The 57,559-nt window shown below is 32.9% G+C and overlaps 7 protein-coding genes and 1 pseudogene across 15 annotated transcripts; 4 read left to right on the top strand and 4 right to left on the bottom strand.

Annotated features, from left to right (window-relative positions):
* Positions 1-1,366: 1,366 nt before the first annotated feature.
* On the bottom strand, positions 1,367-3,727 carry LOC133670437 (GDSL esterase/lipase 7-like). Its single transcript, XM_062090934.1, has 5 exons — positions 3,307-3,727; positions 3,043-3,164; positions 2,152-2,388; positions 1,763-2,015; positions 1,367-1,668 (listed from the first exon to the last, which is right to left on the bottom strand). The coding sequence occupies exons 1-5, from the start codon at positions 3,530-3,532 to the stop codon at positions 1,457-1,459; spliced, it is 1,050 nt and encodes a 349-aa protein (XP_061946918.1). The 5' UTR covers positions 3,533-3,727; the 3' UTR covers positions 1,367-1,456.
* A 6,526-nt stretch (positions 3,728-10,253) lies between these two features.
* LOC133671416 (malate dehydrogenase, chloroplastic-like) lies at positions 10,254-13,526 on the top strand. The gene is made up of 2 exons (XM_062092189.1): positions 10,254-10,452; positions 11,980-13,526. The coding sequence occupies exon 2, from the start codon at positions 11,989-11,991 to the stop codon at positions 13,225-13,227; it is 1,239 nt and encodes a 412-aa protein (XP_061948173.1). The 5' UTR covers positions 10,254-10,452; positions 11,980-11,988; the 3' UTR covers positions 13,228-13,526.
* Positions 13,527-16,819: 3,293 nt separating this feature from the next.
* Positions 16,820-19,967, top strand: LOC133670497 (malate dehydrogenase, chloroplastic-like). Of its 2 annotated transcripts, none has more exons than XM_062090999.1 (2): positions 16,820-17,058; positions 18,424-19,967. In XM_062090999.1, exon 2 carries the CDS (start codon positions 18,433-18,435, stop codon positions 19,669-19,671), a length of 1,239 nt encoding a protein of 412 aa, XP_061946983.1. In that variant the 5' UTR covers positions 16,820-17,058; positions 18,424-18,432; the 3' UTR covers positions 19,672-19,967. The 2 variants fall into 2 exon arrangements, with proteins under 2 accessions (XP_061946983.1, XP_061946982.1); XM_062090998.1 differs by having other exon boundaries at positions 16,822-17,062.
* Positions 19,968-21,690: 1,723 nt separating this feature from the next.
* LOC133670808 (phloretin 4'-O-glucosyltransferase-like) lies at positions 21,691-23,076 on the top strand. Its single transcript, XM_062091414.1, has one exon. It carries the CDS (start codon positions 21,691-21,693, stop codon positions 23,074-23,076), a length of 1,386 nt encoding a protein of 461 aa, XP_061947398.1.
* A 1,014-nt stretch (positions 23,077-24,090) lies between these two features.
* On the bottom strand, positions 24,091-28,326 carry LOC133670735 (transcription factor BIM2-like). Of its 8 annotated transcripts, none has more exons than XM_062091318.1 (7): positions 28,119-28,326; positions 27,933-28,038; positions 27,518-27,587; positions 27,350-27,445; positions 25,612-26,033; positions 24,876-25,002; positions 24,091-24,470 (listed from the first exon to the last, which is right to left on the bottom strand). In XM_062091318.1, exons 1-7 carry the CDS (start codon positions 28,189-28,191, stop codon positions 24,360-24,362), a joined length of 1,005 nt encoding a protein of 334 aa, XP_061947302.1. In that variant the 5' UTR covers positions 28,192-28,326; the 3' UTR covers positions 24,091-24,359. The 8 variants fall into 8 exon arrangements, with proteins under 8 accessions (XP_061947302.1, XP_061947303.1, XP_061947306.1 ...); XM_062091319.1 differs by having other exon boundaries at positions 24,091-24,464; XM_062091322.1 differs by having other exon boundaries at positions 24,905-25,002.
* Positions 28,327-33,044: 4,718 nt separating this feature from the next.
* LOC133671364 (O-fucosyltransferase 27-like) lies at positions 33,045-38,831 on the bottom strand. The gene is made up of 10 exons (XM_062092104.1): positions 38,473-38,831; positions 37,970-38,054; positions 37,028-37,098; positions 36,853-36,941; positions 36,502-36,745; positions 35,795-35,907; positions 35,624-35,714; positions 35,387-35,515; positions 34,425-34,978; positions 33,045-34,006 (listed from the first exon to the last, which is right to left on the bottom strand). Exons 1-10 carry the CDS (start codon positions 38,668-38,670, stop codon positions 33,577-33,579), a joined length of 2,004 nt encoding a protein of 667 aa, XP_061948088.1. The 5' UTR covers positions 38,671-38,831; the 3' UTR covers positions 33,045-33,576.
* A 3,051-nt stretch (positions 38,832-41,882) lies between these two features.
* On the top strand, positions 41,883-44,822 carry LOC133671175 (phosphatidylinositol 4-kinase gamma 7-like; annotated as a pseudogene).
* Positions 44,823-50,100: 5,278 nt separating this feature from the next.
* Positions 50,101-55,583, bottom strand: LOC133670341 (calcium/calmodulin-regulated receptor-like kinase 2). Its single transcript, XM_062090821.1, has 8 exons — positions 55,323-55,583; positions 53,812-54,200; positions 53,188-53,341; positions 52,441-52,567; positions 51,473-51,558; positions 51,316-51,387; positions 50,804-51,007; positions 50,101-50,720 (listed from the first exon to the last, which is right to left on the bottom strand). Exons 2-8 carry the CDS (start codon positions 54,135-54,137, stop codon positions 50,433-50,435), a joined length of 1,257 nt encoding a protein of 418 aa, XP_061946805.1. The 5' UTR covers positions 54,138-54,200; positions 55,323-55,583; the 3' UTR covers positions 50,101-50,432.
* Between the last annotated feature and the right edge of the window lie 1,976 nt (positions 55,584-57,559).

The raw sequence follows: 57,559 nt of genomic DNA, 5'->3' as shown, positions 1-57,559 counted from the left end.
AAGGACACATGATTTATCTTTGATAACAACAAAAAATCTTATATTGATTATATGTTAAATACTTCAACAAGTAAGTACCTTTTATTGAGTTTTTTAAGTATATTTTCAATATATGCTTATAATGTATGTTAGGAATTAGGGGTGAGTAAAAAAACAGAAAAACTGATTAAACTGAAAAAACAAAAAAAACCGAACCGCAAAAAAAAAACTGATTAGAATATTTAAAAGAAACCAACCGGTTCGGTTCGGTTTTGGTTTCATAAGCCTGAAACCAAAAAACCGAACCGAACTGAAATTAATAACCGAGCCAAACTGAAAAAAAACCGAGCCAAACCAGAAAATACCGAGCCAATCGGTTAGGTTTTAGTTTTTGCTCTAAAATAAGCGAACCAAAACCGGTCGGTTTGAACTGGTTTCGGTTCGTTTTGTTTTTTTTTAAATCAGTTTGGTTATTTTTTAAGGTAAAAACCGAATCGAACCGAAAATGATCACCCCTACTATGAATTCATTCATTCTCTTATGCATAATTCTATGTATGATTAGTATGCATGCTAGGATTATATTTCTATCTTTTATGTAAGTTTATATATTTGCTTAGTAAACATGCTAGATTTTTGTTATAATTGCCATGCTTACCATGATCTTGCAGTATATATAATTGCATAATTATAAATTAATCATATATGCTCACACATGTCTTATTATTATGAAAACTTTGACAACACTAATCCCCACTAACTTGTAAGGAAAAAAATCTAGATATTCCCCACCATCCATATCACACACAAATAAAGATTGTAAATAGTGTGTGTTAAAGTGACTAAATTCAACGAAAGATCTTGAAATCCATTAAGAAAAGGAGAATCTAAAAAAGCAATACACCTTTCTTTGCTCACATTTTTCTCAAGGAAAAATGGTAAAAAAAGAAGTCATGTTCTCCATTTTTTTGCTTTGTTGGTAGAAAGTTCAGAAGGATTCTTCCTCAATAGCTCGGAAGCATATTGAGCTACACACACACACGAGTACCATTCATAGAATATTCAAATTGTTTATCCCTAGCAATGCTTCAATTGTCTTACTATTAAACTATACCTACTGCCCTCACCTCCATAAAAAGAACCTAAGGGAATTTGAATTAACTATAGAAGTTGAAGTAAAGTTGGATTTGAACCAGTGTTCACTATTCAGGACTAATTAATTAGTCCAATCCATTTTTTTTCAAAATAAGAAATTATAATCAATTGACCATTGCATTTAGGATACAAACAAAACCCAACCCAACTCATGATAACCTCAAACATCAAACATATTGGGGTTGGGAAGGTTTGGATCGGATTATTTATGTTCGAATTATTTCAATATCTAATTATAGCAACAAACCAGTGTGGTTTTTTTATATATATATAAAAAAGTAGCAATTGCTGATCGATCTGGATCCATCATTTATAGCTAGGCCTTACATTTGCACGAGTTCCTTTAAAGTAGGAGAGCAAACCGATCTATCATTGATACAATGGCTTGCCAAGACTGAATATACAGATTCAGTGAGGTGATAAGCATCAAAAAAGTAGTGTTGGTCAGGATTAGGGCACGGTTTTAGCTTCGGAATGCAAGCAGAGGTCCCATTGGCCCAGGTTTTGCAACATGGGTTGCTTGTGTCAAGTAAGCCTGTAAAGAAAAAGTCACCAAGGAAAATTAACAACAGAAAAAACAATTTAGTGAGCATAGAAATTAAATGGTGAAAAAAAAAAAGAGCACGTACCATATTTAGAAGGATTCATAATTGCATCGTAGCCTAGCGAATAAGCAAGACCTCGAGCAAAAATAGAGTTGGGGAGAGTGGATGTCAAGTTCTGAAGCATTCCAAGAAGATTATCGTTGAAGTATGATACAAGCTCGTTTAACTCTTCAGCACATTTTCCATTATGTGTAATTTTCCTCGTCATTGATGGGATGCAACCAAGGGGACCAATCTCATACATCACAACTTTCCTGGCTCCTAGATTATATAGCCTCTGTTGGTCATAGATATATGTAAATATTTAGGTATATGAAGAAGTGTGCACCCAGTAAAGAGTACTGATTAACAATTAGTAGTGAAATCTGTGATCTTAACACCGATTGGAAATTCAGAGTAATTGAGAGAGAAACCTGAAAATGCAGTGAAAGTTTATCCAAAAGGAGATGAGCAAATTCTTGAGGAGTATTATGCTTGCTTGTGTCAGATAAGTAGTTACTCATGTAGTCATTACTGCCAATGCAAACTACAAATATAGACTTGGACAAGTACTTCATCAGCTCGTTTGGACCTTCGAAGTGGTTTGGTAAGCTTGACTTAACTGTACGCTGAAATAAATCGATCTGGTCATCCAAACTCAAGCACTTCCCCTGAAAATTAATTGGCACCCATCAAAACGAATAATTGATAATGTGTTTATATATGGTAAGTAGTACCCTTTTCCTTTCTTTTCTATCCTTAAAAAAAATAGAAGCAGTTTTCCCATTTACACCAAATCAGCCCATGAAAATTGAATTTGAACACTGATTACATATGCCAATATGCTTGTGATGAGAAATCTGAGGTAGTATGTGTTGCTATATATCTCAAAAATGGAAGTAATTAATGTGATTGTGATGCTAAGTTACAAGCAAATGATATATTAGCAATCTTAGCATCACGGATGGTGCTAAAAAATACATATATGAAATCGCTATATCTCTTGGTTCCTAACTCATAAAGGTATATGGTTAGATATTATTTTTGACCAAAGAAAAAGATTAGCAAAATTCAGCCAATTAAAAGACGCTGGCACAAAAGTCATATAGCTCGAAGGCTATATTATCATCAACCTCTTATGCCGGAAAAACTTCCACGAGCATGAATGATGATAGAAGAAAATTGAGTTGAACCCACCTCGCGGGCTCTCTCATGCACTGGCTGAATTTACCTTTTTAGAGATCCAATAATTTGTCCATATATATATCGTCAATTTTAACAAAAACAACTTAGATATATATAGATTAAGTGAGTTAGTGTCTTACCAAAGACTGTCCAGTTTCAGGAAGAATGCCACAAGATGCCGACGCATAATTCAAACCAGTTACTGGTGTAGATGTTCGGATGCTTATACACGGCGGAGGATATGGCAGCCCGAGAAATTCAGCTACAACACGAGTTTTAACAACGAACATATATGGTTATACACATGTCAACGTCTAAGAAAAGGAAAGTACGTATTTTTGATGGTTCATATATATGTAGAGATGTTCTTGTCAAAATGTGTAACGTAAAAAATTGTACTATACCTATAAAATCTGGGACCAATCTACCGTTAGTGAATCTTCCTGTATCTCCTCTGGCAAAATCAACACCATAAGGCTTGAAATTAGCCTTGGAAACGGTGGGCAAGAGATTGTTATTGCCGCTATCGAACAGCGAATCGCCGAATACGTACAGTGCTGGTGCAAGTGGTGCACCGCAAACCAAAGAAATGAGAAGATGGAGCACAGAAAAGATAATTAGTGTACTCATCACTGTTTCTCGTTGCAGAACTAGAAGGAAATCTGAAAAGAATTCAACTACTGTGTGTTTACAAGGTGCTCAAAAACCCTTTAAGCTATGGGAAAGTATCGTGTTCTGATCGAGGAACTCTTTTGGGATCTCCCAAAATAGGCATGGAAACTAGCTAGAGGGATGTAGTGACACGAACAAGGAACTGGTATTATAATGGTGAGTTATAAGCTTATTAAATAGGCATGGAAACAAATTTATTTAATTTTGACCAGAATCAATTGAAAACAGAATATATATTGCGTTCCCATGTTCCAGCAAGCCATGTGTCAATGGTTTTTTTGAACAAATTCAAGTTAGAATCCATTGTTGTCGGCTGCAAAAAAAGAAAAAAGTCTATTGTTATGATGCATACCATGACTGCTTAGGCTTTCCATCTTCACCTTCTTACCCACTTTCTGTTATTTGTGCGCTCAGAGTCCATTCAATGTCGTTTTTTTAACGTTATTTGGTTTCTCACCATAAAGCTAGCCATCAACATCAATGGATAAAGTTAAAACAATTGATCAAAGAATTTAATTTTTTAAGTTGAAACCTTGTATTTAGAATTAGAGATGCTAATGGATATCTACTGATAAGAGTTTTACTATATTCATATCTATATTTAAATTATTTATTCAAAGTCTATGCATTACTTATGGGTATGGAAATATATATATATATATATATATCATCAAGTTTTAGATAATTATTATCTGAATACTATTTATTATTTAATATAAACTAATAAAGTAACAGGCATATAGGTATATAATGTTAAATTGCAATATACATATATTATATTGAATTAAAAAAAATATACATGTTATATATATGTGGGGGGGGGGGGGGTACCATGTATATATTTAAGTTGAATTTGGATTATTTTTTGGTCAAATTTGATAATATTTATATTTTATTTATTATTTATCAATTAAAAGTTTTGAAAATTTATACCCAATCTCAAAAAATGACTATCCAGGTAAAAAACTATTCATTCGAATCGGTTGGGATAGATATATATCTATTACTTTTTAGATTTATAATTCTTTCATTTTACTAATGAAATTTCAATGAATTAGATTTATAAGAATTCTTGAATTCTAGATTTTTAAAGTGAAGCATTTTGATCTTGTTTTTTTAGCCTATTTTATTAAACAAAACCTAAAAGATTTGGTGTTTTTCTTTTTGCTTCCTTCATAAAGCACATTATTTACCGGAACAATGCTCTTTTATTTTTCAGTCTTTCAGTTTTTTATTGTTTTTTTCTTCGATTTAGTCATTTAACATTGTGTTTAATTATGAGATTTGATCTTCATAATTTTTTTCTTATTATTTTCTAAAAGATTATCGTGGTCTCAACAAAACATCCTGCTATTGGGGTGGCTATCAATTTTGTGAAAATTTATTTGATTTTATTATTTGTATGAGATTGAAAAGTTAAGAGACCAAAATTAAAGAAGGCAAAAAAGGACAATCCTTATTGTAAAAAAAAATTGACCCTTAGCTTTTTTGCTAAATTCTACTTTGGGGTTTTGTCAAATTTTCTTTTTGGTCCTTTTAGATTGAAGATAAAATCTTTTAGTCCAAGATTTATTTTATTTTCATCTTGGTCGTTGGCTTGAGATATGATAGAGAGTCGCTGGAAAATGGTAAAGGGAAGAGAAAGTTATTGATTGGATAAAATTCTAGCAATGAAAAATGTTTTTTTGGGTGTTAATTGGTTCCATTTAACAAAAAAAATGGTCCATTAAAGTGTTCTTTGACATTCATCTGGCCTTAAAAATTAGATCAGAGCTCAAAAAGTTTTTGAAAATCTAGTTGATTTTTTATTTTTAGAGTGTTTTAGAATCAGGAATGAGTTTACAAAGGTTTTTATTATATTTTTGTGGTATTTTTATTTGAAAACGAGTTTAAAAATAGGTTTGCAGGATTCAAAAACTTTAATCTCAATTCTTTGATCACCTGAAGTGACTGAAAAAGAGACAATCATATGACTTGTTGTCTATTTTATAAAAATATTGTGATTTAACCAGTTAAGTCTATGACCAAGTTATAGGTTTGATAAATTGATCCGGATCAATGGAAAATATTATTATTCTTACTACTTAAAAAGAAAATTTACTTTTTATGCATTAAATTTTAAATTTATAATCAAAATTTTACTTGTAAATAAAAAATTTGGTATGACTCACATAGAATTATTCTATTTTAGTAGTTCGGTAATAAAATTTCTTTGATTTTGTATTCTTGAAATATAAGCGTGACTTGTTATAATACATCCTATTAATAATATAGAAAGGGTAAGCTCTCTCCTTTTTCTGCCGCGCGAGAACGCCGGAGCTTTTGCTTGATTTTAAGTGGGTGGCGGGGTACGTGTCAAAGTCATTGAATTTGTACAGAGCTCAAAAGACTCACGACCACGCGCAACACAACTTCGGCAACTTCTAGATGTCTCCGGTAGTGTTTGTTACTGTGCTTTCTTTGAAAAACAAAATAAAAACAAATTTATAATTTTATAATTGTCTTCGGCAATTTCTTAGATGTCTTCGAAAATATAAGGCCTTTTTTTTACCATGAAAACATTATTTTGATGTTTTATTTTAAAAAATATTTATTTTTTTATTTTAAATTAATTTTTTAATATTTTATTATTATTTTGATACAGTAATATCAAAAATAAAAAAATATTTTAATATAATTTTAATAAAAAATATTTTAAAAAAAAATTAAATATTTTAATTAATATCTGAGATATTATCAAAGATATTTATATGTGTTTGGATTGTGATAATAATAAGATTTAAAATTATTTTAAAAAAAATAAAATTTAAAAGAACACGTGAAAACACACCCTCACCGAAGTTGTGCTCCATGTGGTTGTGAGTCTGAGCTGTGCATGAATTCGTTGACTTTGACACATACCCCGCCACCCACTTAAAATCAAGACTCCAGCTACGAAAACTCGAGCAAAAGCTCCGGCGTTCTCACGCGGCAGAAAAAGGAGAGAGCTGACCCTTATATTTATCGATACATTTAACGAAAATAAATTATCCTCAATTTTGAACCGGATCCATTCCTCTTTCTTGGGGCAGCCCGTTTTCCTGTAAACTACGAAAACAGAACATGGAGCCGAGGAAGTTGTAATTAAGCCAATAAAAATCCTCAAGCCATATTTATTGCTCGAATTAAAAGATAAAAGTGATTTTTCTTCTTTTTTCCCCTCGTAATTAGCTACCAGATTTTCTTTTTAAAAAATAAAAAAGTAGCAACCATTTCTCTTTTTTTAAAATCTCGTTTTGTCATGATTCATATAATAATTGGATGAGTAATTTATTTTTACAAGTAGGGATTTATGCCGCCTCCTCCTCTTTCTCTCCTCCGAACAATTTCTAGTTTATTCAAAAATAACTTTTTATTTTTTTTTATTATTAACGTAAGTGTTCGGGTCAGTTTGAGCACATCTTGAATAATCACAGGGACCCTGAAATTAACGATCATATAAGCCTTCAATAACCCTGAAATTTGTGAGATTTGAACTGATAATCTCTAAAAAGCAAACTTAAAATCTAACGAGTTGAGTTATATCATTCTTGTTTAACTTTTCATTGTTTTTATTCATGGTTTTAGTGTATGTGTTTTATATATATATAAAACTTTTAATTAGGTCGTATATGGTGGCAAGCGAATTATTTATCTTTCTCCATTATCATGATTTATCTTTTGTTTTTAAATAAAGATTTAGTAGTTGTTTCTAGCTGGATAGAGAAAATTGATAGCATGTTCTGTTTCATCATTAATCCATGATGACTCAAACTCATTTTTGCGCGTATGATGCAATTGAATTCCACGTAGACAACCCGAGTTGAAGGATTCAAGAGCGTTTAATTGGAAGGACTATCTTACACTTCTAGTAGTATTGTCCATTTTATTTTTTGAAACAATAAATTATGATTTTTCTAGAAATAGTATGGAAATATTGATTTATTTGTACACGAAATTGCTGTTTTATTTTCTAAAATAAATTACTTTTCTAAGTGAGTTCTTGTCTTCTTTATTTTAAGCTTTTACTTGTTTTATTTATAGCAAAATGACTAAAAAGCTCTGTTTGGTAAGGATTTTAATACTTTATTACTTAATCTTTGAACATAGTTGCCAAATCAATCCAGTCTGTGGATTGATTTGGAAACCCTGTTACCTAATTTGGGCATTAAGTTGAATTGAACAATGAATTGATTTGAAGAAATTCAGCTCACAAAAACATGTTTATGATACGGTTGAAATCCAATGGGTAAAAAGTTGACTTTGACCCAAAAAAAAAACATGGTAAAAAAGTTTGATACTTGGTAATATCATATGTGCTAGTTTGATACTTGGGCTTCGCTATTGTGCTAATGATTTTGAGGAAAATTTTCAATATATATATATATATATATCAGTCTGAATATTTTATGTCTCGAACTCTCTCGCAGCCTCCTCCCTTTTCATCTCTTGCCTCTTGTCTTTGTATCTAGTCTTTTAAAATCAGTACTGCAATCTCTCTTTTCTCTAAAAGTTTTTTCCCCGCATATATGTTATATTTTAGGAAGTTGTTTATGATCTTAGAGCTTATAATAATTTTTTGAAGTCCATTTTTGTGATCTTATAATCAACTCTTTTTTTCTTGAGTTTTAACTCTACTTTAAGGAGCAAAACATTTATTACCATCCATTTGGTCCAAGGGGTTACTTGTTATTTAGCTTAGTAAAATTATAATTTATTTATTTATTTTATGTGCCTTTCAATTTGAGTTTTAATTTATAAAAATGAGCAAGAAGGAATAAGAAAAAAGTCAAAAAAAATATAAAAGTAAAGAAAGTGTAGGTTAGCTCGATAATGAATTTTGACCAAGTAAACATGAAAGGTTAATTTTGATGATATCTAAGCTCATTTATGAAATATAAATATTATGGTTGAAAATTTAGATTTTTTTTATCACACTAGTCAGATTATGATTTTTATTGAATTACCAATAGTATTTTTTTTTTGAGATTATGTAATATATTTGGAATTCATGCCTTAGTTGCCTTGAAGGATTATTCAAAGACGTGATTGTGATATAGGTTAAAAATGAATTATATGAAGTTGTTTAGTCACCTTATGAGTGGGTGTGGGTTTATTTTGGAAAATTAATGCAACAAATTAATGCCAAGATTATAGTTTCTTCTTAAATGAGACATTACTTTCACATTTAGTGATCTTAGCTATACCAATGGGACATGATTTATCCTGTAGAGTACTTCAAAACTATTTAAGAGACATCTTTTTACAAATTTTAGCCTTTAAAATGTTTTCAAATTTAATTTTTGGTTTCTTTAGTATAAAACTTTTACCTTTTTATTCAAAACTTTATTATGTTCATATTACATTTCTTGTGTTTAAAAAAAGAAAATTAAGGTCGTCAAAAAATAACGAAAGGGAGAAAAATTATGTTTAAAACCTTCATCTTCTCACATCCAAGACCTTCTTAATAACCCATTTCCCTTTCTTTCCTAAGATATTATATTCATATTTATCTCTATAACTTACTATCTTAATAGTTTTAAATCTTCTTAATATTTCTTTAACTCAATTATTCTACAGTAGCATGTCTTATGTTGTCTTGAAAGCCTAAAAATCTTTATTTGTGAACTACGGTAACTACTCTTTTTTACTTCTCTTTCATAAAGATACAATTTTGATGAAGATGATGAACCCATTTCTACCATTTATGCATTGAAAAGTACTCATTATAGTAGCATGTGGAATTTATCCAACATGATCCAGTTTAGACTTTTTTTCAGTTTTTAACTTATATCTAAAGTTTCATAGATTTACTTTAAACAAAACTAGTTGCATTTGAAATTTTACATACCTATCTACAATTTTAATAAAAAAAATATTTCAAATTACCTTATTTACTAGTTCTAATTCCAGTTAAAAGTCAAATAAAAAAAACTATCCAAGTTCCAGTTTGATCCCTCTCTTTTTTAACTCATATTTGGAGTTAGATAACTTCAAATTAAATAATTTCAGTTTCATTTAAAATTTGACATTACTGGTTAAAACTTTCAACAAGAAATATATTTTAAATTCTCTTCCTAGCTCAAATTTTGACTGGAAGTCAGGTGATATAATAATCAAGATGATAAATAGCTTTAAAGGGGTTTAAAACTTGACCAAATAACTTTTTTTTTTGTTTAATGTGGGTGTTCGGTCCAGCTTGCGCGTACCTCGACTAATCCCACGGGCCCTGAAGTTAACGACCATGTAAGCCTCTAGTGGCCATCATATGAGCAACTATAGGGCTCGAATCTGAGATTATAGAAAGAATAAATCTTTTGGTCCCAAGCTATTAGTACTGACACCACCTGGAGGGGTACCAAATAACTTTTTACTTAGAGGAGAAAGAGGGTAATTAAAAGCAGATGAAAACGATGAGCTCATGAAGGCCGTGGAGCTGAAATACAAAGACAAGTAGTAGGCCACTGTACCAAAACCTTAAAGTGTTTGTGTATCACTGAGCCCAAATCTAAAACAGGTCCACAAAAGCCGTACAAGCCTGTCGGATTTTCCAAAGAATATGCCAAGAAAGCTGTCCCAGGATAAGCCACGTGGCACCTCTGAAACCGTTGGATAAGCTTACTTCGGTCACCAACCCCAACAAGAAAATCTGCACCCATTGAATTGAGCACAATGGAAAGCAACAAGCTTGCACATATAAAAATGGGTCAGTTGTCTGAGCTTCCTAGATTTCTATTAAATATTTTCTTATTTATTCATTTTGACGCTTGAATAAGTGCAACCCCTTCGGCAGAGCTCAAATCTCTCTTCATTGTTTTCGCAGCAAGCTCATACTTTTCTCTCTTCAACTCTTCAAAAAGGCAAGAACTTACTAGCTCCCATCTTATTTGAATTATGTTACTTGAAAAATTGCACCTTAAGTTTATTCTTCTTGTTGTTGTTCTAGTAATTTCATTTAGCCTTGGCTTCAATTTGGAAGAATTTCCTTGAATGAGATCCAAATCAATCTTGAAGTTTGGATCTGGGATGTTCATCGTTTGTTTAATAAGATTTCATTTTGATTTTTCAGGATTAATGGGGTTATTTGAATTTTATGTTTTTGTTGAATCTAAAAAAGATTGATTAGATGGTTTTTACTTTAAATTAATGATCGGGTTTCGTTGTGATTTTGACGATGAATAGTAGATGGCAAAGCTGGGTTTTTCGTGAAACATGATTATCAGGTCTGGTTGAGGTTGAAGATGGCATGACATAATATACATTTTAGTCCGTGACGTTTCGAAAGTTATTCATTTTAGTCCTTTTTTGTGGGTTGAGTTGTTTTAGAAAGCATACTTCTGACGTGTAAATGAGATTTATCAGATGGGTTCTTGGTAATGAATTCATGGATGAACTGCTTTGGCCTTTTTGCCAACTTGATTGTCACAAATATGTGTAGTGAGTGATGAACGGCTATTCTGCTATGCTTCAAGATTAGGATTTTGTGCCTTCAAACAATAGGGTTGCTTGATTTCGGTTGATCTGTTTTGTAGTTTGTTTTGCATGTATGTTATATGTTTGGATCATGCTTTAGTTGATGGAGGTTCTCAGACAGTGCTGAACAATGCCGTTAGTTTTGGATGAAGTTGAATGAACTTCTCGTTCAATGCACTTATATATATATATATATAAGTGCATTGAAGCTTGTATAAAAGAGTCTATTATGCCATCATATAATTCCTTTGTAAATTTAAATCACTCCATAAAAGAGATATTTGAGTGTGACTATTTATTATGTTCTTGATCATGTCGTTCTAGCCGATGAGTTGTAGCTCAACTGACACTGCTGTCTCTCCTTCCCTCAAGGGGTCTCGTGTTCAAACCTCTCCTATATAACCAAAAAAAAATACCATGATGTTTTAGGTGTCATTCTTTTGTATATAGATTGAATTGCAAGTTTTGTTTAACATACCCATTTCAGCTAAAATTTAACATATTGGTTGCGAGAGCCCTTTTTTCCTTTTAGTTGATTAGCATATTTTTCAACTTCTTAATATAATGAATAGGTGATGGTTCATTGATTTTTGTTTGGAGATAGAATTTGTTCACAAGCAAAGGATTTATAATTAAACCAATATGTCACTACCTCTTTCGAACACCTAACTTTGAAATTAATTTGTGTTCATAATTGATTGTATGCACTGGAGTATTAGCAGTTTTTGATCTCATAAAATAGCACTTTTGAGTCTCTTCAATTACTAAAATCATAGTGACCTGATATAACTTGACAGTTGCATTCTTGTTATTTGTGAATCTTCATATGGACATTAACTGGCCTGTATCTTCTCCAGCTAAGCTAACTGATGTTTATGTTCATATCTAAACCTTAAAATGTTCTTATGTAACAGATTTACAAGATGGCAGCAGCATCAGCAGCTACCTTTTCAGTTGGATCTACTTTCTCCTTCGGCACCAAAGCGAGCCAACTCCCGCAATCAAAGCTCTCATCTGTGAGATTCAACTCCCAGAGCTCACTTGCAACGTTCAGTGGTCTCAAGGCTGCAACATTTGTGACGTGCGAGTCAGAGTCATCTTTCTTAGGCAAGGAAAGCAATGCAGCCCTCCGATGCTCTGTTGCACCAAAAGCTCAAAAATCAAGCCAAAGGTCACAGCATCGCCTAAACCCACAGGCATCCTACAAAGTGGCTGTTCTTGGAGCTGCAGGAGGGATAGGTCAGCCTTTAGCACTTCTAATTAAAATGTCCCCATTGGTTTCAGCCCTGCACCTCTATGATATAGCAAATGTCAAGGGAGTTGCTGCTGACCTCAGTCACTGTAACACTCCCTCGCAAGTTCTGGATTTCACAGGAGCTGCTGAATTACCCAATTCTTTGAAAGGTGTAGACATTGTTGTCATACCTGCTGGAGTTCCCAGGAAGCCTGGTATGACCCGTGATGACCTCTTCAACATCAATGCCAGCATTGTAAAGACCTTGGTTGAGGCTGTTGCTGATAACTGCCCTGATGCTTTTATCCACATTATCAGCAATCCAGTCAACTCTACAGTGCCAATTGCAGCTGAAGTTTTGAAGAAGAAGGGTGTGTATGATCCAAAGAAGCTCTTTGGTGTTACAACACTTGATGTGGTGAGGGCAAATACATTTGTTGCTGAGAAGAAAAACCTCAAGCTTATCGATGTGGATGTACCAGTGGTGGGAGGGCATGCTGGGATAACCATTCTTCCCCTTCTATCAAAGACAAAACCCTCTGTTAGTTTCACTGATGAGGAAGTGCAGGAGCTAACTGTGAGGATCCAGAATGCAGGGACAGAAGTTGTGGAGGCAAAGGCAGGTGCAGGGTCTGCTACCCTGTCAATGGCATATGCTGCAGCCAGATTTGTTGAATCTTCTCTTCGTGCGTTGGACGGTGATGCTGATGTCTATGAGTGCTCGTTTGTGCAATCAGATCTTACTGAGCTTCCATTCTTCGCATCAAGGGTAAAACTTGGGAGGAAGGGGGTTGAAACTATCATTTCATCTGACCTCCAAGGGCTGACTGAGTATGAACAGAAGGCACTGGAAGCTCTCAAGCCTGAACTGAAGGCCAGCATTGAGAAAGGTATCGCATTTGCTCAGAGGGAACCAGTGGCTGCATAGAGTGAGGTCAGTTCTGGAAGCCTAAACCATACTGAGATGCAGGTTTATTGCGATTGATAATTTTTGTTGCGGCTCATCATTACATCAGCACTTTAAGTTTTGTAGAATTTTCGTTTTCTTTTTCTTTTTATATCGTGAGAAACTCTTTTTTAATGAGATATTCCATGATAGCATTGTAGGTTCGAAAATTGCAATTGCTACCATTGAGGGCATGTACCTTTCCTTTTACCCTTTTGAAATAACACTGCTGATGTATCCCAACATTTTTATTAATAACTGAGAAAACTTTTATGCGTTTATTGTCATTTGAATAACCAAGAAACCATATTGAGCTGTCATTTTCAACCTGGTCCTTTCGCAGCTGTCTTTGTTAGGAAGGCTGTATTACCAGAATCTCTGTATGTTCGTAATTATATTGTGGCAGATAATCCAAGGCATGTGTTAATCTATGAATTCATACGAGTAAGGGGATCCCAGGAAACCTTTATAAGAAGCTAGGCAGCCCCATTTTTTCTCGAAAACGTATTCCCCGTGAAAACGTATTCCCCGTGATGAAGGTGGGTAACCCAGTTGTGTGGAGGCAACATTTCAAGAGCTTTATTGAATATTGTAATCATAGGATAGCCATTCTTAATCTGATGTAGGTCAAGGGCCAGGAACTTGGACTTTGCCACTCGTAAATAGGAAGGATGCACTATGAAGATTCGAAATGGATAGCAACAGTAGAGCATCATGCAATAATGCACATATCTAAGTACTGGGTTCGAGAGCAGTTCTAAAGTCAGTAACAGTCTAGCATTTTTGGCCCGTGTTAGGCGTTGAGTTAAAAAAGTTGATTTTTTTTTTAAAATTAATTTTTTTTAGTACTTTTGGATAGTTACGATGTGATGGTGTGAAAAATAAATTTTTTAAAAATAAAAAAAATATATTATTTTAATATATTTATGATTGAAAAACACTTTAATTATTATATTTTTATACATGAAATTAGTTTAATACTTCATATAAATATTGATCGGGTGATATATTATTTGTCATTAAATAACAAGCTTTTAGTGATGTAGCTATCATGAGTTTGACTTCTAGCATAAACAAATAAATCTTTTTAGGCAATAAATGGCATGTCTTTTGTATTTTTTTTAAAAAAAGAAGGGATGGGAAAAAAAAAATTCAAAGCCCGTAGGTCTTTAGCCCATGGGCGTTGGCTTTTTTTCTTTGCCATTTGGGTCCTCATGATTTTTTTTTCTGTTTTTCTTTAATATGAGATTTTATTGAATTGTATTTTTAAATATTAAATTGATAATAAATAGTTTTTGTATTTTTTATTATATAATAGAAGTTTTTTATCTTTTTTTTTAATGATCATATGTTTTTTCTTGTTCTTTTTTTCTCATCTCCATCATTTAATGAGTTTTTTGTCTTTATTTTTTTTATTTCATTCTTTAATATTATATTTTTATTTAATTTTATCATTTAGAATTAGATTGGGGTAAATTAATTTTTGTATTTGTTATGATATAATAAAAGTTTTTTTGCTCTTTTTTTATATAGTTTTTTCAATTTCATCTTTTAATATAGGGCTTTTAATTCCTTTAGGTTTTTGGATCCTTTTTTGTTATCTTTTTTTTTAATTTAGATTTTTATTTAATTTTATTTTTCAGTATCGAGTTAATTTTTTTCTTTTGATCTATTTAATAAATAAGATAACTTTAAACAATTCTCACACGATTTAATTTAAAATCTAAATTAAATAAATAGTCAAATCATAATTATATATAGTCTCCCTTTTCAGTAATTCATGTAATGTAATGGGAAGCAAACGTGAAACAAAAAAATAGAAGGAAAATTCATGTTTGAGATTCCCTTTCATTGATGTTCTTGCTTGCTGGGCTGATTCGACATGGGTTGCTGATGTTAAGCAGGCAAATTCAATCCCAGTAGTGATTTTTGAGAAGCCATTGTCGAAAATCCCACTTGCAGACTATGATTTTTTATAACATGGGTGTCGGCTAGGTATAGGAGACAGGATTTCAGCAACTTGTTTTTTTAAAAAAAAAAAAAATACTTTATGGTTTAATTTTTTTTTCTTTGGAAATCAGTGGGACATTTTTATCAAATCATGCCTGTTGCATCCTTATAATAATAATAAAAAAAGTTATTAAAATAATATCAATTTGAATACCACTTGTAAAGAATTAACTGCTATCTTAACATGTCGATAATAAAATTAACAATAAAAGTTTATTAAATAAATTTTATTAGTACAAATGCAATTAAAAAAATTAGTATAAACACACAAATAGAAAAGTGATAAAGTACACAGACATATCAGTCTTAATTAAATGGCTTGGAGTTATCAAGTAATTATTAGGGCTGTTCTTGCAGTTGGCAAATGAATCAAATGCTTATAAGAGAACAGACTGGATGGTCGTGAATCAATCCAACTCAAACTTGTTAACATGAGTTTTTCTTTAATTAATGAGTCATTAATAATAGATTTATTTTTATTTTTTTTATAAAAATTTTTATCGGTCTCATGACCCGAATTATATTGAATTTATTTTTTATTAAATTGTTTCCATCTCATGACTTGAGTCGCGAATTTAGTAAATTAATCTTATTGACTCGTTTTTTTTATTTTTTAATTGATTTTTTCTTTAATTTTATCATTTAATATTATATTTCATTGAAAATTAAATTTCTTGATTTGTTTTGCTTTATTTTTTTTAAGTTATTTGGACTCCAAAACCCGAGAATAGTGTTTTAAGACTTAACTCGAGTTGACTTTGTTCATTTTATACGTTATTTTTTAATGAAAATATTTACAAATTTTAACGCTCAACATTTGGTTCAATAAGGTTGATTGAGAGTTGAACTTCATAATTTATTTCGACTTGCATTCTACGAGGGCTCAATCTCATGACCAAAGTTGTGGATTTGACAGGTTAAGTTATGTTCTTATTTTTTATTTTTTTTTATTAGATTGTCTTCGACTCATTACTTGAGTTATGAGTTTGGTGGATTGACTTGAGTAATTTTTTATATATATATTTTAATTAATTTGTTTTTTAATCCCATCCTCTAACATTATACTGATTAAGAATTAGACTTTGTAATTTGATTTAATTTGTTTTCTATAGGATTATCTCAATATTATAACTCGGTCACGGGTTTAACAAGTTAACTTAGTTTTTTTTTAATTTATTTATTTTTAATTTTATCTTTTAACATTTGATTGATTGAGAATTAAAATTTATAGTTTGTTTTGATTTGTTTTTTATAAGATTATCATAATCTCACAATCCAGATCATGAATTTAATATATTAACTCAGGTTGATCCAAATCAATTCAATATGTTATTATCTAAATTTTCATCTTAAAATTTTTTAAGTTTTTTTTTTCCATCTGAAAAATTAAAATATTGATAATATTTGAATAATTTTTTAATATTTGGTCAATAATATAGTAATGATTACAAAGAGTCCAAGAATACGTAATTTCCAGTTTCTTTTCTTTCGTTTTCGGGTCAGTGTCCCAGAAAAAAACCCCTCAAAACCATCCCAGTGCAAGATGAAATCTGGACCCTATCGTTCCACGTGTTAGCATTCCATCCGTTGAAAAAAATTCTTTCATCCCAACATTTTCGTAGTCTGAAATGAGAATCAGACCATGCAAAAGCCTCAACAAAAAAAACGCTTAATAGAAAAGATTTGATTTTTTTTTTTTATCTCAAGACTAACATCCTTTCCTTTAGCTAAATTTCATTGTTTCAGCAGAAGCAGAAGCAGAAGCAGTAGCAGTCCTTCAAAATCTTTACCTTTTCTCTTCCAGTAGGTAAAACCAACCAACCCCATTTTCATATTTTTATCATTCCTATTATTGCTTTTCTTGCAGCTTTAAATTATTAGAAGCCATACATTTTTTATTTATTTAATTTATGAAACTATTAATTGTTTTTTTATTATCTGTTCCTTTTAGTTTTTCCATCTGGGGTTGGCTTCTATTTCAATAATAAAAAAAAAAGATTGTTGCATGAATTAGATAGTGTTAAACGTTTGGATTTATGGTTTTTTAATTTTATGTGGATTCAATTATGGATTTGGAGGAGATAGTCTGAAGCTTTTTGCTAAAATTTAAATTTGTGCTATCTCTTAAGGTGTTTTCAGTGAATGGTAGAGTGATATGTGGATTACCACCTGTTCTTCTCTAGATTAAAGGATTTTCATTTACCTTATGTAATTTGAACCAAAAAAGGAAAAAAGAAAAAGAAAAGAAACCATGTAGAGATGAGTACTTACCGGAACATATTCTAAGGTCTGGTTGAGGTTGAAGACGACGTGTCTTACAGTCTAGTCCCTTTGGATTTAAATATTGTTCACTTTAGTCCCTGCAGTGCAGTACTGGCTGCTGCTTTGAATTGCCTTTTTCTCTCCAGAAATGTCCTATGTGTAAGTAAAGCTCTCTTAGATATGCCCTAGGTTTTGAATTTCTGATTTTAAAATGGTGGTAGATGGATCCAATAATCTCATTATAAATTATGGATTATTAGCCCTCAAATTTTTATTGTGACTGCTCATGTTTTTTTTTTTTTTTTGTGTGTGAGAGAGAAGGTGGATGTGCTCACTTTGATTAATTGTTAAAATTAGCTAATTAACTTTATTATTTTTTCTCCTTAATTATATAATTACCTAAAGTAATATTGAATATTATTTCTAACCAATCTCTTTACTTAGCTCTTTCAATCATGCCTTTTAATTTTCCCAATGCCACATCTACATATTTTTGTTTATCTGTTTTATAGTAATGGATCTTTTATCACTTTGCTTACAGGATTTTGGTTGTTCAATCTTCAATGGCCTATGCTTTTGAAGATTTTTGTTCAGTTATACCTTACATTTTGACGCTATATTTGTATTTATCACTGCAATGATGTACTTAAGGAATTTCTATAAGGTTAATGTGTGGTTGGTGGTTTAATTTTAAAGGTGGTTTTGAAGTGAGGTTGCTTGGTTTTGCTAATTTAACTTCTTTTAGTTTGTTTTATGTTTTCGGATCATGCTTTGGCTGCTATAGTTGCCTGGATAGTGATGAACTGCATCTTTATCTTTTGGATTGAATTCAAATAAGCCTCACTTTCGTTGTTAAAGTGTTAGTTCTTTAATGAAATAAGCCCTGCATTGTTTTTTGTTTCACAGCTATACAAAATGGCAGCAACATCTGCTGCTACCTTTTCAATTGGATCAACTTTCTCCCTTGGCACCAAAGTGAGCCAACTCCCGCAATCGAAGCCCTTGTCTGTGAGATTTAACTCCCAGAACACTCTTGCGACCTTCAGTGGACTCAAGGCAGCAATCTTTGTTAAGTGTGAGTCGGAGTCATCTTTCTTAGGCAAGGAAAGCAGTGCAGCGCTTCGAGGCGCTGCTGCACCAAAAGCTCAAAAATCAAGCCAAAGGTCACAGTATCACCTAAACCCACAGGCATCATACAAAGTGGCAATTCTTGGAGCTGCTGGAGGGATAGGTCAGCCTTTAGCACTTCTAGTTAAGATGTCCCCATTGATTTCAGCCCTGCACATCTATGATATAGCAAATGTCAATGGAGTTGCTGCTGATCTCAGTCACTGTAACACCCCTTCACAAGTCTTGGGTTTCACAGGATCTTCTGAATTACCCAATTCTTTGAAGGGTGTAGATGTTGTTGTCATTCCAGCTGGGGTTCCAAGGAAGCCTGGTATGACCCGCGATGACCTCTTCAGCATCAACGCCAACATAGTAAAGACGTTGGTTGAGGCTGTTGCCGATAACTGCCCTGATGCTTTTATCCACATTATCAGCAATCCAGTCAACTCTACATTGCCAATTGCAGCTGAAGTTTTGAAGCAGAAAGGTGTGTATGATCCAAAGAAGCTCTTTGGTGTTACGACACTAGATGTTGTTAGGGCAAACACATTTGTTGCTCAGAAGAAGAATCTCAAGCTTATCGATGTGGATGTACCAGTAGTAGGGGGGCACGCTGGGATAACCATTCTTCCCCTCCTATCAAAGACGAGACCCCCAGTTAGTTTCAATGATGAGGAAGTGCAAGAGCTTACTTTAAGGATCCAGAATGCTGGGACAGAAGTTGTGGAGGCAAAGGAAGGGGCAGGGTCTGCTACCCTGTCAATGGCATATGCTGCAGCCAGATTTGTCGAATCTTCTCTTCGCGCATTGGATGGTGATGCTGATGTCTATGAGTGCTCGTTTGTGCAATCAGATCTTACTGAGCTTCCATTCTTCGCATCAAGGGTAAAACTTGGAAGGAAGGGGGTTGAAGCTATCATTTCATCTGACCTCCAAGGGCTGACTGAGTATGAACAGAAGGCACTGGAAGCTCTCAAGCCTGAACTGAAGGCCAGCATTGAGAAAGGTATCGCATTTGCTCAGAAGCAACCAGTGACTACATAGATTGAGTTAATTTCTGGAAGTCATAACCAGACAGAAATGTGGGTCTTATCTACGTTGGTCATTTTTTCCCCAGATCAATGCATCGGAAATTTCAGTTTTGCAGAATTTTCACCTATCTTATGTCTTGAGAAACTTCTTTTGAGGATATATTTTCTTTAATGTTGTACCTTCACAAATTGCAATTGCTACCATCAAGAAGAGCATGTATTTTTTTCCCCTCGGAGATAAAATGGGGGATGTATCCCAATTTTCGATTTCTTAAGAGTAATTTTTTGCAAGATTGCATGCATGTATTATCATCTGGAGTCCAAGAAAGCATATTGATTTTTCTTTGTTTAGCGTAGACTTTTGCAGGCATCTCTGTTTACAGCAGCGAAGCTAGAATTTTTTAAATGAAACAATAAATTATTAATAAATATTATATTATATAAATATATATTAAAAATCAATTCAAAATATATATATTATTTCATATAAAAAATTTTAAAATAAAAAAAATTATATTATAATTATTCTCTTCGAATTTTTATATTTTGAAACCGCTTCATAATAACTTTATTATCAATCTTATCAAAGATGTTCTTTTTAATGTAAACAACCAAACTGTCATCTATCAACTTATCTCCTATCCTATTTTGTAATCTACTCTTGATAATATTAATTTATTCTTTTATAATAAAAAAATAAATATTTAATTGATTAAATTAGCACATTCAAATATTTATTTTGAACATATTCATGTCAAAACTCTTAAATTATCAAAAATCCTAATATTTTTAATATTAATTATAAAAGAATAAAACTAAAATTAGACAATGAAACAAATAAAGAAAATTTACCTAAAATAAAAGGCAAAAAAAGTAATTGTTTAATTGTACTTAAAGTCTTGATGAGAAATTTACATATGAAAGAGAGATGGGGAACAACAACTTAAAAGAAAAAAAAAAAAACTCCCGGTTAATTAGGGGAAGAAAAAAAAAGGAAAAATCTAGGGTAATATGCTGGACATATATATTATATATAATATTAAGATATAAGCTATCAATAATAACTTTCCTTCTATGTATTAACCATTCACCAAACTATTATATTAATATTTTAATATAAAAAATATTAAAAAAAAAAATTAATTATCCCCATGTGGCTCCGTTTAGTAAGGTTGCATCTGCATCGCCAATCTTTAAATTTACTGATATAAGTTCAGGAGTATTGGATTAGAATTCTAGAAACCTTTCGTAGTAAGCCTAGAGGTGTCCATTTATTTGCTAGAGATGTCCATTTATTTGAGTTCATAGCAAAGCTTTCGTTGAGCATCTTGTTTACATGTTGACATTTATCTTACTTGTCAAATAACACACCATGAAATTCTAAAAAATATAATTTAATTAATTAGGTTTTAAATTTGTTCTTTAGATATCATTAATTTGAATGCTACAAATTTCAGAACCATTAGAAATTTATATAATTATTAACTTTAAAGTTTTAAAAAATTAGTCGAGATACATATAAGTTAATCCGAATATCTATAATTAAAAAAAATAAAAACAAAAACAAAAACAAAACAAACTAAGACACCCTATGATCTTACAATTGTATGTGAACCTCGAAAGGTTACTAGTTCCTTGGCTAATAACTTATAGACTGCCTTTTCTACAAAATGCGTGACCATTTACTAGGACACAAGTCTTAACGGGCAGTGAAAAATATCCTTCGAAATTAGGGAAAGTATAAGACCATACAAGTCCAATGTTTGTACAGGTGACGATGCATAATCAAGATTCGAATGGAAGGCAATGAGTAGAAAATCATGCTATAAGCAAAAGTCACTCAAGAGGTCACTGGGGGGTTATAGAGAAGCATTAAAAGTCAGAAACAAAGTCTAGCATTTGGGCCCAGTTGTATAACCCACACGCAATTAAGACTTTAACCAAAAAAATTAATACTTTAACCATGAAAACTAAACACCATTGACAAAAGAAGCAAGAAACGTAGACCAGGCAACACAGAAAGACGATAGACATGGAGAACAAGCACTTTCTCCTAATCTCCATGCCTGGCCAGGGCCACATAAATCCTATGTTCCAACTTGGCAAGTGCATGATACATGCCGGTGCCGGGAGAGTCACTTTTGCCACTACAGCACATGGTCTCACTCAGGTTGAAGCCTTCCCTTCACTTGAAAATTTACACTATGCCTCTTTCTCAGATGGTTTTGATGATGGTATCAAACCCAACAACGATCCACACCGCATCATGGCTGAACTCAAACGTGTTGGCTCACAAACCTTAACTGGGCTCCTCCTGTCTCTCTCCAAGGAGGGTAATCCGGTGAGTTACCTAATCTACACCCTTCTTCTCCCTTGGGCTGCTGATGTTGCACGTGACATGTCCATCCCATGTGCTTTTCTTTGTATCCTGTCTACTACTGCCTTTGCTCTATGTTACTGTTTCTTTGAAGAACGTGATGGTGTATATGATAGTAATGACAATAGGCCTCCAAGCTCAATTGAAATGCCTGGACTGCCACTGTTCACTAGTAAAGATATGCCTTCCTTCCTTTTGCCCAATGATCCACATGCATCAACACTCATCCCTATCTTTCAACACCATATCCAAGCACTAGAAAAAGACTCAAACCCATGTGTGCTACTCAACACCTCTGATTGCCTAGAAGAAGAAGCAATCAGACTCATCAGTAATCTTAACCCAATCCCAATCGGACCTTTAGTTTCATATGCATTTTTAGATGAAAACAACTCAACAGACTCGTCTTGTGGAATTGACTTGTTTGAAAAATCTACAGAATACAGTCAGTGGTTGAATTCAAAACCAAAAGGGTCAGTAGTTTATGTTTCCTTTGGAAGTCTAGCTGTGTTGCAAAAACATCAAATGGAAAAGATATTGCTCGGTCTAACTGGTACCTGCAGGCCATTCTTATGGGTAATCCGGCCTTCAGCTGGTAGTGATGATAGAGAGTTCGAGGAGAAGATAAGGGACAAAGTGAATGAAGAAGTAGGGTTGATAGTGCCATGGTGTTCACAAATGGAGGTGCTCACTCACGAATCGATAGGGTGTTTTATGATGCATTGTGGATGGAACTCAACACTGGAGAGCCTAGCAACAGGTGTTCCTGTTGTGGGGTTCCCACAGTTCTCTGACCAGACAACAAATGCAAAGATGGTGGAAGAGGCGTGGAGGACCGGAGTTAGAGCAAGAGTGAATGATGATGGTACTTTAGAAGCGGAAGAGATTGAGAGGTGTTTGGAGATGGTGATGGGAGGTGGTCAGAGAGGAGAGGAAATAAGGAGGAATGCTAAAAAGTGGAAAGGATTGACTTTGGAGGCTGTGATGGAGGGGGGTTCTTCATATAACAATCTCAATGCCTTTTTGGAAAAGATCGAATGATGGAGGGAGGCGCTCCACCTTGATTTATAGTCTTGAGTCTGTAACTCTTTCGATTATAGAAAAGTATGCGTGTGCAAGGAGCAGGTTGAATTATGCATGTATCAAGTTAAGGTTCGGATAACTGATGAACTATAATTCAGTTGACATGTGATCCCGTTTATTGGTTTGATCATCCGAAAAAGCTTTGATTTTTCTGAAAATTTTGAACACAAGCTGGCTTGAAAGCGATCCTAATTTCACATTTTAGGGTAGAAGTGTGTGATCCGTTGAGTTGTCTAAAGATGATTTCAAGCATTTATAGGACAGAAACGGAAAGACAATTCTGAGATCGACTTGTTTTGCCGTTACCCGATTTGGTTGATTTCGACGATTCATTCAAACGAGAGTCAAGAAGCCATGTTTATAAACAGCTTGCTGGCCTCTGTAAGCCTTTCACCACAAGGGATGTCTCCTCCATTTCACGTTCATCTATTATAAAAATGAAGAAAATTGATCAGACCATCTGCGCACCATCACATCACAAATTCCTTAATTTTGGATAACATGTAAATAAAAAATAAAGAATAAGATCATGACCAATGAGCTTATCTCTCAGTGGTATTCATGCAAGAGCATGAGGGATGAAGTCCAGCAATCACCTGCTTAAGTGGAGAAGAGGTCCAGGTCCAAATCTGGAGTTCAATTTTTCCTCACCCTCTAAGCTCAAGCTGCTCAAATCCCTTTTATGATGTATTCATAGCATATACCAGTTGTTCTAAATGGAAGTTCGTAGCATGCAACAAACGACATGCCCTCAACAATATCAATGCCAAACACAATAGAAGAAAAGATAAAAGAACAGGTATGCTATACCGGATCATTTTCCATGTATAAATCATAAGATAAAGAGAGTGAAAATGTAAGCGCAGGGAGAAAAAGGATAGGGAAAAACTAAGGATGAAGATAAAGATAAAAAGGAACCAAAAAGGAAAATAAAAACAAGGAAAAAGCTTGCGTGCATAGTAAAACCACAGCAAAATAACAAGCAGCTTCTCATTATATGAATGGAAACCTCTATCTGAAATGAGAATAACAATAAAGAAGATAAAAAAGTTACTGTCATCTTTCTTCCAGGATACTCCACACCACTAGGAAACAAACCAAAGAGTGTATATATATACATGTACAGCTGATCTGGACCTGGCTGTGGATCATGGAAGGACAAAAGTGAACACCACATTTTCCGATATAGGGATCAAATGGCATAATCAAGCAGGTAGACACATCAAGTGCGGAATGATACGCTAGCATTTTTCTCTTCTATGTCTCTTGTGAGCTTGATTCAAGTCTTCTACACTGCTCCCAACTCCATCTTGTATGATCAGTTGATTACTTGGATACTGATTTACCTGATCCTGGGAAAACAATGGATAAGGTAAAAAAAATAATAAGAAAGAGGGAGAGAGAGAGAACCAGATGAAGACAGATGGCCAAACTACTAAAAGAAAAAACAAGGGACACAATAATGCAAAAGTCTAGCAATACTTGCTCAAAGATCCTAGTATCATCAAAGTCTGTTAAAAGAATCAATGCATCATAGAGGGCTTCTGTTAAAAAATCATGGCGTCAGAGGGCTTCAAATACTTCAGTTTAGGATCAAATAGCCTTTTCTTTTCTTTTTTTCTTTTTTTTTAGGAAGAGGTTCCATAGCAAATATGCAACCTTTGTTCAAAAATCATTAGCAAATATGCTAGCTTTGTTCAAAAATCATGGAATCATATAGGAATTGCAATAATTAGTTTAGGATCATAGAAATAAACCATTGAACTTGGTGCCACAGCAGTTGTACCATTTTCTCGTTTGCCAACATCAATTTGCACTGTGATGCTTGTCTGTGCTATATCCACACCCGATGATCGTAGTGCTTGGGTCAGAGAATTTAATATCCTGTTGACCAAAAGCCCATTCTATAACAACATATATAAGATGTCTTTACAGTACTACTTAGCAGCTCAATGAACTGATGGCAGGTATGATTGCTGAGACTACTATTAATAATGCGGTAACTTGTATGAATTCTGAAGATCAAAAATACAAATCTTTATAATAAAATAGGCATCCCTAAAAAGAAACTTCAAAGCATAAGAAAAGGTCTAATCATTGGCATAATATAACACCTTATATCATACATGTACAAGTAACCCTTGTAATGACCCAACAATCTACCTTACAAAAGCCTTACCCCGGATAACCAGTGCATAAAAACTGAAATCATAAACTCCCAGACAACATCAAGGTAAAACTTCATTGATCAAGTTACCAACCTGGATAACTCAAACATAAATCTTCTAAAAATTTTAAGCTGGTGCTAGACAATCGTGATTTTTTCTTTCCTAATCTCCCACGGGTAGGGCTAGTGCATAGTATACATGACCAAACATGCTAGTTTCATAACAAGCATGCCCATGAAGTGATTTCATTCCAAAAATAAGGTCAATGGTTCGATTTCACAATTAGTAATGCAACAGAATTATTGAGAGATGGGCAGATGCTCACTGTTTAGAATAGGTATTGGAGATATTAACTGATTGACTGTCACTCGCCACGTCCTCCTGTCCATTCAATGTATTGTTTGGAGTAATACACTCAGTGGCACATGGTTGACCATGCAATAGTTGGGATTGAAGCTGGTAAGCCATGTTCTCAGCGTCAGAAACAGATTCCTGCAAAGACTCTGTAGGCACACCACCCCTCCCAACAGCAGCAAATACACGCGACTGTGTTTGCAATTCAAATGGAATTGCTGGGTTGGTTGGCCCAGGGGAATGATCCAAGGTTTTATACATTGCAGCAGTGTCCATGTCAGATTTTATTGAGTTATGTACATTTCCAAGCATTACAGTATTTTCATGAGCAGAACCATTCTTCATAACTTGTGTATGACCCAGTATCCTTTTAACAGAAGCACGATAATTCTTCTGTTTCAAAAAAAAACAAAAACCATTTGGAAGGGAGAACAATATAGGGAGCAATATGCCCCACTATCACATATATAGTGGATGCGATTACAATTCATGTCTAGAAAATATTCATCAAAGAGAACAAACTGAAAAGTTGATACACATTATTACCCAATCACCTTCTGTGGCACTTGTGAAAGATAATGTGTTCTGCATGCTATGATATGGGAAACAGATTAAGTCGTTGGTGGTATTGGTATTTTATGTACAATAAACGGATGAGTGCATTTGAGATGCTATTTTAAAACAATAAAAATTGTCAAAAGTTAGACTACAGTTTCGAGAAAATGATCAAGTACTTGCCTCACAATTTAAGCGTGTCATTCCACACAATCAAGAGGATGTAAATTACTTAAAATCTAAGAGGCCCGTAACTTGATGACACACACCATATCAAGTGCATATAGTAACTAGGGTGTAGAGTAAAATTTTCAATCAGAAAGTAATCAGCAGGGGCACAGTTCAGTTAAACAAGTGCATGCCTCAACATTTATATGAGCCCCTTTAGAACCTAGGCCACTAGATCCAAAGAGATCGTTTTTACAAGCCTAAAAATGCATACATTCAAATGCCAGTGTGTAAGTTCATACAGAATGCACCAAACTCCATATCATCCAAAGTCCTGAACCTCTCTCTAGCCCGTGCTATAAAACTAAGGTTGCATCCTCAATGTTCCAAATCAAACAAGGGAACACATGTATCAAAATCTTAAAATATCATGACTAAGTCATAAGACGGGCCTGATAATGAAAACAGGAAGACATTTATTGACATGTTTACAAATTTTGGCCATTCCACATTTTTAGTTTATTTTACAATGCAAGATGTACAAAAAAATAAACAATGGACCAAGGAGGTTATCACCATCCAATTTTGGCTGCTATGTATGGAAATGCACACAAGACCGCATTAAAATGTGCATATCTTAATCAAAATCGAGGAACTTCAATGAACACGTTCTAAACGTGATAAAAGTTGTAAATTGTGAGCATTTCCTTCAGTTCCAAACAATGATCCTTCTCCTAGTCATGGCAAAGCAACCCACTTTGCATGGCTTGCCAAGCATGTTAGGTGCGATAATTAGAAACTATATTCATCTATCCTTCAAATGCACAAACAAAGTTCATCTACCTTGAAGTTGTTTAATTCAATACCCTAGATTGTTGTTGATTGGTAATGTATGATCATTTATTTTAAAATATTTGTGTTGAAAAGGGTAATGTTGATGAAAAGCAATAATCTGCACTCGCAAACGTCCATGATCGAAAATTTACCCATGGCAATAATTTAGCTGGCTCCTGACTCCAACCTTCATACGACCCCTCATAAATTTGCAACTTATCCTGTAAAAACTGAACGTACTCTATAACCTGCACATGATTAAAAAAAAATCAATAAATTCAGGAATTTAAAAAGAAAAAGAAAAAGGTTGATCGGTTCACCTCTGACAAGAACGACGCCTTGTCTCTTTTCTGATCATTTTGAGGAACAAGATTCCTCAAAGCCTGGAACCTGCATCACAAAATATCATTTAATCGGTGAGCCAAAAACAAAACTCCAATATATACATATATTAAAATTTAAAAACGAATGCGATATGCATTAGTAATCAAATGCAAAATAGTCTACTGAGAAAGCTCAAACACAAGCATTAAATACAAAACTGTTTTCTTTCAAATAATTTTAACATTTTGAAACAAAGAAATTAAGAACTTCGTTTTCATTTCTTCGCCATTTAAGCCTTAAACGACGCCATTTCTTTCAGCGTTTAACAATGCAAATAGAAGTACCATTTTATAATTACATAAAATTATTATTATTATTATTATTATTATTATAGAGTAAAGAGAAATTTACCTCTCGTTAATCTTGCTCCTTCTACGCTGCTCCGTCTCCGAATGCCTGGACCGGTTCGCATTCGCCTTCAGTTCATTGCTTTTACTCTCTGCTTTCGCTGCTTCTCCTATATGTATATAATTATTTACTTCTGAAATTAATTATCAACAAAATTAAAAACAATAAAAAAAAGCTTGTGTACGTCACCTTTGTAGGACGACGAGTCGTAGTCTTCAGCTTCATTATCTTCGTCGAGGTGAGACTTTGTTGATTTCACCATTAGTACTACTATACAGAAATGGAAAAGGAGAGGGGGAGGGAGGAATTTTGTGTGTACAGTTATGCGGAGCAGAAGCCCTAGGCCCTAGGAAGGATAGGAGATGATGACATGACATGATTGATATTCACATTATTCTTTTCTCAAGGAAAATTAATTTGTTTTTTTCTGTTTATGTATATTTATTTAAAAGGGTGCTAACGTGCGCGTGGTGAGTAACCCTTGTTATTATTATCATTATTAAAAATCTGATATGATCCTAAAATCGTATCATCATATTAACCTGATGATTATTATTATTAAATATAAGTAGCAGTTTTTTTCTTCAATAGGTTCATGCTAGACTATATAATATAATTCTTAAGCTTGAACCAGATAACAACATATGGTTTTTAATTTATTATACAATAATTAAATAAATTGAGATTATTAAGATTAGATTTTATTTTAATTAAAAAACTTGTGAAATATATAATCATTAAATTATACTTATGAGTGTATTAATAAAATATTATTGGATTAGTTTTCATATTCTAAACATAAATATTTGTTTTGTTCAAGGATTAGGAACGTGGTCTAATTGAACTCTCCAATCTTTGTCGTTTTGTTTGTTTTATTTGGCCACCATTTCTTTCTCGTTTATCATGTTGATGGGCCAAACTTGTACTTCAAGATTAACCTACCATAATAATGGTTCTATTTTTGTCAAAATATGGAATGAATGTGAAATTAAATGTTACTCACTTTTTTGTCGGTTGTCTGCTCTTTGTTTTGTCTGACATATAGTTGAATTAAATAAATAAAAAATTTAATATTAAAAATATTGAGATATTGTTTTTGATATAATATAGTCAATTTCACAAGTAAAAAGATAATTTAAATAAAAAATAAAAATATAGTTTAATTAAAAAAATAAAAACAATATTGTTTTTTTTAATATTGAAATGACAACATATTAAATAAACTTGAATCAACTCGGGTTAACATGTTAGATCTTTTACTCACATCATAAGGCCATGATAATCTTATAAAAAAAAGCAAATAAAAAAATATTCAACCTAATTCTTAAAATTTTTTTAAAAAAATCAATGTTAAAAGATGAAATTAAAAAAAATATTCAACTAACAAATAAGTTGAGCCGATCTAGGTTAACCTTCTAAACTTGAGTCATAAGATCAGTACAACCCTATAAAAAGCAGATAAAAATAAATTATAAAACTCAATTTAAAATTAAATCAATGTTGAAAGATGAAATAAAAAAAAACAAAAAAAACTATCTAAGTCAATCAAATAAACTCGTGACTCGAATTATAATACCAAGATAACTTCATAAAATATAAATTAAAATGATATTTTCTCTAGATTTATTTGTTAATTTAAAATTATTTGGGGTATCTCAATCTTACCATAATTTCTACATGGTTAAATTACTTTATTACTTTTAAAAACAAAAAAAAAGTTTGATTTAGGGGTTTTTTTGAAATTTTCTTTTGACATGCACAATATAACTATTTTATTTCCCTTGGAATTAAAAAGTCTTAGGCTTTGCTTTAGTGACGTGTTGGTTTTTTTATATTGGTTTTTTTAAAAAAATTATTAGGTGATTCTAGAGGTGATTTGATAATTTCATTAATAAACAAATAATAAAATGGAAAAAGTCATTGGTGCGTTTAAGAAACGTGCTCAACGAGTGCGCTATTCTGCTGATTTTGGAAGGTGTGTATGGCGGCTCACGACCGGTAAAAACTAGCTTTCTTGGTATTTTTCAATTCGCAACAGCAAGGGCTACCTCTCCGTGTGGCGCGTGTGACTTAACTTTTTATAGTTTGGCGGCGATTGACTTTCTTGTTCTTTTTTCTTCTCTTTCTTTCTCAGCTTTCATGCCTATCCTTACAACATTTCACGCCTTCAAGTTTTTTTCTCATAGGATTTGATCCCTGCTATTTTAATTGCTTTTTTTTCATCAATTTTTTAATGTTAAATCTATCAAAAAGAAGAAGAAGAAGGAATCATTAGAGAATTCAGGGAGCTCTACAAGAAACCTGACATGAAAGCTTGCTTGATGAAGTTCGAAATAAAATGGCTTCATTAAACCAGTGCTGAATTCCAAAGAAAATTTAGGACAAATGGAAATTAATTCCGAGTACACGAAATTAAACTAGCAAAATATTTTAAAAGATCAAATATTCATAGAAATAACAATTAACTTTGTACAAATGAATCTTCGAGCATGATTCTTTTTTAATTTCTCCTATCACCATTGCAATTCTCAATCAGAGAAGTTGAATATTAATTAAATCTGAATTGACCAGCTACATCCATCACGAAGGATTGATTGGATCCTCTTCTTTGTAACTTGACTCATCATGCATGCTGACACAGAGTCAAACGAGTTTCATGGAGATCTGGACTTGATCATTTTGGTCACAACCACAATGACTACGCACACGGATGTTTAGCCAAATCGAACTTTATGAGCAGTTGAGAAATGCCTAGCTGCTGCCACCATTTCCTCCTCGGGCCTGAAGGGTGCTGAGTTTCTTGAAGACCTGGCAGCCTCAGCATCAAAGCTTGCAGCGTCATGGAAGAAGAAAACCAACCACCTTAAAAAGGCGGCACGCCGACTTGTGCTCCTCTCCCTGTAGCCCATTTTGTTCAAGAAAGACTGCTATGTTATCCCTTAATCAAGAATAGTCGAGTCGAATGATAAAAGCAGATGTATAAGTGCTTGCTTGTTTGCGTTTCTTCTTGGTTTCATACAGCAATAGCTTTGCTACTTATAAAGCGGAGTATTCTTGGTGGCCACGTTTATATTCGAAGGAATTCTGATGTCAGAGGAGTTTTTTGGTGGAACATTTCAGCAGAGATTTACGTGTTCTCTTGTTGACCAAGGCACAAGCTGATCACTGGAGGGTCCATGTAACTAGCTGCTTTCTCAGCAGTTTCTATGATTCTGTTTGGAACTTTCTTCCCCAGATTAATCAGTCAAATCGTGACTCTTTTATATGTGTGTGTGTGTGTGTGTGTGTGTGTGTGTGTGTGTGTGTGTGTTCACTGTTCAAGCAAGCAGTCAAGTCAAATAGTCCACGCTAGTTTGCATTTCCGCGGTCTGCTGCGGTGGGGGATCGAATTTTTTGTTAACGAATGTGAAGAAGTTTTTGATATTATTATTAAAATATTTTCATTGCAAAATAAAGATAATATGGGTATTTAATAAAAATAAATTGAGAATTATATATGTTAATAAATAATGATAAGTTTGTTAATCTAAACCAAATATTAAGTTAGGAAGTTGAAATAAAAATATATATTAAAATATCTAATCTCATGACGCATGTAATTTTTTTAAATTTTTTTATCTAATTATAGAATAATATTTTGTTTATTTTATAAAAAATGTAATTCATTTTAAATCATCACAAAACATATATTTATCAAGTTTATAATCTATTTTTTTATTAACTTATTTTTTATTTATCCTGGTGAACACAGTTTTAAACTAGAATCATTCTTTCTATTAAAAAAAAAAATATGATTGTTAAAATAAGTTAAAAAATATATTAAAATATTATTTTTATATTTTATTTGTGATTGAAAGCTAAAAAAAATATAGGTATATTAAAATCATGTTCAAAATATATTTATTTTTTATAAAAAATAATAATTTCAATCGAACTTTCATGAATAATTTTTTATTATTATTATTTTCATATTAGATCCATAATAATTGAAAAATAAATTATTAAAATACAAATAAAAAAATATGATTTTATTTAAGAATTATGTCAGAAAATAAGTGATAATTTTATTTTTTTTAAGTGCCAAAAAAGTAAAGAAAAAAAAAAAGAGTTTGGGCCCATCGCCTAGCCCTCCGGTAGCATGCTAAGTTGGTGCAGTTCTCAAGACCAAATCAATATTACTAGCCTTTTTTTTTTTTTTAATAAGGGGGCGAATGACTTATCGTTTCTGTGTTATTTTAAAAAATAAAATAAAATAAAATAAATGATATATCATTTGTTATAGCAGATAACAAGTCCTTTGCTTGCCAAGTTTTCAATAGCTTAACTGGGCATGAACTGGTCTTTTATTTTTGGATCAAATAACTTAATTTCAACCAAGTAAATACATTTAAAAAAAATAGCATACACGACTCAATAAACCCCCTTATGCCTTAAAGTTTTCAAAAATCAATCAAAAAATAAAAAATCTACCTAAAATCCCAAATCTTCCCAAGCTTCAATTTACTTTTTAGGCAATTTGAATGCCAATAACCATCATTATCCAACTTTCCTTATTAGATAGAAAATCTAGAACCAAACTTGATTATTTTTATAATTAAAATCATGACAACCAATTATTTTTTCTATTTATTATCATTTTCTAGCGGGTCTCCTTTTTATACAAGAATCTAAAAATAAATAAAATAAATTTATGAATCAAAATAAACATTGACAAATATTTTGGTTCAAACTTATTATTTTGTGTTTTATAATTTAGTCTCTTTTTTTATTTAGTATTTCTATAATAATTGCAATACTATTTTTATATAATTAGACAATTGAATGATGAAATTAAAAGTAAAATTTGGAAATGAAAAAAAAAAGGCTTCACTATCCATATATACACATACAGTGAAGCATTAAATACCCTAGTTCTTTTAGATGTATAGGCAATCTGGCAATAATATATTATTTTGTTCTTTTAGATGCTTATTAGGAGACTTTTTTAAAAAATATTTATCAAGATATTTATAAAAAAAAATATATTTAAAAAGCATCATATCAATTATAATTAACTTATAAAATTCACAAATAATGAAATCATGATAATCATATGAAAATAAAAATAAATAACAATTATAAAACTTAATTATCAATAAACCAATATTAAAGCCAAATATCTAACAGAAAGAATCGATATATTCTGTCATGGATTAAATATCTGTATCGTTCCGCTATCAACCATGTTACATTGATGTGCGCATTAGTATGCCTAGGAATATTAGAGCTTCCTACAAAAATGGTCTGCTCTTGGGTTATCCCATCAGAAGCAATCTGTCTGCATCAAAATTGACTTTTCGCTTCCAATATGATGGCTGAAATATTTCCCAAAGGAGCTTGAATAGCTTGCATTAGCATATGTCAATGTCACTGGGCTTCAACCTGAGCTCATGGATCTGGAGTTGTGCTGAGTTTGAGAGCCATCAAGTTTTTCAACTCCCATCTCAACATTTTCCCTCTCCTATCAAGGCAGAAGCCGATAACTGCTCTTCACAACTTTTCTCCCTCCAAGTTATGGAACTCAATACCCCATGCAGAAAACGTCGTGGTGGTAGGGGACGATGTCCAAGGCACTCAAGAGCCTACTATTAGAACTCATGGGCTCTTATCAGTCTGAGCCCTCAAGTTCTTCTTGATCATCTAGTTGAGACTCTTCCTTGATCAATTCTCCACCTCCACTCTGATTATTTCCACCAATATTCTTGAAAAACAGTCCAGAAGATGAGGAAACATCTTCGTCAGAATCCTCTTCAGTTTCTTTATCCTTCGATTTTGTTTTTATCTCACTATCCATCCACTTGGGGCAACTATGCATAACTCCAAGGGAAGCCTCAACTGGTTTGGTAGGATCATATCTCAAGCAAGAACATTCAGGCGCTGGATGGGAGAGAAAAGAAAATGGCTTTGATTTTGAGGATGCTTCTATTGCACCATCAATTAAACTTCTTCTAAGATGTTTGCGTATTGAAGTCAGCCATGTATGATTTGCTTGGTACAAATGTTCACGGTTTTCTTCCAAAAGCTTGACAACTTCCTTTCTATTATACAGGAGAAAAACAGATCCTTGTTAACAGACAGAAAAGGTGATGTGCACTGACCCTCCAAGTTTGAACGCATCATCACTTAGATTTGTGCAGACTGAATGACAAAATGACTTTTATAAACACAAGAATAGATTAAGATGTATAGCATGCTTAGCCGAATTCGTAAGGCATATGGTCCAACTAACATGAATTAGTTGCAAAAGGAGACTACACAAACCAACTTATCAAGTTAATCCCAGTACCTGAAATTAGAACCCATTTAAGAAAACATGAAAGAGGCCAGAGTAGATGGGCACTCCCATTGGGCATGTTTGAGGAAAGTGTTTTCCATTAAAGTATTTTTGCAATTCAAATTTACTCCCGTGGTTAACTATTAATAAGCATGCACACTTCTGTTAATAGGAATGATTACCTGTCTAGCCGGAATGTTTTAGATGCAGCTGATTGATAGAGCCTATGCCCCATTACCAAGCTGGCAAAATTTGGACGTCCTTTCCCATCACGGTCAAACCCAGGGATGAAAACATCAGCTTCAACACAAATCAAATAGTCAATTGCTTCCCATAATAGCTTATGGGCATTGGTCCTCAACTCCATTACTGTACTCTCAGGCTCGTTATCACTCTCAGCCACCCAACCCCACCAACCTTCAATGTTGTGTGGATATTTAGGCCGAGCTGGAGGGGGTGGAAGTGGATGGGGACGCGGGCCTGCATTTTTCCATGCTCCAAGCTTTTTTTCTTGCACAACAGAAGGTGGAGCCCTTAATTTAGTGTCAACAATGTTAACCTCACGACCATAAATTCTACTCATCTCCCATGCAGCACTGAGAGAAGTTCTATCAACAGTATTTTCAAACATGGCATGAAGAGGAATCAGTGTCCGCTGGCCACCAAAAACTTCTCCCCCGGAGATATATAAAATTGTGTCCCATGAATATCCATATGCACGTAGAAGAATACCAACCTGCAGAAAACCAATTAATTTCGACCAGAGTAGCACTTAGAATTTATTTAAATATTTTCTTTTTATATGATATCCTTCCTTGTTTTATAAAGTGAAAGAGTTAGACTTGGAACAGCCATTTTTTGGTTTAAGGACCATCATCATAAGCTTGTTCCATCACCCAATCAATGATTAGGCAATGAAAGGTTGTCCCTTCTGTAAGAGATAAATCTGGAGATGACCCCACTCCCTGTACAGGTAAAGTGACTATAATAACCTCAAGATGTAATGTCTTCCTCTACATTCTTAAAAAATTCCAGGGCACAAACAATAGACAAATTAAGCTTCCTAAAATGGACATTTGGAATCAGAAGCACGTTTCCTATGCATCAAATATTAAACAGGAGAATTTGATACACACACTCTTACCTCTTCTGGCATTAATGGACAGGAACCATTAAGACGTTGTTCGGCTGAATTTACAGAAAGCTTCCCCTTAACAATCCCACGTTTCTTCATCCAAGCTCTTTTGTGCTGAATAAGTTCAGTGTGCACATCCTTGGGAAGAGCTCCAAGACACAACACAATTAAACGCAAGGTTAGCTTTGCTGTTCAAGGTTTCCAAAAATCAAAATCAATCATGAATTCAGGAATAGGTGCAGGTACCTGGAAGAGTTCAGCACAGCCATGGTATGCTAAGGCATCTCTCGTCATACCAGGATCAAAGGCTATAAATGGTCTACCAGGAGCCCGTAACCTGAAATACATGGACAGTTCAGAAATCACCAAAGAATATGGCTGATAAATATTTCAATTAAATGATGAGCAGTCATTGACCTGTGCAATATTTTAGTTGCAAGTTCCTGGACCTCTTGCCGAAACCGTAAGGCATGAAAACCAACTCTGCACCTCAGCCTTTGATATTCTTCAAGATGGGGTGGAAGTATAGCCTACATCAGGACCAGAAAGATGGTAATATTCCTAGCCACATGATGTAACAGAAAGATGGTAATCATATTCAGAAAAGAAAATCTAAATCCCAATTTCAAAAAAAATACAGATGGAGTGCAAAGTATCTCATCAGGAAAAATTAGCTGCAAAGAAGATTGTTACTTAGTAGTCCAAAAGGCAGATACGACTAGGATAAATAAATAACGGATCACGTCATTGCGGAAAAGGCAAACTTGAAACAGTTTAAGCAACAAGATTGGTCGAGCTTTATTTCTTTACAGATACACGAGAGCATTATTTTCAATTTACACCAGAAGTCATAAACAAGCACCAGCATGTCTACACTTTGGTGACACTATGGCATAGATCAAGTACAAGAATGCCCAAAGGTATCAAGTTCATGCTGGTGTGAGAATATCATGAACTACTACAAAATAGATTCGAAAAGGAAAGAGTTGAAAAGGAAGGAACTAAGTAAGAAAAATGAAGCAAAGTAGAGCATGCATAAATCTATACATGATTTCTGAATATCAAGTTTTAGATATAACTACATGTCTACACCTATAACAAAACAATGATTGAAAATCAAGTACCTGCAAGCACCCCCCTTCAGAAACAACTAGTTCAACCACTGCATGCTTATTAAGTACTGGGAGAACATGATGCAAATAAAAATATGGTGAAGCTGAATTAGGCACTCTGAATGATGGGATCTTTTTTTTCCTCCTTGCACCTTTAAGATTTTGAGGAAGGGTTTTCACAACTTTAACATCTTTCACCAAAGCTGCCATGAATTGATCCTCATTATATAGGTATGCAAAACTCTTGAACCCGGAGCTGCAATGAACGTTTCATTAAATTGACATAAAATGAATTATTAACAAGTAAACTAATTTTTCCAGAGATACAAATTTTGTGCGAGTTAATAACAGAAAAGGAGTCACCTGATTCCTTTGCTGCTTGTCGTTGATTGGATCTCAGGAATAACTAAAGTAGCATTAAGAAGCCTAGAAATCGCAACCACATCACATATCTGAAAGACCAACAAGATTCAGAAGTCAGACTAACTGTGTTACACATTGATAGGAAATAATACCAACTAGTGCATGTTACCCTCACCGAATTCCTTATTTCATGAAATCCACCTTGTATCCTAACAAACACATACCCACTTGATTCTGATCGGGGATCTGTTGTATGCATATTAAAGTTAGGAGCTCATGCGGCAAATGATATAAACTTGAACAAACAAAACAAAAATCATAGCATAAAATAATTGACTTAGAACAACAATTCCCTAGTTTACTCATCAACAACTTTTGTGTCATGTCACAACATCAGAGATTCTGATTAGAAGATCATATAATCCAACTCTATCCATATAGATAAAAATGGAAAGGCAACATGTTATGCAGGGATAGACACATCATAAGAAATGCCAACTCAATATTAAACTAAAGGGCGTCCAATATACAGAAACACGGGATTGACTGCCATTACACAAAAAGAATGAATTGTACATGGAGCCACAACCAGGTAAAGCAATTAAGTCATACACACAACATGCTCTTGGCCAAATTTCACTTGTGCCATTTCTCCACTGCAAATTCATATCCAAATGCAAAAGAAAAGAAAACAGCTTGGTTCCTGTTCCATTTCGAGCTGTTTAAGTTCAAAAACCATCAGATAGCAATTCCCGTCTCCAGGATCATACAAGCTCTTTAAGTTCCATTACCAGTTGGGTTTATAATACTGATTCCAGTGTATAGAAACCTACTCCAAAGTTTAAACTCTCAAAAACTTGAAAGATCTCAGACTGTGTTTCTAGGCAGAACATACCAAATCTCCACAGAAACAAATTTAGGTTATGGCACCAATATCAATAATAACTTGGCAGTCCTTAAAGAGTTACAAAACCGAGATAAACGAGAAGTAGCAATATGATATTGCAGTGAATTTATATTGTATTCGTAATTAGAAAACCCAGGCAACCTAGTTTAAGTCATAACATTGCAGTATCACATTTTTGTTAATTACAAAATCCTTGGCATGAAAGCTAACCAGCATAATATCCTCTGGGATTTGCATCTGGATGTAAGGATTCAAGCCGCCTTACTTGACCCCATAGTCTTCTGTACAAGGGACTCTGCACCACATATTAAAAGCAAAAATACATCAGAGACCATATGATCCTTATGCTGTAAGTCTAAAAATCTCACCAATACCACCCAAAAATGATTTCAAAAATTTAGAAAACAGATCCAAACTAAGTCAAGAACACAAAATTCCTCTAATGCAAAAAAAAATAATATGGCATCTTCGTGGAAAGGTCTGTTTAGATCCACACAAAACTTAAAACACTCAACAATAAAGCCAAAACTTAAAAACCACTGCATTGACATACTAACACAGAGAAAACAAAGAAATGCCCACAACCAGCCAAACTAAGAAAGAAAGCATCTCAAAACCCACTAAACCAAATCCAAATCTCAACAACACATACACTATGATATAAGCAAACGAGAAAGAAATTGTTAATAAGTAGTGGTGGTGGTGGTGCATACATTCTTGGCAAAGTCAGAGTTTTCAAAGATGGGTCTCCAAGAAAAGATTGTGACTGAAGACTGGTAATCAGAAATGCCTTCCTCAGTGTATCTAGCAAGCAAAAAATGTACAAAGAGAGAAAAGGCTGACAGAACTAGCCCAACTAAACCAACCCACTTCATCTTGGACATAATCACCATCTTCCCTTCTCCTTTCATAGATATTATTAACCAGTAAAGATCTCAGCTTTCTGGTTTTTGCGTGTTTTGAGTGTTGAAGAGAGAAACTTGAAGTAAAAAAGAAAAAAGGCACTTTGAAGCAGTGGAGAGGACAGAGTAGTGGAAGTCAAGAGTCACGGAGAGAGAGAGTTTAAGCCTCAAGGACACGTCTGAGACGTGTCTTATAGACTACAGAAATGTCTGGTTGAAAAATTCAGACAAGGATTGTTTTTTTTTTATTTTTGAAGATTTAACCACTCCCTTATCAATCAAGAAAGAGAAAAAAAAAAAAAAAGAGATAATTTTTTTAATTAGTACAAAGATATTGATTGAATGTTAAATTACTAATTAGTACCACTGGCTTAACGTGTAAATGATTGAGATGTCTGGTACAAGTTGGGTACTTCGATTTTTTTTAAAAGGAAAAATAAATTAATTTAAACAAATTAAATTTGAGTAAGGTTATGACTTATGATCACTTCATAAGAAAGTCTTCTAAAGTCTTAGATTGTGTTTGGCAATATGATAGTGATTGCTTTTTAAATAACTTTTTATACCAAAATATATGTTAATGATATTTTTTTATTTTTTAAAAATCATTTTTAACATCAGTACATCAAAACGATTCAAAAGGTACAAACCGCACTCAATTTTAGCAAAAAAAAAATTCAAAATTTAACGAAACGCAGGTTGAAACGCACAGCCAAACAAACCCTTGCTCTCCTTAGGGTACAGTAGCAAGATTAGAGGCAGTTGGGATAAATTTTTTTATAAATATATTAAAAGAATAAATTTTTTTATTTTTTTATTTTTTCCAATTTAATATATTAAAATCATAAAAAAATTAAAAATATATTAATTTAATTTTTTTAAAACAGAAAAATAGATTGAAAAAAAACACCAAAGAGAGCAAGTGGGGTTTTCAAGGGGTTTCTTGTCTCTTATATGGGATATGAGCGAAGAGCCTTTTTTTTTTTGTGATTTAAAAGTATTTTAAAAAAAATTAATTTTTTTTATTTTTTATTTTAAATTAATATTTTTTAGTATTTTTAAATCATTTTAATATATTGATATCAAAAATAATTTTTAAAAAATAAAAAATATTATTTTTAAATAAAAATTACTTTAATAAACATATGTATCAGCGTGTTAGAGATAGTGGTTAGTGGTTTAAAGTGCTTTTTATTTATAAATATATCAAAATAATATTTTTTTTATTTTTTAAAAATTATTTTTTGAGATTAATACATTAAAATAATTTTAAAATATAAAAAAAATAAAATTTTAATAAAAATAAATTTTAAAACATGGATTTTACTTCGTTTCCAAACATTCCGAAAACTTACCGAAAATCTAAGTATTGGAGCGGGGGTACCTGACAAGCAAAAATGAAAGGCAAAAGGCAGGTGGGGTCCACTTCTGAGAAGGGTAATCACTGTGCATTTTAATTGGGAAAGAGAAAAAGGACAGCTATGACTTGACTCAGGTGGGGGGGTGTGTGGGAATCACATGCACGTTTTTTTCACTGTAACGTTGTATTTAAAAATATACTAACATAAAATTTAAAAAAAAAACTTTACAGTAAATGAGATTTATTGGAGTCTGTACATCCATAACTCTATCTTAAATACTATAATTTATAATTATTTAGTACGTAATAAACTTGTTTTATATATTTTTTAAAAAATTCAAGGTTGTTATAGAAAGTTTGATTTCTTTGCCGCACAGCTGCAGGTAGGTATGGTCATGCCTGGCTGCTTTGCCGGCCTACTGTGTTGCCTGTGCATCTTTCTGGCTGCTGAGCTTCTTCGAGTTTCAAATTAATTTCAAAAGTTTCACGAGTGGTTGAAGTGGTTGATAGTATTAATGATTGTTTTTAAAATATTTTTTAATTTTTAAAAATTTATTTTTAATATTAGTATATCATAATAATTTAAAAATATTAAAAAAAGTAATTTAAAATAAAAAAAATCAATTCTTTTTAAAATCACTTCAAAAACGCTTGAACACTCCTACTTTGGTTTGCTCGGACATTATGAGCGTGTTTGGCAGTGTGGTTGCGGGTGCTTTTCAAATAACTTTTCGTGTTAAAATGCATGCCAACGATGTTTTTATATTTTTTAAAAATCATTTTTGTCATCAGCACATCAAAATGATTCAAAATGTACAAACCATATTAAATTTTAACAAAAAAAAAAAACAAAAAATTTTCAAATTTTTTGGGAACGCGGCCGCAGCCGCGTTCCCAAACGGTGCCTATGATGTGTCGAAAAACATGTGACAAGTTTGGTTGGCTAGCTCCCCCCATAGGCCATTAATATATATATATATATATATATATATATATATATATATATATATATATAAAAGGACAACATCATGCTTACTGAGCACGTGAAAACCATACCTCGAACTTCTTCTTTCATCCAGCACTACTCTATTTCAAGACGATGGATGGAGGGTATCAAAGTTATTAATAATGGAAGAAAGTGATTTGTTACTTGGCGTATGTGCACCTCCACCAAAAATCTACCTCTCTCCTGAAGTTGAGTGTTCCAATATGCAACCATGTAACTGGTGGTTTAATAATAAAAATTAAAAATTAAAAAAATTATTTTTTTATGATTTCAGATTCGAGTTATATAATTGTTTATATAGTTGTTTATACGATGGTCACTGAAAATTTACATGGTCGTTAACTTGAGGGCCCGTGGGATTAGTCGAGGTGCGCGCAAACTGGCCCGAACACCCACGTTAAACTAAAAAAAAATACAACGAAAATTGTTAATTTATTTTTTAAAAAAATCTTAATCATCATATTATATATAGATATATAGTCATTTATGATTTATATAAAAATTACCTGAAAATTAGATATGTTTTTCAGCTTTGAATAATTATTTTAATATTGAATTATTATAAATTATAAGTTATTTTTTATTATCATAAATTACAAATCATCTAAATATTTATATTCTAATAATAATTCACACGAATTATCGGTGAGAAATCTCTTAAGCTCTTTTAAAGATTATTAATGTGATTACATTAAATTTTATCTTCAACCAGAAAGAAACGCGTTATCCTTGGTTGAAGGGTTATCAATGTGATTACATTAAATTTTAATGATGGCCAAATGTAGTTGTTCCTTGTTTTCTTATTGATGTGGGGGATTGCTTTTGGAAAAATGTAAGATTATAACTTAAAGGATGTGGATGCCAGCATGGGTCAATATTTAGGAAGCCCTCTTCACCATTAACTACATCCCACATGCAGATTTTTTATTATTATTATTGATTTCTAAAGTGTTCTATGGTGGAGCAACCTCTGTTCCCTTGAGGTTTCTGGGTCTTGTCTTGAAGAAGAGCAGAATATGTGAATTTGTTTAAGTTACTCTGTTCTTATTTTTCATTTCTGTGAGTTTTAGTTATCTTTTAGTTTAACATTCCTTTTTCGTATTTTATGTTTCCTTTAGCCGGTATTATCAGGTGGCTTCTCCAATCTAGCAGTTCCACCAGTCTCTTCCTTTTACCATCAACTGTTCCAATGTGATAACTACAGAATCACTTTGAAATCAACTGCCTTGATTATGGTTGTGCAAGGTGCAAAACTCGCCCCATGTTCATTGTTGGCATTTCAGATTGGCGTCTGCTTGAGAGAGAAGCTCCCTGCCGCTGCCATCTCTGCTGCCGGCTTTGAATTTTACAGTTTCTCCTCTTCCTTCCATGTGTCCTGATCTGGACCATCCTGTACATATAGATGTGGCAGTTGCAAATTTAGAAGGACCCCTCAGTGGTGAGTGTTGTGTGAATAAATGAATGGAAAGAAAGCCTTCTGGAAGGAGGAGTGTATTTGTTCAGACCAAAACTGGCATTGTTTTGGGTATGGAATTACACAGGAGTGACAATGCCCATACTGTTAAGAGGAAATTACAGCTTACCCTCAATGTCCCAACTGAGGAGAGGCATTGATATTTGGGGACAAGGTGTTAAAAAACGAACTCAGTGCAGATAGAAATGATTCTCCACTTCTTCTTAACAAGAATTCTATGCATAGAAGCTCATCCACACCATGTCTCTCGTCCTCTGGGAAGGATCTTCAGCAGAGTGATTGGAGTGGCCCAATTGAGATACTAGGATTTTCAGAGCACTTTGCTAAAGTAAAACAAATGGTAAATGACATTGTGAAAGCATCGAGGATTGGGGTTGATCCAATTCCTATTCATAGTGGCCTTGGTGGTACATACTATTTCAAGAATTGCCATGGTGAAAATATTGCTATTGTGAAGCCCACAGATGAGGAACCTTACGCCCCTAACAATCCAAAAGGTTTCGTTGGAAAAGCGCTAGGGCAGCCAGGCCTCAAACGTTCAGTGCGCGTTGGAGAGACTGGGTTCAGAGAAGTGGCAGCTTACCTTCTTGACTATAATCACTTTGCCAATGTGCCCTCAACTGCCCTTGTGAAGGTGACACACTCGATTTTCAATGTCAATGATGGAAATAAAAATCAACAGAGAAACCATGTTTGCAAGATTGCATCATTGCAGCAGTTCATACCTCATGATTTTGATGCCAGTGACTATGGGACTTCGAGCTTTCCTGTCACTGCTGTGCATAGGATAGGAATTTTAGATATACGGATCCTTAACACTGACAGACATGCTGGGAACCTTCTGGTCAAGAAACTTGATGGGATTGGGAGGTTTGGTCAGGTGGAGCTCATTCCCATTGATCATGGCCTTTGCCTTCCTGAAAGTTTGGAGGATACATACTTTGAGTGGATCCATTGGCCACAAGCATCGATTCCATTCTCTGAGGATGAACTTGAGTATATAAATAATCTTGACCCTTTCCAAGATTCTGATATGCTTCGGAGGGAACTACCAATGATTCGAGAGGCATGCCTCAGAGTCTTGGTTGTTTGTACAATTTTCCTAAAGGAAGCAGCAGCTTTTGGCTTATGTCTTGCTGAGATTGGTGAGATGATGAGCAGAGAGTTTCGAAGCCATGGAGAGGAGCCCAGTGAGCTTGAGCTTATATGCGTTCAGGCAAGGAGTCTGCTCGGGGAGATGGAATATCTTGTTGATGAGGTGAAACTGGAGACATTGACTGTGAGGAGTTACGTTTGAATTCAAATATAGGAGATAAATTAGAAATGAGACCTCATTGTTTCATGTCCAAAGCCAAAAATGTGCTAAATCCACTTTCCAAGCTAGAGGAGAGTGCGGAGGAGGAGGAGGGAGAGGCAGACATTGAGGAGGAGGAGCTGAATTAAAGCAGAGATGAATACGCTGGCTCTACAGAGGACAAGATTACAAACATTTCAAGGATGTCCATGTTATTAAAAAAAATAAGTGGCGGTGAGAACAGTTGGCGGCATGAGGGTGAGATACGGAGAAGTGGTTACCTGGCTGGTTCTTCTTCCGGAAACAGGAGTGTTAATGAGCAGCTTCCTTCAAGCATGAGTTTTGTGAAGCTAGCTGATCTGGATGAAGGGGAGTGGGTTCTGTTTCTTGAGAACTTTAAGAAACTTTTACATCCAGCTTTCATTAATTGTGATTCTGGAAGTGCAGGTCAGAGGCAAATACAGAGGCTTGGAACTTCCTGCCAGTTTTGAGAAGCGAGTCACTGGATATATGAGAAAGATGGTGGGAAGGTGATGTTGGTCCAAAAGTCAATCCTGAGGACGATAGACTTTGTTCGCGAGTTGGGATTGTCAGAACTTCGTTGATGATAACATCCCATCATCAGCTGCCGGAGGTGAGAACGTCATTTTCTTCATCTGCATAAGTAGTTTTTACCTCCCCTACGTCCCCCTATTTTCTTCATCTGAACTGCTCCGCTTTCAGCCACTGTTTTGAGTGTTGAATGAAATATAATAGAGTGCGGGGAGAACAAGGCACTTGTTCAGGCATGGTTGTGAGTGCTTATTGTTATACCGTCCCTGCGATAAGGTGTTGACTTACTATTTAAGAGGAGAAAGTAATGCCTGTGAAGCATGTGATTAGCTAGATTTGATTTTTGTAGGCTTGAACACCATTTATTTCAAGGTCAAAAAATCTCTCCTTTGAAATCAGGTAATAAAGAATACGCCACAGTTAGAGTTTAGGGAACAATAAGTATTCTCAAATATAACTAAACTAGGTGTGGACCTGTCCTTTCCCGCGGGGGTTTTTTTTTTTTTACCATGTAAAAATTGATGTTCAATTGCTTCAAATGTTTTTTTTTTAATTCATTACTCAAGTCTACAAATAAATTTATTTTATTTTAATTAAAAAATAAAAAAAAATATAAAACAACAACGGAAAAACTATTTTTTTAAGGACAAAATATTTTTTTTAAAGAGAGACAGACCATGTAGTTTAATTTATAGTCTTTTAATTATAGAAGGATGAAATGGGGTAAAAAAATACCCTAGATAAAATGACATGAGTTAACATGATAAACTTGCAATCATAGTAATTAGGGTTGAGCCAATCCTAGTTGCCAAACAAGCGATCTATGTCATAAGAGGATAATTAGATATATTTTTTTAAAAAAAAAAACAATGTTAACTTGCATTAACTTCTTAAAACTATGATCCGAGTTATTAAACCCGAGATAATCTTACTGAAAAAAATCATGAACTTCAATTTCTAATCAATTAAATATTGAAGGATAAAATTGAAAAAATAATTTCAATTATACAAAAGGATTTAAAAAATAATAATTAAAAGAATAAGTATCAAAATTAAAATACAAAATAAATTTTATTTTTGATTGGAAGGTAAAATGAAAAGAAAATTCAATTAAACAAAAGGACAAGAATAAAAGGATCAAAACTAACATAAAAACTAAAAATAAATCTTTGATTGAATGGTGAAATTGAAAAGAAAAACTAATTTAATAAAATGACCTAAAAATATAACAATAAAAGAAATAAGGACCAAGTAAAAAAAATAGCATATCACATATTGAGATTGAAAGATGAAATTGAAAACAAATCAAAATTTTACAAAAGAACTAAGAAAAAAATAAAAAATAAAAAAAGGATCAAAGTGCAAATCCCAATATATTAGAGGACAAATATGAAATTTTGTATGACCAACTCAAAAATCAAGGGAAGGACAGACAGAAAATGAAAAAAAAACAACATTAATGCTAAACTGTGCCACCATCGATGGCAAACTGTGCCACCATCGACGACACATGCCGCCTTAAAAGGAATAGGACGCCACAACTCTTCCATCTACATGATGGAAAGGGAATTTTGACCGCTGGATACGTCGCACATGCTACTTGAAGGGTGCAGATGTCTCCCACGTGCGCGTGTGCGCATTGCACTCACAAAGTCACTCTTTTTATACTTAGTCAAATACTAAATTGCCCTCAACCGATCTAATAATAACAAAAATAATTGTTGTGAAGATATTAAAAAGCCCTTGGAATCTATTTTAAATTTTTTACTTTCAATGATATTTTGATTGTTTTATTGTACTTTTAAAATGAAAAAAAAAACATATTTATTCTTTATCAATTTAGTAATGACTAATACATTTTGTAAAAAAATTATAATACCCTCAATAGTTATTTTAATATTTTTAGGTGTGAATGATAAAGATATCATTACACTGTTCTAACGATGAACAATGCAAATGAATCTATATCTATAATGTTTTTCCAAGACTAATTAGCTTTCGGTAATTGCTAGTCACTGTTTTTCAATTGGCAACATTGCCCTTGTTGATTAATATATGCTAGATTATGGCTCATGCGAAGCTGAAGGTTAATGCAAAAAATAATATTCAGATATTGCTTGCTAATGTGTTGTTTTAGCAAAAATAAAAAAAATTGAACCATATACTCAAAATCCAATGAGGATTTTATATGCAAATAAATATTAAAAAAGGATTCTAAGATTATCCAAAGATTATATCGTGAAATTGAGAAATATACATAAATAAAGATAACCAATTCAAAAGTGGGCTAAGTGACTAATTAAAAGTCAGCTTGACTTAAAAAAAAAATTCAAGACCTCATTTCTTTTCAAAACTCATTTTCATTTAAAAACTCTAAATAAACATCCTTAGAATCCTTCAAAATCAATTTTTCAACTCCAAATACCTTAAAAAAACAAAATTAAATGGAAACAAACTCCCTCAACTTGAACTATTTTTTTTTGACAACATGAAAATTTAAAAACAATTCAATGACACTCTTCTGATTAAGAGAATCATTTTAACATCAAATTTACTCCTTTTTGTCAATGAAAATTGACAAACCAATCTCTTTCTCTTTCTTCTCAAAACAAAAATTAAAAAATAAATAAAATAAAGTTTTGGATTAAAATGTTTAATTAGAGAAGTAAAGGGACTAAAAAAAATTACCAAGATCCAAGAGAGAAAACTCCCCAAAAAAAGATTGTCATTTCTGTTTTTTTTTTTTTGTTTATTCTTATCCTCTAATTTTTAATTTGTTATCAACCTTTATTTTTAATTTTTTTTTATAAAATCAAGCAAACATATAATTATTTTTTTTGGATTCGAGGAAACCCCACCGTTCGGAAAGCGCACTTTGTGGGTCCAGGTGAATAAGTAAAACCCCGGCTGTCTCAGGCTCTTACAAGAGATGCACGCCTTGACTCGAACTCGAGACCTGCTGTGCAGATTTCAAGTTCTTTGTCACCACACTACGTCTCTTGGGGACCAAGCAAACATATAATGCTTTCTCCAGAGACTGTAACATCACTGTAAAAGAAATAATCAAAATTGATCATGAAGATTAATATCTGTGTTCGAATGAAGGAAAAAAAACACTAAACATTAAAAAATAAACCAATACATAATTACTTGTGAATGCACGATCGATCAATGTAACCAAGACACTTTTTAGATTTCTTCTTATTATATAATCGATTCTTCTTTCTTAATTAGACAGCATGGAGATCGCGTGCGCTCTTTATACAAGCCATCACGCGAGCGATATCTGATATAATATTATATAAACCTATCACTCTTAATTATATTATATTTGAAGGTATAGTTTTCAAACCTGGTCTAGCCTAGTGAGTTCATTTTAGATTTAGGGTTAGAATTTAACCGGGTTGATAAAAAAAATAGAAAAAATCATGATATAGTGTGACCCAGCGGGTTGACCCGGCAAAAACCAGTTGTAATCCGTTGACTTTTTTTTTTTTATCAAAACAACGTTGTTTTGAATTTTTTTTAAAATAAAGATTGGCTCAGCTGACCCTGTGACCTGGTCAAAACTCGAAACTTGAACCTTGAATCTGGCCGGGTTTAAAAACTATGTTTAAAGGATGCTCCTTCATTTTTTTTTAGGATTTAATAACGCTAAATATCCATAGAATTTCACAAATTATTTTCTCATGTGTCATAGATGCCAATTGGACTTGTATTGATAGTATGTATATAGACAATTCGGGGTCTATCTTTATCGTCACTACATATGTCACACCATAATTGAAGTTTTTTTATTATTATATATAGACACTCATGTTTGATTGTGGATATTAATTTCTTTCTTTTTTTTATGTGGAAAAAGCCAAGAGTGGGATTCTATTATACTAGAAATCTCCATGAAGTGGAGTACCTAATGCAGTATTCCATCAAATATAAGAAACCCCGGTTAATGTATAAGAATTGAACAACTCAGATTGATTAATATTCCAATTTTTGAAGAAATTATATGGAATAACAAGGAACCCTAAATCCCAAAAGACATGGAAATTTTTTGAAAGTCTTTATATTTTTAGAAAAATAACTTCTAGTTAGTCCAGGATCATTTTAATGACAATCCCTGCTTTGAAGAGACTTTAAAAACATGCTTTGGACCCAAACTATCATCCTGGGTGCATTTTGATACTCTTGGATTTGGATGAAGTGTCCGAGCCTTTTGAATAATTATTCAGGTAAAAAATTTATAATTTTTATTCTCAATCTATATATATTATTTTCTTACATGACATCAATTTCATATAAAAAACAAATAATATTATTTTTAGAATTTAATATTATTTTTCTTTATAAAAATACTAATTTAAACATTCAAGATTTTCAAATCCATCCAAAAGATAATTTTTTTTGCAGGTATGGTGATTCTTTCATCAAGAGATCATCTCCCTTAACTTTGGAGAGTGAATTTAATTCAATGAACTCTTGATTAACCCATAATCCAACCATAAAAAAACCTTATTTCTAAGCATCCAAAATTTGGAACATCATCTCTTGAAAAAATTCAATTTGGTCTTTCAAGTTTTTAATTTTGCATTTTTGGTCCTTGTCCTTTTAGATTTTTACATTTCAATCCTTAACTTTATTTTTATCACATTTCAGTCCTTAAATATTAAAAGAGGAAGGAGAGATGGTTTGGCCGATCTTATTTTGACCATAAAAAAATCTACTCGTGGTGTCAATAGGTTTATCTTAGATAAAAGATTTCAATGGATGTCGTGTTGCTCTTTATTCATGACAGAAAAAATAGATCATGATATGTAAAGTTTTTTAAAATTTGGTTTGATTTTTGTTTTCTTGACTAATTTAAGGCCATTATTATCCTGGATTGGTGGTTAATCAAGTTAACTTCAATTCATTTAAGTTATCATCATTCGAATATTTTTTTTTATTTTAGAAAAAAATTGACTTATCCCACAACATAGCGCAAACAAAAAAATCTAGTTTATTATTGTAATGCAATGTAATGTAATATTTTGCTTGAAAAAAATAATAATCACCACCTCTGCATAAAGTTTTATGGATCAAACTCTTACATAAAATTGATTAATCTCACTTGCATAATGGTCGATCCTAGATCAACAATTCTAGGAAGCCTTTAGAGTTTGTACGAGAATATAGGAAAAGTTATGTTTGTGGTTTTTATAAATGTATTAATATAATATTTTATTATTATTTTTAAAATTTTATTTTTGATAATAACACATCAAAACAATTCAAAAACACTAAAAAATAATAATTTTAAGAAAATAAAATTAACAAGTGTGTATCTATTTTACTGCAATGTCAATCATACGCTTAATGTGCAATACTATTTCTTATAAAATTTCATTTCCTGCACGAGGCTTCCATTATTGTAAAGAAGGTTTGTTTGGATCCCATTACTCCTTAACTCAGAGATCAACATGTTCTTAAAATATTTTCTAGGTCCTGCCATTAGGAAAAAAGAACAATAGAAAGATAAGATGATTTCAGTTTTTGGTGGTTTAGTACCTAATCATACACTCACAAGCTTGAAGAACCAAAATATCATGAGGGTGTATCTTTTTCAAAACTCAAATGACACTGAATACATGAAACTTGCAACAAATGTTGAGATTGATAAAATTGTGTGCGAGTGTGCGTGTAGATAGCAATTGCAACTTTCGAAACTACAACATTTCCTCGATTTCGAAACTACAACATTTCCTCGACGCATCTTCTTCAAAAGAGTTTCTCAAGGCATAAAAGATGAAATATCTACAAAATTTATAGTGTGAACTGTTGATGCAAGGACTAGGACGAGAATTATACCCATCTTTCAGTCTCATTCTATGCGGTCAGGTATATAAAAATTGTGAAACAATAGAAAATTAATTAGAGCATGGTCGAGCAAATGACCGCCTTGAATCTTGAAGGGACCTTTAACTCGAGTATGCAAAAGGAACACATCGGTGTCTATCTGGTATATCATGCTTGTTTGATGAGAGTGGAACATGGAGAGATTAAAACAGAGAAAAGAAGCAGAAGTGCAAAAGGATCCTCTAAGAATTCACTCCACATCTTTTATGCTGGCCATCCTACTCAACTCCACCTGTTGATCGTCTATCCTGGTTAGAACTCGTGACCCTTCTATAGACATGGTGTCTTCCTTGGCAAGGCACCTTTGTTTTATCTTCAGTATAGCCTGTGAAACTTCTCCTATCGAGGGTCGCTTCCTTTGGAATTTTTGCAAGCATTTGTGGGCAACGGTAGCTAGGTCCCTCACTTCTTCAATGCTGCACTCTCCAACCAGCCTCTTGTCTAGTATTTCGTCAACACCATCTGGGCTCATACCAGCCTTCCGAGAGGGAAAAAATAAGACATTTTGGGGATCAGATAATTTTAAATTATTAAAAGAAGAAATCTGCCAGTTATACTTACAAGATTAACATATTCCATTAGGTTTTGATGTGGGTGGATGGCTGTAATAAGTTCGAAGATGATAATACCAAAACTGTAGATGTCACTCTTCATGGTGAACTTGTTTGTGGATATGTACACTGGATCTATGTAGCCATATGTGCCTTTCAAGCCAGAGTTGCGCTCATCAAAGACCTCTTCCTTTGAAAGTCCAAAATCAGCAACCTACACATAAGGCACCAGCAGAGGTCAATCACAGAAATACACAACATGAAACTTTACCTGTGTTTTTACTAATTAATATTTCTAGCATTTATACTCCAGAAAATATCAATTAAACAACAGTAAGCTAGCTGCAAAAGCTTTAATCAGCAGCATCTCAAATTTCAATTACCAAAGAGCTCCACTTTGTATGCAGAGGTTCAAGTTTCAAATCCCGAGGTGGCAGTCATTTGATTTGTTGGTCTAGGGATAGATTGGCAATATTATAGTGCATTAAAAATAAGTTAATGTTAGTATGATAGCTTGCTTACTTTAGCTCTCATTGACTGGTCCAGCAATATGTTTGCAGACTTCAAATCACGATGTATGACAGGTGGGACTGCCTGTGCCAGAATAATGGTCATATTAATGGAACAAGAAAATCCAGCATTCCACCAAGACAACAAAGAGATTCTATATTCAACCTACCCCTTCATGAAGATATTCAATTCCATGTGAAATATCAAGAGCAATTTGAATTCTTTCTTCCCAACTCAAAAATTGTTCTTCATCATCTGGAACATGCCCGACCGGAGTGTTCAGTATCAAGGAATTAAAAAGAGAAAGGAAAAACATGATTTCATTTTATTCATGAAAGAGGTAATATGGACCTAGTTTCAAATCTAGTTGGAAAATTAGTATACACTCAACATTAAAATAAAGTTGCAAGAAACAAACATGATATCTAAAAACATATCTTCGCGCACACTCTTCACGAACTTCATGCATCAGTGTAAGCCTATATGTAGTATTCAGCAGATACCACAACCATCAAAAGCAGATAAATAATATCAGCGAACTGTTTTGCTATAAAATTGATAACTGTTTCACTTCTTTTTTATTGATACAAAAGGAGACATAGTCTTGGGGAAGAGGGAATGAGGATTTGAACCCAGTATGTTACTCCACCACTAGAGCCAAGGGTGAATTGCAGATTTTGGTTGTCTTTACTTCAGACAAGAAAAAGCAAACAACCATATTTGACTGGATGGAATTAACCATACAAGTCCAAAGGCAAAACATTAATGCTAACAAACAGGCAAACATAGATGATCCGCACCCACATGTAGCAAATACTAACACAATGCATTGTTCAAAAGTCATTTAGGAACTCTGGCATCATAAAATCCCATTTCCTCATCAATAGTCACCCTTTTGTAGAAAAAGTAGAGTCTAAAAATTATTAGCTTGTGAACCAACAACATTTGCACAGGTTAAAGAGAACTGTAAGATTGCTACCACTCAAATTAGCACAACCAGAAAAAAAGATAGCAGCCCTATACCATAATGTTCAATGCAGTTTCTATATGTGCTCTTTTCATATTAGATGGTTACATACCAACAGATAGCTCATCACAAAATATAAAGAATAAAATAGTGGAGGCCTTTTAGCTTACTATAAAGGTGGTTTGCTAAGCTCCCATTACTCATGAACTCATAGATCAACATGTGGTTTCCTTTATCTATGCAATACCCTAACAAATTCACAAGATTCCGGTGGTGCAGCCTTCCTAATAGAGATACCTGCAAAATGACCAGGCTAAAAAATGACTACTCGATATGCTTTCTATGAACTTCAGAGCATTAAATGCAAGAAATTTTCAAAGATTTGAAGATATAAATGCAAAATTTGTAACAATTGGGTAGCAATGAATGCTCCATAAGGCTGCCTTTACGTATTTAGTTCCTCATTTTCCCAGAAATTTGCAGAGAGTATCTTTTGAAAGCAGCAATCTTTCTTTGGATTAGTGTAATTGATTTTTGAACATCATTGAGTTTATTAACATTTATGAATAAATAGTCAAACAGACCTTGCTTCTCCAGAATGTTCCCCTATGATGATTGATTTTCTTTTACTATTTTTGAGAGTTTTTCCTAGTTATATTAAAAAAAAATGCTGCAAGCCACTACTAGAAAAGATGAAATATCATTGGTGCATTGTAGATCCTTATTATCTTGGACAGTGTCTTCAAAATTTATAAATTGTTTTATAGTATTTAGAAGAAAAAAAAGGGGGGGCTCAGTAGAATCAAATTTGTCAGTTTAGAATGAGAAAGCTGTCCTAATCATGCCACAGAAGCATCTCTTACAGCGATTCTATGTTCTACATATACACAGAGTGTATAAGTGTTGCAATGTAGTACCTCTGTTTGGAACTCTTTCTCCCCCTGCTTTGAGTTAGATGCAAGCACCTTTACAGCTAATATTTCTCCAGTAGACATAACTGCTTTGTATACAGGACCAAATGAACCTTGTCCCAAAACTGTTGTGAAATTTTGAGTAGCTTTCTGAATATCCCTGGAAAAATAAGACCAATAAATTAAGACATCGACTTAAGCCTTACAAATTGGATGATGGATTTCTGAAGCCTACATGTAATGTCTATTTAGGTTTACTATAAGAAAGTTGAATGGGGTACTATACCCTAGACCCAAAATCAAATCTGCTAAAAACCAGAGGTTGGTTACCCTCATCATAGCACCACCTTCTTGATTAAGGAAATTTGAATAGAAAAGAAACGAATTGGAGAGAATCTACCAAGAAAAGACTATTGTGTAGGATCAATATCTTCTCAATAGGTGTATCTTTCAATAGAGTAAGAGGGTGGATTCTTTTTCTTTATCAAGAAATATGTTTAGAAATAAACTGTTATATGGTCAATGAAGTATTCAGAAAAAAAAAGAAAAAGTGTTGGTACACATATCATAAGTTGATTTGTAATTCAGCGCAATAACAAAACTTTGCTTCCCTTTTAGAGATTTACGTACTTGTAAGAATATCTAAGTATGCCTGATGCAGAAGCAAACCGATCTTTACTGTGATGATTCCACCATGAAGAAACCTGAGAGCTCTTCTGAGGGTGTTCTGTTCCCTGGATGGTGATGGAATTTGCAAGAGAGGCACTAAAGTCATTGCTTGTACCCAAGCCATTCATGCGTATTGGAAGAGTTGGAAGGCTACGATCATTTGAACACCGTCGGAGATAAGCACGCCTCTTGTACCACCTTATGCCGAAAAATACAAGTGAAGCTATCAAGATACTAAGGGCCAAACCAACAGAGATTCCAATAACCAAATCACCTTCAGGAATCATTCTCTGGTCTCTTTTGAAATTCAGACAATGAATACATCTTGAGTTGAGAGTCCAGCAGGCTCACTGCCATAAACAAACAAAAATATCAGGTAAAATGAGAGAATTTTCCCCAGGAAAGTAGTAGTCATGCCAGAAAGCACATAGTTCACCAACAAAATCAAAAATACTAATTATGATTTCGCTCTATGCCTTTCTCATGCTTGCTAGTATTACGGTTGGAAATGCATGATTTTAGGCACTGAATTTAAGGAGCTGAAAAGCAGCCTTAAACAGAACATTTTAACGTATAAAAGCATTTGTTTTCCAAGTATGAAAAGGTAACGATGCCTAAGCAAGATAAACCTAAGAATACGCATGCTTATACAATGAACCAGAGGCAAAAACAAAGTCCAAAAGGAAAATATACAGTTTGACATTTGAAACAAAAATTTCAGAAGTTATCAATTAACAGAAGGGGCATGAAAGAGAGAATTGAAAAGGTTGGAAAAACAAGGAAGATGACCAGACAAAACTCTGCTGCTTAACAGCTGCTTTTCAAAAAAGAAGTTTTCAACTAGGTTCAAGGATGTGTACATCTAGCTTTTCCTATTCATCTGGTTAGTGTGTGATTTAGCAAAAACTCAACAATACGAATCAGTTGCCTTCATCATTCAAATGCATTAAATAATGAGCAACAACACATTTGATAATTACAACTTATAACAAAATAGAAGGCATCCATTACTTCCAAATTTCAGTAAACTGTGTTCCCTTGCATCAGTCAAGATAAAGCCACAAAATATGCACAAGAACCAATTTAGGAAATAAATGCAATCAAGAAACCTCACCAATACACTGCCTATCTTTACTTAATATACTCAGTGTCTGCTCATATAATAACTACAATTCCATGTATCTCATAGAACATTATATTAAGTTCAGACTCAAAGCTAGCAAATCCCAACATGGATCACTCGTATTTACTGATGAAACAAGTCATGAAAATATCTAATACCCACAAAACCTCATGTTTTTCTACCGCTAAAACTTCTTCATCAAAACTATAAAATGGGTTCTCTCTAAAGCTTCACCCCAGGAGTCAAAATCCATCAAAAACACTAAAAAAGCAGCAAGAAGTCGATGATCGAAACCAACCCAAGAAAACAAAATCAAGAACCTTAATAAAATGAAAGTACCTCAACATACCTTACAAAACAGCTGATCACTGTCTGTGCAAAACAACACACATGTTTGATAAATTTGTTCTCTGTTTTTCAATGAAATGTCAAGAGCAAAGGCCATAAAACTATGACCTGGTTAAAGATAGAAAATGTAAAGACTGAAGACCAAGAACAGCTGAAAATGAAGTGTCCTAAAAGGTGGCTTGAATTGGAAATTAAAATAAAAAGGAGGCCAGTGAAAATTTGGTTAGTGAATAAGTGTTGGGCTGCTGGTTTAGGTCCAAAAGGCAAAAGAAATAAAGAGAGGTGTAAATCATTATGTAGTTCTTAGTTTTGAACAGTATTATAATATAGTCCTTTATGTTAGAAAAATTATAACTCAATCCATTTACTATGACCATTGTTTTATTAAAACATATGCTATATATGTTTCTGACATATGGCGTTGTTTGGAATTACATTTCAAATAGGTTTCGTGAAAATTTAAAATTTTTTTGTTTAAAATTAATTTTTTTATGTTTTTGGATTGTTTTGATGTGCTGATGTCAAAAATATTTTTTTAAAATATTTTTTTGATATATTTTCGAGTAAAAAACAATTATTATCACACTTCCAAACACCTCATATAAATAAAACTAAATGATAAGAAAATTGTTATAAGTTAAAACCTTTAAAGACCAATGACACAAGTTATGGGAGACACCTAAAATATTTATTATTATTTTTTTTTATCTAACTATGTCTTTATTTGTCAAAAAATTATTACAACCTTTTATATAGAAAAAACTAGAAAAATATAATAATACTAAATAGAAAAAATAAACTAGAAAAATATAATAATATAGAATAAGAAAATATTCAATTAACTAAAAAAATATTTATTTTTATAAAAAAGTTATTAAATTAGTTTTTCTATGTTGGAAAGAACTTGTTACAGAATTCAAATCTCAATTAGAAATTATTACCCAACACGAATATTTTTTTGTGTATAGGTCATCTCACCATGAGGTGGATGACTTTTTCCTTTTATTTTGCGATTTTTTTTAATTATAATTATTCAACAACATATAACAATTAACCACAAGAAATCATAGAGCTCTTATCCTTTAGACCTCTAAACAAACCATCTAAAATCATTGGATTCTTATATCAACCGACATAAATAGAAGTGAAGAATAAGAGTGTTTGTTACAATTCAAGAACACTAAAAGACCAAGAACACCATAACTATAACTATAAAGAGACACCCAAAATATTTTATTTTTATACATTCATATTTTATCTTATTAAAAAGCTATCACAACCATTTATATAAAAAGAACAAGAAAATCCTAGTAATAATGAATATGAAAAATAAACTAGAAAAACATAACTATACAGAATAGAAAAACATAAAATTAACCATGTTTTAATTTTAATAAGGCAGTGTTCAAAGAGGGTGAAGGGATTAAGTTATAGGTTATAGCAAATATAAAGGACCATGTTGTAACTTAATAAAAATATAGGTACTAAACAATAACTTACTCGAAAAAGGAAACCGTGTAGGCCTTAGCCAGCCGATGGCGGGTCTTATTGGTTGTGGCTTCATAGTGCATAGGCCAATCCGTCACTTTCCCAGCTTTTTGTGCTGTTTCATTCTTGTCTTTTGGTGCTACTTTTATTCATCCTTATTCATAAATATTTATGGCTTAGTTTAACAAATCCACGACTATATAATATATATATATATATATATACACACACACACACACACAATGTTATACTTTTCTTCGAATCATGCTCCAAGTTGTTTAAATATATTTTATTTATTTAGATTATTGAGAGTTGGTATCTCCTCTAGTTTTGACTTTTGAGCCAATTAATTAAGAAAAATATTTTGTTCTATGATTATCCTTTATATTGAGTTTTTTTTTTTTTGAAGATCTCATCATTTGTAATGAATGGATTTAATACTATGGATCCGTCAATTCCAATAGATCAATGGACTCGGTCATTGGTAAGAGAAAACATTTAGGAAATAGTAATTAAAATCTTCATTGTTATCTATGAATTTTTTTTTTCAATTGTTTTTTTTTAATTTAAAGAATGGGTTAATTTGATTATAGCAATGTTTTATTTTATTGTATTTCTTTCGCGCGTGTGTGTTGTAAGGGTAATTATTTTTTGTTCAATTCGGTTTTTATATAAAAAAAGTAACCAAACCGATTTTTTTAAAAAAACCGAAACTGATTCAAACCGACCAGTTTCGGTTCGGTTTTTTAG

The sequence above is a fragment of the Populus nigra genome, chromosome 13 (assembly GCF_951802175.1).
Source record: "Populus nigra chromosome 13, ddPopNigr1.1, whole genome shotgun sequence".
Taxonomy (NCBI): domain Eukaryota; kingdom Viridiplantae; phylum Streptophyta; class Magnoliopsida; order Malpighiales; family Salicaceae; genus Populus; species Populus nigra.
Note: the sequence above shows the minus strand (reverse complement) of the source record. Positions and strands in the feature narration are given on the sequence as shown.

Coding starts and splice junctions, on each gene's coding strand:
- LOC133670341 (XM_062090821.1), bottom strand. CDS start 54,137: ATGATTCCTGAAGGTGATTTGGTTATTGGAATCTCTGTTGGTTTGGCC. Junction 51,559..52,440: donor CTTAGCAAACCACCTTTATA/GTAAGCTAAAAG, acceptor GGCATGTTCCAG/ATGATGAAGAACAATTTTTG. Junction 51,388..51,472: donor TTGAATATCTTCATGAAGGG/GTAGGTTGAATA, acceptor ATTCTGGCACAG/GCAGTCCCACCTGTCATACA.
- LOC133670437 (XM_062090934.1), bottom strand. CDS start 3,532: ATGAGTACACTAATTATCTTTTCTGTGCTCCATCTTCTCATTTCTTTG. Junction 3,165..3,306: donor ATTGGTCCCAGATTTTATAG/GTATAGTACAAT, acceptor CTCGTGTTGTAG/CTGAATTTCTCGGGCTGCCA. Junction 2,016..2,151: donor AACTTTCACTGCATTTTCAG/GTTTCTCTCTCA, acceptor TATGACCAACAG/AGGCTATATAATCTAGGAGC.
- LOC133670808 (XM_062091414.1), top strand. CDS start 21,691: ATGGAGAACAAGCACTTTCTCCTAATCTCCATGCCTGGCCAGGGCCAC.
- LOC133670735 (XM_062091318.1), bottom strand. CDS start 28,191: ATGGTGAAATCAACAAAGTCTCACCTCGACGAAGATAATGAAGCTGAA. Junction 28,039..28,118: donor CGACTCGTCGTCCTACAAAG/GTGACGTACACA, acceptor ATATACATATAG/GAGAAGCAGCGAAAGCAGAG. Junction 26,034..27,349: donor CAGCTAAATTATTGCCATGG/GTAAATTTTCGA, acceptor TTTTTGAAACAG/AAGAATTATCGTGCTTCTGT.
- LOC133670497 (XM_062090999.1), top strand. CDS start 18,433: ATGGCAGCAACATCTGCTGCTACCTTTTCAATTGGATCAACTTTCTCC.
- LOC133671364 (XM_062092104.1), bottom strand. CDS start 38,670: ATGAAAGGAGAAGGGAAGATGGTGATTATGTCCAAGATGAAGTGGGTT. Junction 38,055..38,472: donor ACTCTGACTTTGCCAAGAAT/GTATGCACCACC, acceptor TATGTGGTGCAG/AGTCCCTTGTACAGAAGACT. Junction 34,979..35,386: donor GTCCATTAATGCCAGAAGAG/GTAAGAGTGTGT, acceptor GGTTTTCTGCAG/GTTGGTATTCTTCTACGTGC.
- LOC133671416 (XM_062092189.1), top strand. CDS start 11,989: ATGGCAGCAGCATCAGCAGCTACCTTTTCAGTTGGATCTACTTTCTCC.